Source organism: Octopus bimaculoides, chromosome 7, assembly GCF_046866305.1.
Source record: "Octopus bimaculoides isolate indiv1 chromosome 7, ASM4686630v1, whole genome shotgun sequence".
Lineage (NCBI taxonomy): Eukaryota > Metazoa > Mollusca > Cephalopoda > Octopoda > Octopodidae > Octopus > Octopus bimaculoides.
Genome location: NC_142934.1, coordinates 62,647,050 through 62,702,048, shown reverse-complemented (window position 1 = coordinate 62,702,048; position 54,999 = coordinate 62,647,050). Strand labels below are relative to the sequence as shown.

Below are 54,999 nucleotides of genomic sequence, written 5' to 3'. Positions count from 1 at the left end.
ACAGATGGTCCTGTTAAGTTGCTTGGAGTCTGGTTTGGTTCAGACTCCCAGACGGAGAAGAATTGGAGCGAGGTAGTGAACAAGGTGGAGGCCATAGTTCGGAAGTGGTCCGAAAGGTTTCTGTCCTTGAAGGGTAGAGTGGAGGTGGTGCAGGTGTTTATAGCATCTGTAATCACCTACCGCCTGTCCGTTGTGCCTTGCCCCGATTGTTGGCTAAACAAGCTGGTAAGACTCCTCTTCCGCTTTTTGTGGAGGGGGGGAAAGCCACTTGTGAGGCGCTCCGTGTGCTGCCAGGAACCGCTAAAGGGTGGTTTGGGGATGCCCTGGCTAATGATGCGCAGACATGCGTTGAGGCTGAGACATCTCTGGTGCCACCTGGAGGGTGATAAGGTGTGGAGTCCGTTGGCGGAGGAGTTCTTGCCGCGACCGGCCTCGCTGGAAAGATTTAAACCCGGTCTCATTAAAAGACCTAATTTGACTTTATGGCAGAAGGAGTGCCGTCAGGCACTCTGGTTTATCCACAAGACGGGCAAGGCTGGCTGCGGGAATACCACCTTGGTGTTCTACAGAGGGCTAGTGGAGGGCAAAAACGATGACGTCCTAGGAGAGGCTCTGGGGTTCGACGAGAACCAACTTACTGCACTGTTTAGTAAAACCTTCAAGTCGGAGTACATGGATAATTTCCAAATATCTCTGACTTGGCTGTGTTACAGGAATGCTCTACCTGTTCGCGAGAAGTTATCCAGGCACGGTTTAGCAGTGCCACCGACATGTCCAAGATGCGAGCGGGACAGTGAAACTGTTCTACACGCTTTTGTACATTGTCGGCAGCTCTCCAGCTTGATAATTTATGTAGAACACGTGTTGTCGCATCTGGGACGAGTACAGCTGTCGGCTGGGTCTATGATAAAGATGATACCGCCAACTGGACTCTCAAAGGAAGGTGAGGCATGCTTTTTCTGTACGGTAGCAGTATTGAAAGAGTGCATATGGAGGACAAGAATGGAAGGTTGGGGACAGGGTCCTACATGTCCGGCCCTGGATTGCTGAATTACTTCAAATACCATCTGAAGAGCAAAATAGGGCTGGAAAAGAGAACCCTGTCAGCCAGAGTATATGAGCAGAGATGGAAGGAAGTGGTGAAAAAGGTGGGTGTAAGTCACCCAAACTAATCATCGAAAATAATAAAAGGCAAGCTGCTGGGCCTTATAGGCTGCCGGGTTGAAAAACCCAATCCTTTTGTTATTGTATATACGTGTTTAAGTATATGCGTGTGTATGTGTAGGGATGGATATGTGTGTGTATGTATGTATATGTATGTGTGGGTGTATATATATGTGTGTATATGTGTATGTATGTATGTATGTATGTATATATATATATATATATATATGTATATGTATATGTATGTATGTGTGTATGGATGTGTGTGTGTATACGCATATGTATGCTTGTATAATTGAAAGAGGAAAAAAAAAAAAGTCAATGAACATATATTAAAACCATTGTAATTTTTAAAAAAAAGACAATCGTAATTTTTAAAAAATCATAGAACTCGCACATTTTGTTTATTTGTTTGTCCTGTATTGTACCCATCTGTGTTTTCGATCCTTAGTGATCATAATAAAAATATTCAGAGAGGCAACACACGTGTGTTCGTTTTCCCTAACCCTAACCCTAATTGACTTGCTCCTTCCCTCAAAAACCAGGCCTTGTGCCTATAATAGAAAGGTTTATTAGCTACTGCCAATATGCTTCAGCCATTTTTTGACAAGGAAATAATAATTTTATCACCGCCAGAATCGTTTGAGAATCGTTTGTTTACGTAGTCAGCACTTAATTTTTACGGCTGAATGGACGTCAGTCATTGGTTGAAATTACGGAAATACGACAACTTTAACATGAAATAACTTGCGATGTACGTTTTTTTGTTAAGAAGACTAAGAGAAAAAGATGTTTTATATGACACATTCTACCAGTGTCCCAAGTTTCAAAGTGTTTCGTTAAGAAAATACTGGTGCCCCCGTTTTGAACAAGATCCCTGGTAAGTCGTTCAGTTATTTCCCTTGAATATTTTTATTTATTTTTTTATCCCCCTAAACTTGAAGATTACCCAGTTTTGTTTCTCCTAACAGTACAAGGACACACAATTAAATTCATCAGACACAGATTCTAGGTCCCATAAAAACCCCGGAATTCTCACATTCAACACATCCCAAACACTTGTAAAAGGTCAGAAGATACTGCAGACCCTCTATAAAGCGCAAGTTAGGCCCACGTCAGGAAAAATGCTGCTGTTACACACAGAAATTGCATCCTAAAGATGCCAACACAATCCATAATTTGGCACACAGATACACATTTTCATCACAATGTTGCAAAGATATGTACGTTCCCTTAGTTTTATTTTGGGAATTCTTCACCAATGGAAAGAGCCGATTTCTAGTTCCCCCATTGAAATACCAACAACATATTCATGTATGTATATGCATGCATTTAAATAAGGATGAATGCTCGTACGTACGTACGTAAGTATATATGCATGTATGTACGTATATACATTTGTATGTATGTATGTATGTACGCATCCATGCATGTATGTATGTGTATGTCATTATTCAGTTTATTTCAATATTTCTTGCCAATAGAGAAAGAACCAGTTTCTAACGTAGATCCAAGGCTCCTTCACTGGAATTTCAACATCAACAACAGGGTATTTTTGTTTGTTTGTGTATCTGTTTGTCTGTCTGTATGTGTGTATGTATGTGCAGATTTGTGTGTTTTATGTATGCATTCTCATGCATATATAGTTGCATATCTCGACATGCTTATGTATAATGGATAAACTTCTGGAAATATATGTATGTATGTATGTATGACAATGTTCAACTATGAACCACAAAATGGTAACAAGACCACCAGAAATGACAATTGACATGAAAATCCGGCTGTTGAACTTCGCGGCCCGGCTTGCAGCCGATGAGAGCTCTGTTTCCAACACGCTTCACACATCAATGAAATGCATCCTAACAACTGTTCGCACATATGATCACATAGTAGAGACTATGGAAGGTTACAATGAACAGAAATGTGACTGCGCACACGTTATTTTCATCTCGCGTCCAGAACTTCGGAACCAACATTTTTCGTCAAATTCCACCCGGACACTCACTTTATAGGCACTCAAGAATTCTTTCTTTGCATGTTCCTATTTTGTTTCCTCCAAGAATCATTAATCCAATATGTTATATTTCATTTCGTTCTGTTAAAAAAAAAAATTCCTCCCGGCAAACTTCATTCGTTCTCATGTTAGCACGCTTATAACCTTACAACAACACAGTTATGCTCAAAGCTAATACTGCATTCCTCCTCTGCAGACCCACTTGCAGACGACTATTCCACGTGCACGCATCTTTCATGATGTTCCCTTCTCTCCAGCCGTTTACAGACTATCCATCATGCATTAACACCACATGCTGTTCTCTTGCAATAGTTTTCACTTCATGCTTTTGTATGAATGTGTAGTAACGCCGTGCACATGCGTAGTCTCACGCATGCGTGGAATTCAACAACCAAGCTTTCCCGCTTTGATCGATCTCTTTCTTGCTGGCCAGCGATTGAGCAAGGACGTGTCTAGTTGTCTCTCCATCTTTCGAACTCACGCTAGACAGCTCACATCAATATACCAACGTCCCAACAACCATGTTCTCACGCACCGAAGACATCTCAACAAACAAGATTAAAGATGTATATTTCCACCATGAATAAATATTGTTTGTGTTGATAGTCTGGAGTTCAGCGTTGCCGTTAATTTCTAATTTAATATAGGAAAGTCAGGTGTACATCTAATGATGTATAACCCACTTTCCTATAAAGTGGTGACCCCGACGTGATTCAAACACGCAGCCCGCTGAGCTACAATAACAACTATTTCTATATAACTGATAACCAACTTTCCTATAAAGTGGTGACCCTGACTAAGATAAAACGCGGCCATGGATTCTGGACTACCAACCTATAAAGTGGTGACCCCGACTAAGAAACAAACGCGGCCATGGATTCTGGACTACCAACCTATAACTGGTGACCCCGACTAAAGAACAAATGCGGCCATGGAGACTGAACTACCAAGCAACGATGACCACCGACATCTCCAACCATAGTCAACACGACTTACTATGTACACCGAACTAAACCACCGCGACAAATCTCTCTCTTCGATTCTGTTAGGTGACTTAGCTTCACCACGATAATAAACAGACAAGAATTACAGCCTGCGATACTTCCAATTGTGTACTCAAGAACTTGGTATAAAACTCTCACGTGTACTGACTTTCTATCTGCTGTAATATCTCACATACATATAGACGGCCTGTCTTTTATTATGTTCTTATATGTCGCATTCACACTCTCACATATACATACATCTTTTATGCCACACTAAATATCTCTTGTTATTCATTTCATACGGTTGTCTTTTCTATCGTCTCATTACTGGCTATTTATGTTATCGTAGTATAACATAATTATTTGTATATCATCTTTGATATATTATTTTGTGTTCGACCGTGTGACACGTTTAAATAAAAGGAGTCCTCTGTTTTTCCATTCGTCACCATTTCTCCTTTTTGAGTTCGCACGGTCGTTCTTTCATCTTGGGTTAAGAAAATCTCATCAAGGTCAACGCTAATGGTCGTACAGAGTTTTTCTGTCGACCGTCTGTAAAAGCGTACCTCTTCAAACACCATCATCACCAAGCAGCCTTTTCGCCACCAGCTTCGTTCAACCAAGATTACCACCGCGACGACAACAACAACCACTACCAACTACAAGCATTCCCCCGACGTCGCCAACTGTTTCAACAGGACATCATTACCACCGTCAACATCATTACCACCACACATACAGAACACAGCTACAGCTATATTACAGTTCCTGCGCCGACGTCTTCTCCATCAATGTACTGTCTACCACAATGTCGTGCGCCAACAACCCCACCACCAGGGACACACCATATTGCATGTTTTTCTTTCATTCTTTCAATTTGTACATTGCATGCATGTATCACACGAGTGTACATTTAATTTCTTTCATTTTCTTTGTGTGTGTTTGTGCTACATCTTGTGGGTGGTTTTCAGTGGCCATCCTGCCTCAGGCGTTCCAACAAAAAAAATTATATTATCGTGCGTTCCACACTGGCGAGGGGAGCCCTGTAGTAACGCCGTGCGCATGCGTAGTCTCACGCATGCGTGGAATTCAACAACCAAGCTTTCCCGCTTTGATCGATCTCTTTCTTGCTGGCCAGCGATTGAGCAAGGACGTGTCTAGTTGTCTCTCCATCTTTCGAACTCACGCTATACAGCTCACATCAATATACCAACGTCCCAACAACCATGTTCTCACACACCGAAGACGTCTCAACAAACAAGATTAAAGATGTATATTTTCCACCATGAATAAATATTGTTTGTGTTGATAGTCTGGAGTTCAGCGTTGCCGTTAATTTCTAATTTAATATAGGAAAGTCAGGTGTACATCTAATGATGTATAACCCACTTTCCTATAAATGTTTGCAGTTTCCTCAGGTTACTTAAATTTTGCTGCACTTTTCTCTTTTTGGCGTAAACAACGTGCATACATCCTATTACACATATGCAGCCTGCGATTTTTTTCGGTCTGTGTCAAGTTAGCTCTAATTCCCAACACTACCCACGTTCGGTGCTGCACCTCGCGAGAGTTCACAATACATTACATTACCTGTCGACTGCATTGGAACTCGCTTCCCAGCTTAACTTGAACAGACCTAATATCGTTGCTACTTTCTCGTGGCATTTTCACACAAACACACACACACAAAAAAGAGAACGTGTTTTCTGTACCATCGCTTAATCACCTGTACGACTTCGTTTCGGTCACGTTGCACATAGAGTAAATTTACCTAGTTCAGAGCACCCAGCATCTCTGTTTCCTTTCTCATTCACAACACTTACAAAACCAGAAAAGAAACACTGCACTTCGTTTTTGTATGTGGTTTGCAAGATTCTTTATGTGAATTCGTGTGTTGAGTCATTCTCTTTTAGTGTCTTATTAATTTAACACATTCACCGGTCTGTTTTCCACTCATTTACTTGTTATTTTTTTTACTAAAATTTTCATTGTGACTTGCAACATTTTCACTAGTTGTGTGTGTGTGTAATTAAATACGTGCTGCTGTTTGCACGTCGTCTTCACCAGAAATGCAACAGTTTATATGTTGATGGTTGGCAACTTGAAAAGAGTGCATGTTTGGTTTTTTAAACGTTGTTGTCGTCAAAGATGTATGGTAGATGTCAGGTCACAAAGAACATAATGGTTCAGTCGATTGTTTTTGAAGTCTATGCAATAAATGACAGAAGAAAATGATAGTTGAAAATGCTCTTTATTTTATCGTTCCAATATACAAACAACAAGGAGAGAAAAAGAAAATGTACCTCTCTGGATAGACGAGTAGGGACAGTAGACAAAACTCAACGTCCAAAAATCGATTTTTTAATTAGTTATTTTTTTTTGTGGTCGTAAGTCGAGGAAAAGGTGTGTGTATGTATGTATATATATTATATATATGTGTGTATGTATGTATGTATAAGGCACAACATACATACGTATACAGAAATATCTCAAAAGTAGAGACACCACTCATTATGCTGCTTTATATTTGCGGACATTACCTGGTGTTTCAAAGTTTGTTAATGTATTATACACAAAACAGGTCTACTAAATAATAGATTAAGTATTTAAACGCATTGCTTCTAGAAATAAAAGTTTTCAAAAAATAATGTCTATTTACTTTTGAGATGCCTGTCTATATAATTCAGCAGTTCGATGATGGCGAGTAAGCCGAAACTTCGGAGTCACTGTCAACCTTTTCCTTTGTATGGCAAAAAATAACGTCTATTTACTTTTGAGATGCCTGTCTATAAACCAGCAGTTCGATGATGGCGAGCAAGCCGAAACTTCGGAGTCACTGTCAACCTTTTCCTGTGTATGGCAAGACTTCTGCCCGTCCACCCACACCACCAAAACACCCTTTCTTTATAATTATTTCCTTTGTTTTCGACACAAGCCCCGGTTCTCGGCTACGAGGAATACGAATCTGCAAAAAAAATTGGCAAAAATCGACATTTCTAAATTACCACCCCCAATTCCTTCATTTTAAACTTTTTTCAGAATTCTTTTTTTTTTTTTTCTTTCAAAATATGCGGAAAAATACGGAGATTATGATTCTGAAAAAAATTCCAAAAATCTTCATAAATTAAAAAAAAAAAAAAAAAAAATTGTTTCTAAATATGCGAAAAAATACGTTATTGCATCATGCAAATCGTTGCTTTGCTTCTGTGATGTGATACAAATAGCACATTCTCCCTCTAACGAGCAACAACCGAGCTGGCAGAATCATTAGCACAGGGAATAAAATGCGTCGTGACACTTCTTTCAGCCTTACGCTCTGAGTTGAAATTGCACCGAGGTTGACTTTGCTTTTCATCCTTTTGGGGTCGATAAAATAAGGGTATGCCTACTCGTGTTTCCCCTCCTACCGATTTTGTTTCCTCATAACTTTCAGAAAAATAGGGAGTTTTAATGGCATTTTCTACAAATACATTTCAGATAATGCAGATTCCGATTATATCGAAATTTGCTGTGGAAAACTTTTTCGGAGATGGGTGAAGATGAGTTTCAGATAATTTTCACGAGTCAACTTTGTTTCAGCACATCTTCCAGAAAAATGAGTGTTTTTTAATGACATTTTTCACAAATACTTGTCATATTGTGTAGATTTCGATTATATCGGAATTTAATATGAAATAAAAAAAAAAACCCCAAAAAACTTGTTGCGCACACATAGATACTGACACGTCACAATCTTTTTCGAAATTTTTCGTTTTATTTTGTAGATATATACATAAATGTGATGTATGTCAGTATGTATGAGTGTGTGCCCACCAATTTTTTTTTTCACATTAAATTCCGATATCATCATAATCTACACAATCTGAGAGGAATTTGTAGAAAATTTCACTAAAAAAATTATCCATTTTCTAAAGTTATGAGGAAAGAATTTTGTCACACACAAAGTATGCCAAAATAAGTACCAGCTGAGCAATGAGGTCGATGTAATCGACTAACTCTCCTACCCAAGAAAATTTCAGACATTGTTCCTTTAGTAGAAAGAGAAAAGAAAAGAAATTTGAATGTCAATGTGACCCTTTCTTCTTGAGTGTCTTTCTGTGGAGGTTGAAGTGAATTATCCCCCGTTGTTGTGTGCGCGCATGCGCAGTGTATAGTTGTTGATGTGTTAATGGCAGTTGTCTGACAAGGTTCATCCAGAATGGGTATCAACCGTGATAGTAACAGGGATTATTACGACCCTGAGATTATCGAAGATGACTTGGTGTAAGCTAAACTATCTCTGTTTTAAAATTCGCTGCTGAAATAATATCGTTATTTTTTATAATTCTTTCACTAAAATATTGTTTTCTCTCTCTGTTTCTTAATTGGTTCGAATACATTTTACATTGTAAACATGGTAGCATCAATATTGACACAGATATTTATTTATTTATTCTATCTTTTCCTACTCCCTTCCTTTTTTCCATGCATTTGTGGATGTCTAGGAAGGACAAACGCACACTCATAAAACTCTGTTATTCCTATGTATTAATGCCACGAATTCAATTCTTTTCATTTATTCTTCATCAAAGTCTGTTACCTAGGAAGAATTGACCCAGAGTACTCGTCTTATATTTCACAACATAGTTATTTGTTATATGTTCGATGACTCACCTCGCATTTAAAACAAGCCCTGGATTCGACAGCTTTTAACATCGATTGAAACACTAAGTTGCAATCCGTGTTTCTCTTATATTCATATATTTGGGTCTAATTGTATTTTGTTTTGTATATTTGTCTTCCCATTTCTTTATTCTGTCAAATTCTGTGTCAGTTACTCCTATTTAATGTGTCAACAGCTGTTCTTCTTGCATGATCACTGAATTTTTTTTTCTTTTTGCTTTTTCCAATATATTGCAATGTATTTATGGAAATTTTACGAGCATTTATATAAGCGTGTGTGTGTGTATAGTCTGTAGAATTCTGTTTTATGAATCGATATTCTTGCTTCTCTTGCGAAAATTTTATGTAGATGTAAATTTGTTTACATACATAGCTCGTGTTTATGTATGTATTTATATGTGGGTATATCCCCATCTCTCTCTCACACACACACAAATATAAAGAAAGTGTTGGTTGTTGAAACCGACGGGAGAGTCCATCATATACACACACATATGTGTGTGTTTAGTTTTATTTCAAGTTATAAATAAAATAATAATAATAATAAACGAACATTGTACTGAAGCGTTATTCGATACTTTTTATTTGAGTACATTTTGACTTCAGCAAGGAAAACGTTGATAGTGACTTCGAAGAATATTTAAACTGCAGATAAACCCTATTATTGTATCAAGTTAGTGTGATTGCAAATTAACACCTTGCATAGACAACCACTAATAAGTGAACTTCTTAACCTTACTTTAACCCATACCTTTTTTTTCATAATTTTTAAAAAATAATTTTAAATTCTTAGGGACAAGGCCACAAATTGATTGATATGAGGACGAGGTGTGGACGATTTAATCTTGTGCTAAAAAAAAGGAAGAAGGAAATATAGATTGGATAATATTGACCAATATACACCACACCTAGAAAAATAATCTAAGATGAGATGGTCATAGCTGGAATGCCTCTGATCATAGGTCTCTTCGATCAGAGCTAACTAATGCTTATTTTATCGACTATCGACGGGATTTGAACTCTAAACATAAAGGGACTGTTGTTCTTTAGCCCCTTGTCATCTCTGATAGCGCAAACCTATGATCAAAGACGTTCCTATCATGACTGTCTTGCCGCCATCTTACGGACACAGTATATCTTAAACTGCATTGTCCAGTATTTTCTTTCTTTTGTCATATGGTAGGCTGTGATATGGAAGGAGGTTTGGCTGCTTCTTGAGTAGTTATGCTATCAGCTTCACTTGCTTTCGTTGTGATTGCGTTATGCTTATAAACAACAAATAAAAGATTATTAGGGTATGTACGAACTTATATAATTGTGCGGTTTACTAATAAATAATTTATGCATTCCCTCAAGTTGAACACAAAACCCTACCTGACTCGCCACTAATAATGGCCTTGCCCAAACATACAGGCCTAGTGTCTGACCACTGTAACTGATCCGTTTTATAAACTGTATTTTAGGATAGTGGATTGTTGTTCTTTAACTCCAGGTCAGCACTGATCGAGCAAATGTATTCCAACCTTGGCGAGTCGTTTATTTATTTATTTGAGAAATAGTGTATCTAGGAACATATCTAGTGTGTCTTTTTTGTTTTAATATATTAGGTTGCGATTGGAGGGAAATTTTTTTTAATTGTTTTGATCTGGAGGAAGGAGCTGGGTCCATATCTTTTGAAACATATACCGATTACTTTCCACTCAAACTATTCCAAGTAGATAACTTCGGAAGAAGACATACCTGGAAGCAATTACAGAGGAATTGATGTTCTGGGAACGAAAGTCAGAATGTTGAGGTTTTTGTGGTAGTGGTTTGGTGATGATCGTTGGCACTCCGTCGCTTACGACGTCGAGGGTTCCAGTTGATCCGATCAACAGAACAGCCTGCTCGTGAAATTAACGTGCAAGTGGCTGAGCGCTCCACAGACACGTGTACCCTTAACGTAGTTCTCGGGGATATTCAGCGTGACACAGTGTGACAAGGCTGACCCTTTGAATTATAGGCACAACAGAAACAGGAAGTAAGAGTGAGAGAAAGTTGTAGTGAAAGAGTACATCAGGGTTCGCCACCATCCCCTGCTGGAGCTTCGTGGAGCTTTTAGGAGTTTTCGCTCAATAAACACTCACAACGCCCGGTCTGGGAATCGAAACAGCGATCCTATGACCGCGAGTCCACTGCCCTAACCACTGGGCCATTGCGCCCCCACTGTGTGGTGATGAACACAATATGATTCATAATACATAGGTGATGGGAAGAGGAGAGTGAGTTGTGTGTAACTAAGTGGAAGTGACACAAAATCAGCTGGCTGTAGGAGAGCATAGACCACTGTAGTAGCAGTAGAAAAGACAAAGAGGTGACAGCGCTAGAGTTAGAAATGTTTTTGTGAGTGATTTCATCCCAATTAGGTGACCTTTCTCTGGATTTGGTCCAGGACATCGGTTCTCAACCACTTCTTATCTATGGACTCTTTTGATTCCCATTGTATTCAGGTGGATCTTCATAGTCATTCAATATTTAAAAAATCCTATTCTATTTTTATATTTACATATTATTAGGTATTGCATAAAGAAAAAAGTTTAAATATTTTGTGTATTGAAGAAGTAAAAACCAATTTGTTGCACATAAATTTTCTCAACAAAAACTTATATGGACCCCACCTTCCCAGGCCCATATGGACCCCAGTTGAGAACCACTGGTCTAGGATGTCTCTCTGTATGTATAACAACAGTACCATCCCAGATATAGGATCAGTTCTCTACTGTGAGTCTCACCTGAGATTTGTAGAGGGTTAGGAATTTGGGTGTGGAAGGAAGGGACTGAAGTATTTTCTGGTTCTGAAGTGAAAGATCAGTTTTTGAGATGCTGTCTTTGCTATGTTAAGGATGTGTGTGTAATACTTCGACCATGTGAACCAAAGGAGATGGCAACGTAGACGGGAAAAGGCTCCTTTTTACCATATCGCACGGTCGAACACAAAAATAAAGATATATATAATAGAAGAAGGCTCCTCGTAAGAGAATACGAGCCATAGTGCCAGTAATAAGAACTTAGGACAACTCAACTGTTAAATATATAATGAGAATAAATTTATTAACAAAGTGAAACTGTCTGTGTGTGCGTGCATGCGACATATACAATTAACACAGTAGATAAATCAGGCCTTTTGATACAAGAGAAGGTATACAACAATGTGAAGTGACGGACAGTCATATAAGCAATAGTGTGTGTACAATATGTGTGTGTACAAGTGTGTGTGTGAGAGAAAGTAACACAGAACATAGAAAGAGTGTCTATAGAGAAAAACCAGTTCGTATTAAAGTTACACAAGGAGATAGAATGTTCATACGCAGGAAGTTGTGGTCAGGGAGCAGAACTGTAGTATCACACTATGGGTGTTGAGCGTTGAATGCTGGGACCTGTGTTACCTGGTATAGTATATTCTGGCTGGTTAGTTCTGACTGTTATTCGTGGGTGGAAACAATCCACTCAACAGCGTCAAGATAAAACCGCTCTTTTTGATGTTGGTGTTGCTGGTGACGACAATGGTAGACAGTGCATTGGTGGTGAAGACGTCGGCGCTGGAACTGGCTGTAGCTGTGTTCTGTATGTGTGTGGTCAACGACCAGACCTGTGAGAGATCTGAATTCGAAGACGTGTGTGGTCAGTGACCAGACCTGTGAGAGATCTGAAGCCGCGACAAAGTGGCGCGGGTTAAAGCAGGCTATTTATAGGTAAATAGAGGCTCCAGAAAGATCAGAAAAACACTCTCTCACGTGACCTTATTAGATGGCCACGATTGGTCGGTTTGCACCCTGGCGCGAACAGGACTGGAGACAATTGCCGTGCAAATAAGAGTCAGTCAGGTGATGACACAACAGGGTCCAAAGGCGGGAAAGAGATAGATGTTACCTGCTACGTTCGCGTTTGTAAATAAATAACCGAGAGTTGGTTTCACTACATGTGTTTGCCAGGTGAGATCCATAGTAATAGTGAAGCCTAGCATTTGAAGTGAAGTTGATCTTGAAGTTGACCTAGTTGCACACTGCTCATGTTTAATCCTTCAGCATTCAAATTACTCTGTAAAAGATAATACTTATCTACATAGTCTCATAGCTTTGAGATTTTGATAATGTGATTGTTTATTTTTAGAATGACATTGAAGGGTAGATGTGAGAGGTTGGTCAGTTTTAACATAAAACAGGACTGGATAGGGTCAGCTTAAATGCTAAAGGGTTAAAGATGATGCTGTACAATAATGTTTACTTGATATCTGCAGTGATTGTGCTCTTTCTCTAACTGAAGGAGACGATTATTTGGTTTGTTTTTTTGGTGGTGATGACTTTATTGACAGATGTTTTCAAGGTTACTGATCATGGAGTGATTGCAAATTTTGTGTGATGTGTCTAGGTTGCATGTGGATGACATTTGGATGTGATAGAATAGGAATGAATAAAGCATTGTATTTTCTGGAGGGGATAAGTGGATCATTAATGCATAGAAAAAGGAAGAGGATGGTTAGGCGTATAGGTTACATATTATGGTTGATAGGGTGCTCCATCATCATATTTAGCGATGGAGATTAACACTGTCCCTGTATAACAAAGCTGGCTACTTTTGATGTATTGCTTCACTTACACAACCAAGTTGCTGGCAATAACATCTGCATTAATGATCTTTCTTTGATTAATTTCTTCATCATGGATAATACCAGTTGTGTTCTAACAGATGCATAGCAAGAATCACCAGACTGTTGTGACTGTTATGGCAGGCTTTTTACAGCTGGATGCTTTTCCTAACACCAACCACTCAACAGAAACATACACAATTACTTTCTGTAATACATAATTACTTTCTGAATACTCTAATATGAATATGTAAACATACCAAGCACCCAGTACACACTGTAAAGTGGTTGGCATTAGGAAGTGCATCCAGCCATAGAAACCATGGCAAAGCTGACATTGGGGCCTGACACAGCTCTGCAGTTCACTGGTTCTTGTCAAACTACCTAGTCCATACCAGTATGGAAAATGAACTTCAAATGTTGATGATAATGATGCTGGTCAGCTTCTGCACACTATCAACATTGTCTGTGATATTGTTATGCTAATGTTATTGTGACTTTGTTTGCATTAATCAGGGTTATTTAAGGTAATTACTAGTTAGATGTCACAAGCACTTTTAAGACGTTCCATTTCAACAACTTTGGTGAACTAAATGAATCATTTATCATGGGCATCTGAAGTTTGGAACTTAATTACTTACTGTTGCAGTTCTTATGTAATTATCATAACCATGACACATTCATCAAATAATGATACTTGAAAAGAAATGGGTTTTTTTTTTTTTGGTTGGCATTACCAACACAATATATTCAGTTTCTTCATTTGTTGTTGATTTTTTAATTCATTATACACACTTAATTGCAGTATATTAATTTTCACATTTAAAAATAGATACTATTGCTTTTTTTCTTTTTTTTTTCTTTTTGGAAATGGGTATTTTTATAGCTTAGTATCTTTTTCTAATTAATAATAATGATAGTTACTGCTGGTGGATTGATTGAATCAACAGAATGTCAAACAAAACGCTTACTGGTAATTAGTTATGCCATTTTATGTTCTGATTTCAAATCTGGTCAGAGATGATTTAAATTAGTACCAGTCAAATACTAGGGTTGATTTAGCTGATTATCCTCTCCTACAGACCATTTGATCTGGTGGTAATAAAATTATTATTCTTATTATTAAGGCAGTGAGCTGGCAGAATCATTACTGTGTTGGACAAAAATGCTTAACATCATTTCTACCAACTTTTTTGTTCTGATTTCCAATTCTGCCAAGGTCAACATTGCCTTTTATCCTTTCTGGATCATTAAAATAAGTCCAGTTGAGCATTTGAGGTGCTGTAATCGACTAACCCAGTCCCTCCAAAATTCCTGGCCTTGTGCTAAAATTTGAAACCTTTCCTCATCATCATCATCATCATCATTTAGCATCCATTTTCTGTGCTAGCATGAGTTGGACTGTTCTTATTGTTGTTGTTATTTTTAGGTTTTAATTACATTTTACTTTCTATCAAATTAACCTATTTTCATTTGTGTTACATTTCTGTTTTTGGAACTATTCCCTTTCCGTTTTATTTAGAAAGCCAATAATGTTTCTCTGTTTTTTTCTTTCTTATTTTGAAAGCAGTGACACATGTAAACCCAATTAGAGTTAAATTAATTCTTAACTTCAGTATACTTTCAGGAATTACTGCTTTTCAGTGCATATTATTTGCATTAGTTTCTCTCCAACAAGGCATAAAAGTTTTAATATTTACTTAACTCCTGTACTGTCTTCTAAGAAGTTGTGATGTTCAGACCTTTCCCAAGAGTTTTAGCAGACGAAGTGAAATGAAACTATTTTGATCAAAATTAGACTGGACTCAGTTCATTACCATGACACCATTTCAAAAGGTGCAAAGGCAGTGATCTTGTAGAATCATTAGCATGCCAAGCAACGTCTGTCCTTATGTTCTGAGTTCAAATTCCACCAAGGTTGTCTTTGCCTTTCATCCTTTCGGGATTGATAAAAAAGTACCAGCTGGGTACTGAAGTCGATGTAGTCAACATACCCCTTCCCCAAAACTTTCTGACCTTGTGCCAAAATTTGAAACCAGTATCAATAGGTGCAGGCATGGTTGTATCATAAGGAGTTTGCTTGCCAACCACATAGTTCTAGGTTCAGTCCCACTGCATGATACTTTGGACAAGTGTCTTCTATTATAGCCCCAGACTAACCAAAGCCTTCTGAGTGGATGTGGCAGATGGAAACTGAAAGAAGCCTGCTGTGTGTGTGTGTGTGTATAAATATATAAAAATATATACATTTGTGTATGTTTTTGTGTTTGCCCCCCACCACTGCTTGACTACTGGTGTTGGTTTGTTTACTTCTCTGTAACTTAGGAGTTTGGTTTTAAAAGACTGATAGAATAAGTGCTAGTACTAAATAAGTACTGAGGTCAATTTGTTTGACTAAAACATTTCAGGTCAATGCTCCAGCATAGCCACAGTCCAATGACTGAAACAAACAAAAGATAAAAGATCAGTTGATATTATTGAGCCGTGTTACAACAATGATTGAGCAAACTTATGATGAAAGATATTCCAGCCACCATCACCTTATCTTTTATTTAACTGTTTAGCATTTAGACTTCCCTGTTAAATATAATGCTTGTTTATTCACATTGTTTTGAATTAATCATGTATTATCTCACAGCTTTGAGATTTCAATGATGTGATTGTTTATTTTTAGACTGATACTGTAGGGTAGATGTGAGAAGGCGGATCTGGTTGATTTGAACATAAGGCTAATAAAATATAGGCTAGATATGGCCAAGTTAAATAATGCCAAAGAGTTAAACTATGTATCTATGACTACATTATCCCGTGTGTCTTGAATCTATTTTAAAGACAGTTGAGTATGATTCAAGGGTGATATGGCTGCTATTTCTTCCAGGATGAGTACCTACAAAGTGGCAGTCTCTTCTTTGCAGAAGTAGTAGTGATTCAGTTTATTTTAAATTAGTTGCGTTTTGAATTACCTGAATACTTTTCAGACATGTTTTGATTATTGAAATATTTCAATGTAAAAACATTGTTTTTTTTGTTTTTTTTTCATGTTAGTAATTCATTTTCATTTTATAATTTCCTTGATAAACCCGTTTTATTGCTAATGCTTTCGAATGCTTTCAGAAAAGCATACACATCACGTGATATCATTTCCCCACTTTTGTACTTGTAAAATAGTGTCTGAGTCAGGAATTTGTTTTCCCCATTAAAAAGAAAAAAAAGTAAATTTTTAAATGTATTTCTTTGCAACTAGGCATAAAACTAATTATGTAAGGCAGAAGTTGTTTAGCCACAGGTCAACCCTAGTTAAGTAGGACTGATTGAAGGCATTCTAACATTGTCCATCTCATTTTTTTTTCTTTTTATGTATGATGTATCTAGGGTCATAAGAGCATGGCCATTGCCAGTACCGCCTGACTGGCCTTCGTAGAGATCTTTGCCAGTGCCCCTGGATTGGCTCTTGTGCGGGTGGCACATAAAATACACCATTTTGAGCATGGCTGTTGCCAGTACCGCCTGACTGGCCTTCGTGCGGGAGACATGTAAAAGCATCCACTACACTCTCTGAGTGGTTGGCGTTAGGAAGGGCATCCAGCTGTAGAAACTCTGCCAAATCAGATTGGAGCCTGGTGTAGCCATCTGGTTTCACCAGTCCTCAGTCAAATCGTCCAACCCATGCTAGCATGGAAAGCGGACGTTAAACGATGATGATGATATTAACCAATGTATCCGCCCCCTTTTTTTATTATGACCGTTGGTTGTGATTTCTGGGTGGCTTGGCTACTAATTTTAGTAAGGTAGTGGCCAAGTATATTACATTCTCAGTCAGGAAAGTTATTAGACATATTAATGGTAAAGAAATAATGTTGTTTGATGAAACCTGGGTGTTTGTTCTCTATGGTGGGAAGGAAAAAGATCAAATTGCATAACAATGTGATATATTGCAGACACACCCAGTCAACACATGTAAGCTTGGAAACATGGACGTTAAATTGATGATAATAGTGGTGGTGGTGGAGGCGGTGGCGGCGGCAGCAGCAGCAGCAGTACATAGAAAAATACGGCAACATGAAATCCACATCATGTACAAACAAAAGCAAAAGCCTTTCCTTGCATTCTCTTTATCTGCTAGAAATAGCAGCTAAATTTTTCCTGAAAAATTACCCTGTATGTGGATAGAGGAAAAAGTGTTAATAAGAATCAATACTCAACAGCTGCAGTTTCTATGACTTGCTTCCAAGACATGGTGGAAATGTTTGGCTTCAAAGACTTGATTAAAAACAAATTTTATTTTGTTTTTTTTTTCATTCTTTTGAAGTGATTTAACCCTTTAGTATTCAGATTATCCTGCCAAATGTTATGTTTGTTTATCCATATTGTTTTAGATTAATCATGCATTATCTTGTAGCTTAGAGATGTTGATGACGTGACTGCTTAGTTTTACAATGACATTGCAGGGATGAGTTGAGAGGCCAGATCTGGCCAGTTTCAACATATAACTTAAAATATTTTGGCCGGATATGATGGGTTTGAATGTTAAAGGGTTAGATTAAAACCTTTCATCTTAATTCATGTTCCAAACACCAGTAATAATGACAAGTATGCCTGTGTGGTAAGAATCTTGCTTCCCAATCATATGGTTTTGGATTCAGTCCCACTGCGTGACACCTTGGACAAGTGTCTTCTACTATAGCCTTGAGATGACCAAAGCATTGCGAGTGGATTTGGTAGACAGAAACTGAAAGAAGCCCATCACACACACACGCACACATATATATATATATGTATGTATATATTTATGTGTCTGCCTTTGTATCTATGTTTGTCCTCCAACCATCACTTAACTACCAGTGTTGGTATGTTTATGTCCCAATAACTTAGTGGTTTGGCAAAAGAGACTGATAGAATAAGTATGAAGCTTAGAAAAAAAAATTTAGTCCTGGGGTTGATTCCTTTGACTAAAACCCTTCAAGGTGATGTCATAGCATGGCCATTGTCAAATGACTGTAACAAGTAATAGAATAAACAAACTATTTTTCGAAATAAATTGAAAGAAAGACAGTGTGTTTTGAGAGAAATATTTTCACAAATGGGTTTGCTAATGAATTTATTTTTCATGTTCAAACCTTAATTTGAAGAGCTATTGTTGTTTAGTCCTATCATAGTTTCCATCAGATGCTAACATAGCTAACTGGGTGTGATTTAGAGGAGATTTAGCTGTCAATTTGCTAGAATGTGGCAGGGGTTGACTCCCCTACTTGCAATATATCGGATGCAGATTGCATCGTTAACCAGCTAGAGGAAATGTTCTCTTGGAGTTAAAAAATTGCAGTAATGTCCATTCATACTTAATAGCCATGTTGAAGTGGCTACTAACATTACTTGCCAGTACAGTTACTACTTTCATCTCTTACAGAGATTTCATAACCATTTACTTTGCATGTTATCATGTTATCAACTTAAAAAGTTCCAAATTACAAAGACTAAAGGTATATGTTGTCTTTCAAAATACAAAAATCAGTGGCGTTTGTTGTCTTTGCTTCTCCTGTAGTTTTGTAACAACTTTGTCAGTGAATTTTCATTTCTTTGCTCAGGCAGCTCAAGAAATAAGGTTATCACCATATCCTGTCAAGCATAGAACTATGAAAACAAATCGAACATTCTCTTTTACTTGTATAATTTTCACAACAGGTATTGTATGTTCAAATGAATATATTTATCTTTAGACAGGGTCATGTTAGCTAATTAAGAATTAACATGCAATGGTTGTTTGGCTAAGAAGTTCATTTTCCAACCATGTGGTTTTGGGTTCAATCCCACTGCGTTGCACCTTCTATTATAGCTCCCAGCTAATCAAAGCCTTGCGAGTGGATACAGTTGAGGGAAACTAAAAGAAACCTGTTGTGTGTGTGTGTTTGTACTTTCCTTGTCTAGTGGTGTTTTGTGGGTGTGTGGTATGAAGCTTGTTTCCCAAAAACATGTGTGGCACCTTGGGCAAGTGTCTTCCACTATAGCCTCAGGCTGACCAAAGCCTTGTGAGTGGATTTGATAGATGGAAATTGAAAGCAGCTTGTCGTATATGTGTGTGTGTATGTATGTATATATTTGTATGCGTATGTTTGTCCCCCCTCCACTTCCACCATCGCTTGACAACTGATGCTGGTGTGTTTATGTCCCTGTAACTTAGCAGTTTGGCAAAAGAATCTAATAGAATAAGTACTAGGCTTACAAAGAATAAGTACTGGGGTCAGTTTCTTTGGCTAAAAAAACCTCTTTAAGGTGGTGCTCCAGCATGGCCACAGTCAAATGACTGAAACAAGTAAAAGAGTAAAAGAATGGTTTCGCTGACAGTGCTGTTTATCTCCAGTTCGTGTTTGGGTTGTTTTCTAAACTGGGAAATTATAACTTAACTTGCAAACAAGTGGGGGTTGGTGACAGGAAAGATATCCAATCATAGAAAGGCTCTTTCCCACCACACTCTCATCTGACCCCTAACAAGGATAGAAAAGGGTCCTTAGAGAAAACAGGGAAAACAGAATAATGAGTAATCAAGACAAATGTTATAAATAACAATCAATAGTAAAGAGGAATTGTTTAAAACGTGATGACTTGATAAATATTCTGATAAGATCAAACTCTTAATTGAGAATTTCCATTTCAAGGGTTTGTGTTTTTTGTTCCTTATTTTAAAAATTTCACTGAGATGTTTTCAGAGACTGAAATATGAGAAAAATATGTGGAAATAACATTGAAGCACAAATTAAAGGAAACTTGTTAAATAAATCATATTTCAGTAAATAAAGTTTAAAAACTGAATTTTAATATTATTAACAAAGGCATGAGTAAGACCTTGTGGTAAGAAGTTTGCTTCCCAACCACACTGTTTTGAGTACAGTCTCAGTATGTAGCACACTGGGTGAGTGTTTTCTATTATCACCCCAGGCCAACCAAAGCCTTGTGAGTGGATTTAAGAAATGGAGACTGAAAGAAGTGCATGTGTATGTTTCTTTGTGTTTGTCTCCCCACCACCACCACTACCACTTGACAGTTGAGGTCAGTTTGTTCCACTAAGGTGCTCCAACATGGCTACAGTTGAATGACTGATAGAAGTAAAAGATAAACGCAGTGAATCCACAGAATTGATTGGACATTGGACAACAAACAATAAATAAATAAATTACAATTCAGGTCTTTTACTTAACCCCAGGCTGCTTTTGATTCTTCAGCAGATCAGCCTCATTCCAACCATAACCACCCCATTTGAACTATATTATCTAATGTGTCTTTTCATTACTTAAAACAGCGGTTATCAACTGGGGTCCATATGGCCCTTGGGGATCCATATAAGATTTTGCTGTTAAAACTTATGTAGGTGCAGGCTTCCCAACTGCATGGTTCTGGATTCAGTCCCACTGTGTGACACCTTGAGCAAGTGTCTTCTTTTATAGCCTCAGGTCGACCAAAGCTTTGCAAGTGGATTTGGTAGATGGAAACTGAAAGAAACCCATCGTGTCTGTGTTTGTCACCCATCACTGCTTGTCAACAATGGTTAGTGTGTTTATGTCCCCATAACTTAGCAGTTTGGCGAAAAAGATGGATAGAATAAGTACTGGGCTTAAAAAAAAAAGTCCTGGGGTTGATTTGCTAAACTAAAACCCTTCAGTGTGGTGCTCCAGCCTGACCACAGTTAAATGACTGAAACAAGTAAAATAAGTGAAAGAGAAAATATTGGTTTTATTTCTACACTACACAAAATATCTTAACAGTTTTTTTTTTATACAATTCCTAATAATATTAAAAAAATATATAAGTTCCTTTAAACATTGAATGGCTTGGAGGATCCATCTGAGTAAAATAGAATCTAAAGGGTCCATAAGTATAAAAGGGTTAAGAAACACTAACCTAAAGTATGAAGGCAGGGATTGGTGAGCCAGGGTAAATTACCCCAAGTGGGGTGAAGATGAAATTCTTGGGAGTAATTAGGACTCATTAGACATAAGTAAAATTAAATAAAAAACATGTTCCTTGTTATGACAGAAATTTTTCTTCTGGCAGCACGGCATCTTATTTCTTTATTGCCCACAAGGGGCTAAACATAGAGGGGACAAACAAGGAAAGACAAAGGGATTAAGTCGATTACATCACCCCAGTACATAACTGGTCCTTAATTTATCGACCCCAAAAGGATGAAAGGCAGAGTCGACCTTGGCAGAATTTGAACTCAGAACATAACGGCAGATGAAATACCGCTAAGTACTTCGCCCAGCATATGTCTAATGTAATGGATGTATAAATAGATTCAATAAAATGGATTCAAAAACCTTTTGAATTCAAAGAATCAATGATTTTCTTTCTTTCAAATCAGGGAGGTAATGTCAGTGTAAATAAATACATTTTGGGGTAATTGGTTAAAAAAAGTTCCCCAACCCCTGCATTAAGGAGTTATTCAAGGAAGATATGGCTGTTGTTTCTAGCAGTTTACACAATCATGTAAGGGTCTACTTTTGGCTCAATGACAGCTGTATTTATAGCTGTGCTCACATGACAGTTCTGTTTACATTGCAACCTGCAGCAAGCAGGTGTAAATGATTGTAGTAAGTCCTGTGGATGTGTTGAGCATAAAGTAGGACAAAACATTTGTGTTCTAATTAAAGTCTTCTGATCTTAATGTTTCTACCACTTTTACTGTTACTATTTAAAACAACTAACACAAATTTGTAATCATAGATAACCAGTCATAGATAAGCTGGAATACTTTTCCTTCCGTTTCATATACCATTGCTATTAGAAGAGTGCTTCTATCCTTTTTGTTACCATATTTAATGTTGAAATACACTTCTTTATTTATCATCTTTTTTTTCTTTTTCTATTAATTTAAAAAATTATGAAGATGCAAGCATAGTTGTGTAGTAGGAAACTTGCTTCCCAACCATATGGTTCGGGGTTCAGTTCTATTGTGTGGCACCTTGGGTAGGTGTCTTCTAGCTTCAGGCTGACCAAAGCCTTGTGAGTAGATTTGGTAGATGGAAACTGAAAGAAACCTGTCATGTGTGTGTGTGTGTATGTATTTGTGTCTGTCCCATCCCACACACCACCACTGCTTGACAACCGGTGCTGGTGTACTTACATCCCCGTAACTTAACAGTTTGGCAAAAGAGAGTGATAGAATAAGTACCAGACTTTAAAAAAAATAAGCATTGGCATCAATACATTTGACTAAAAATTGTTCAAGTTGGTGCCCCAGCATGGCCATAGTCTAATGACTAAAACATGTCAAAGATAAAAGATAAATATAGAAAAAGAACTTCAGAATTAATGAGCTGATGTTTGGAACTTAACGTGAAATTTTGATAGAAAGTTTTAATTTAGATCACCTTAACATGGGAAGTCTAAAACTAAAGGCAGTTTTGAGTGGTTTGGTATTAAAATGGTTAAGTGGTAGTTTTCTAATGAAAGGGAAGTCAAGTAGGAGTTAATATTGGTCAACCTCAAGAAAGCCCTACAATCAAACACTGCTGTCACCTTCTCGTCTTTTCTTATGTAAATATAGTGTGTTTAGGGCCATATTATCCAATGCCTTCTTTTCTTTTATGATGATGTGGAGTGATTTGAGGGAGATTTGGCTATGATTTTAGCTGGTCAAATGAAAGGTTATCTTATATGACAACTCTGTATGTTGAAAGTGTCCACAAATAGGTGAAGGCATAGCTGTGTGGTTAAGAAGTTTGCTTTCCAACCATATGGTCTAGGGTTCAATCCCATTGCATGGTACCTTGGGCAAGTGTCTTCTATTATAGCCTTGAGTTGACCAACAGTCTTGTTTGAAGTGATGTACTGATTTTATATATTAAGAAAAAATAGGTAGTCAAAATTTTGAATAATTCTTTATTAGTGCTTTCATCTTATTCATTGAGATTCCTCAGATATGAGTTTCTTTGTCTCCTTTCTTTTCTCTTTTCTATATACACACACGTACAGATAACAAACAAAAACAAGTTCTTTTCCAGATTTGTACAAAAGTCACAGAAATTTTCTGTAAAACTCCATATCTGAGGAGTCTTGATGAATGAGATGACAGTGCTAGTAAAGGGTTATCCAAAATTCTGATTACCTCTTTTTACTTAATATATATATATACATGTTTGTGTGTGTGTGGATTTATCTCCTACCACTACTTCACAACTGGTGTTTGTGTATGTCTCTGTAACTTAGCAGTTCAGCAAAAGAGACTGATAGAATAAGTTCCAGGAAAAGAAAATAGTACTGGTTTTGATATGTTGGACTAAACCCTTCAAGATGGTACCGCAGCATGGACACAAGCCAATGACCGAAACACATAAAAGATAGAAGATAAATGAACATACATAAAACACAACTGAGAGATACGTATCTAAGCAACTGGACACCTTCAGTCTACCCAAGCAACTACATATCTTCAGTCTTTCATATCAATAGATTAATAAATAAAGTACTTGGGGTATGAGTACTTTATGTACTCCTAATGTTGCTTACGCGTTGTGGCATGTTTACTTACTCGAAGACAGTTTTTAATTACTGTGATTCGAATGCAGAAGTTTGAAGTTCAACTCTTTTGTTACTATATTTTGGTTGAAATATATTGCCTTTGTTTCAATTAATTTTTAAAATAATGTTGAATTTAGTATTTCGAGCTTCACTTAACATGATATTTTGATGCAGATCACTTAAAAGCATGAAGTTTGTATCCAAGAACCAGGGACAGTCTTAGGCCAGTTGGTATCAAAAGGGTTTATCATAATTACCAACATTATCATCATCATCATTTAACATCTGTTTTCCATGCTGGCATAGGTTGGACAGTTTGATAGGACTGCACCAGATTTCACTGTCTGTTTTGGCATAGCTTTTTAAACAGCTGCATGCTTGTCCTGATGCCAACCATGTTACAGAGTGGTCTGGGTGCTTTTTATGTGGCAACAGCACCAGCGAGATCTGTTATGGCGTGGTTTTTACAACTGGATGCTCTTCCTAACACCAACCACTTTACAGAGTAGACTTGGTGCTTTTTACATGGCATCAGCACCAGTGGGGTTACCAGGTATCGCACAAGATGAAGATCATTTGGGGTGGGGTGGGGTGGGGGTATTGGAAAAAGTGGCCTTGTGTCAGGTGATGAGAGGTTAGAGTGTGTCGAAGGGACAGAAACAGATGTCTTACTGTAAAGGCGATATATACATGTAATAATTCTCAATCTTTATAACATTCAAATCCTAATAAATAATTTATGAAAAAGCAGGATCTAACACATTATCCCTACTGTTTTTACTATTTCTTTCTCCATTTCACATAATCTCTTACCAAAGATATTAATATGCATTTTATAAATCATCACAAATATTTTCTCCCTGGAGGGTTGGTGAAGATATTTGAGAACAGCAGTGCATTAATTATGAAGTTATTACAGAATTTAATTTGGTCCCAGTGAGGTCAGTAATTGAAGTGCCACTGATATGCCTCAAAATTTTTATTTACCTACTAAAAAAAAAAAAAACTCTATATTTTCTTTCCAACTGTTGCAAGATGCATAAATTTGTTTGACCTATACTGTCCTTCACCTTGGGTATGTTAACATATTTAATGCAAGAAGTATGAACAAGTCAACAATGTACCGTGAGGAAGAAAAAAATATTCTTCAGCAACATAATTTCTTCCTCTTTCCTGCAAATAAGGGTGACAACTCTTATGCTGTCATCAACTGGTCTCAAAATTCAGTATGTTATTATTAATGTGTTTGGAAGGGCATTCAGCTATAGAAACCATGCCAAAGCTAACATTGGAGCTTGATGCAACCCTGCAGGTCACCAGATCCTGTCAAACCAGCCAATCTATGCCAACTCGGAAAACGGATGATGATGATGACGACGATAGTAGTGGTGATGGTGGAAATGACAAGTAGACAGGCATGTGTTTGAAATCGTTTTTGAGGTTTGGCATCAAAAAGGCTGAAGAAATCCTGCCTCAACATAATCACATCCAATCCATAGAAATGTGAATGTTAAAACAACAACGATGATATGTTTATGTAGATGATAGAGTCTCCCTATTTATAGATGTGTGCTGTATTGAATTACAATTCACTGCTGCATGATTAACAAGTATTTGACTAGTTTGCATCGCTGACTTCATAATCCTTCTGTAGACCTAGAGAAAGAATACACTCGGAAAGAATATAGTTGCAAAACATGGCCTCTGACACCAAAACGGCTCCAACAGCTAGAAACAGGGAAACCATGGGCCAGCTCAGCAAGTCAATTTGCCCAGAGAAGAAGAAGAAGTCATGCATAGCTAGATGTGTTGTGGAATGGAGTTCTTCATTGCCTGCATTCACAACACCTGACCTCTGCTTACTGCCTGCCTTTTATACTCATGCACCAATCCTCCAAAAAGTCACATACGTTTGTAACCTTTTTTTTCCAGTGTTGTGACATGTTACCCAGTATCCAGACTGACACACCAAACTCTCTCTTCCTTCTCTTGCCAATAACATGTTAATTAACATCAGTATTTTTTAGGGAACTTGCCAATTGTTGTCACAATCTGACATAGCTGTGGCTGCTGGTGTTTCTTAACTGGTAAAGGTAAAGTTTCCTTCTTGAGTCATACTGACTCACAAGGGCCAGTTTCCTGATTTCCATGACGTATAAATTCCTCACCTGGATGGGATGCTAGTCCGTCGCAGGGTTACTCATTTTTGCCAGCTGAATGGATTGGAGCAACATGGAATGAAGTGTTTTCCTCAAGAACATGTGTCACCCAGTCCAGGAATCGAAACCACAATCTTACAATCATAAGTCCAACACCCTAACCACTAGGCTATGCACCTCCACTGTTTCTCAACTGAGATAATGTCCATTAATTGATCACCTCTCTCAATTGAACATCTGGCATTAGGAAGAGCATCCAGCCATAGAAATCATGCCAAAACAGATAGGGAACCTGAGCAGCCCTCTTAATTGAACATCTGGTGTTAGGAAGGGCATCATGCCAAAACAGACAGGGAACCTGAGCAGCCCTTCAGCTAATCAGCTCCTGTCAAACCATCCAACCCATGCCAGTATGGAAAATGGATGTTAAACGATGATGATGATGATATTGTGCAGCTTACTGTCACAGTAGCTAGAATTTTATCCTCCCTTTCATAACATTTCTTTACTACCCACTAGGGGCTACACACAGAGGGGACAAGCAAGGACAGACACACGGATTAAGTCGATTGGATTGACTCCAGTGCGTAACTGGTACTTATTTAATCGACCCCGAAAGGATGAAAGGCAAAGTCGACCTCGGCGGAATTTGAACTCAGAACGTAGTGGCAGATGAAATACTGCTAAGCATTTTGCCCGGCGTGCTAACATTTCTGCCAGCTCGCAGCTTTTCTTAACAATATACACAATACCTCCCCTTCATTACAATATACACAATACCACTCTAGTATATTCTTTCCAAGATCTTCTGAAGCCAAAAACATTAGCAGATATAAAGAAGTGTATAAAATATAACACCAATAACAGCTGCTTTGATATACAATTCTAATGTTTTCTCTCTCTCTCTCTCACCTTTTCTTTTTTTTTTTTTTTTTTTGTTTTATAAACAGCGTACTTGACACGGTCATTGAATGCCCAGATGAAGGTGTCAGCAACATAAAGAAACCATCCAGGTTGACCAAGTACCACAGTTCTAAAAAACTTGGTTCTTTATATACCTCCATTGATGACCTGTATGTCCATAAGAAGCTTGGTGCTAATAAAAGTCGCCGATGTGAAAACTGTAAGTAATTTATGAGTATATTTAAAATGTGGTAAACAACTGTAGAGTGTTAAATGTTTAAGACCATTTGGAGAGGTAGCCTAAGAGACTTCTGCTTGAAACAAGTTGGGACCATTTTTATGACCCAGGAAAAGAATAAACATGTTACTCTCTCTCTTTACTCTTTTACTTGTTTCAGTCATTTGACTGTGGCCATGCTGGAGCACCGCCTTTAGTCGAGCAAATCGCCCCCAGGACTTATTCTTTGGAAGCCTAGTACTTATTCTATCCGTCTCTTTTGCCGAACCACTAAGTTACGGGGACGTAAACACACCACCATAGGTTGTCAAGCGATGTTGGGGGGACAAACACAGACACACAAACATATACACACACACACATATATATATATATATATACATATATACAACGGGCTTCTTTCAGTTTCTGTCTACCAAATCCACTCACAAGGCAGATGTTAAACAGTGATGATGATGATGATACACACACAGGCACAGATAAACACACACACACACAAGTCACACTTGGGGCTTGGGGGTGCTGACAAGTTTGAATCAGGCTGTTTTGATCTATATATATATATATATATATATATATATATATATATATATATATATATATATATATATATATATATATATATATATATATATTATATATATAATATATATATCTTATATATATAATATATATATATTATATATATAATATATATATATATATATATATATATATATATATATATATATATATATATATATATATATATATAATATATATATATAATATATATATATAATATATATATATATAATATATATATATAATATATATATATAATATATATATATAATATATATATATAATATATATATATAATATATATATATAATATATATATATAATATATATATATAATATATATATATATAATATATATATATAATATATATATATAATATATATATATATATATATATATATATATATATATATATATATATATATAATATATATATATAATATATATATATAATATAATATATATATATAATATATATATATAATATATATATAATATATATATATATATATATATATATATATATATATATATATATATATGCATGCATTACTATTTTCTTTAACAGTATGCTATCTCCTGAATCTGGTTGACAAAGATGACTGGGGAAACTTGGAGAAAATTGACCGCGTTGAGCCCAGGATGTCAGTCTTTGCTGAGATTTTAATGGACAAAGAGAAATGGAAGGTAAAAGTTCTCTTGCAGTATTTTGTCTTTCAATGAAAGCAGTTCTCTTTCTCTCCCTCACTTTCTCATTTTTTCCTCACCTTCTCTTTCTCTCTCTCCTACACTATTTTTCTTTCTTCACTCTGTCTTCTTAACTGTCACTCTCACTCACTTGGTTTTTCTTACTCTGTTTTCTCTGTCTCATTGTCCTTTATCTCCGTCTCTTTCCCTTTCCTAACTCACAGCCACACACATACATGCATGCGTATACACACTCACACTCTCTCTCTCTCATCCTTGCATATCTGTAGTAAACATTTAAATTTTCAGAACTCTTTAGGAAATTCCGAAATACTTTGGGATTGGATAACAACTGGGAGTGGCCAACAGCTTATTTGACCAGATTTTTTTCATTTTTTTCTAATCCATATCAATTTAGCAACAAATTACTGTATTAAATTGCGTTTTTGGATTTGATTTGCAAGATTCTTTATCTGAATTCGTGTATTGAAGCATTTTCTGTTGTGTCTGGGGAAAGTCATTCTCTTTTAGTGCCTGATAATTTAACACACTCACCGGTAAAATTTCCACTCATTTCCTTCTTTATTTTTCTAAAATTTTTGTTGCATCTTGCAACCTTTTGTGTTAAATTAAAAGGCACTAAAAGAGAATGACTCTCTCCAAACACAACAGAATACTGTATTAATGATTTTAGAGATTTTACAAAGCAGTTTAATCCTTTTGTTACCAGATTTCATTTGAAATATGTTGACTTTGTTTCAATCAATTTTGAAATTAATGAAGAATTACGAAAATAATTTTGTTTTTAGTCTGCTTGTGTTTGGAACATAACCTGATTTTTTTTTATGGGAGACTTGTAATTAAATCCTTTTTAAAAACAGGAAGCTTATCATCAAACCAGGAACATTCTCAGGTGGGTTAGTATCAAAAAGATTTTAAATTGAATGTAATATTGACTTCAAATTTTGGCACAAGGCCAGCAATTCCGGGGTGGGATAAGACCCCCCCCCCAGTGTTCGACTGGTACTTATTTTACTGACTCTAAAACGATGCAAAGCAGAGTCAACCTCTGCAGGGTATGAAATCAGATCATAAAGGTGGATGAAATATTGCTAAGCATTTTGCCTGGCATGCTAATGATTCAGCCAGCTTGATGCCCTAAATTGAATGTAATATCAAAAATATTTTTTTAATTGAAGTCTTACATTTGTTTACTCCGGTAAAAATTTCACAAGTTAAAATTAGGAAAATAATCTAGCGTTGTTTCCTTGGTTACTGTTTTATTTTGTTTAGTTAGTTTTTTTTTGTTTTTTTTTTACCTTTCGAAATCTCCTTTTGTTTCTATTTTGAAAAATATTTTAACCTTTACTACATTTCTGAGACTGATTATGAGTTTTATCTGTTGAATTTTTATTTAAACTTGCTGGTATCAGTTGCTTAGGAAGGTCAGATCTTACTGTGTCGAATCATGATGTAACTAATTAATGATAATAATAATCCTTTCTATTATAGGCACAAGGCCTGAAATTTGGGGTGGAGGGATAATCGATTACATCAACCCCAGTGCGTAACTGGTACTTATTTTCTCGACCTTGGCGGAATTTGAACTCAGAACGTAGTGATGGGCGAAATGCCGCTAAGCATTTCATCCAGCGTGCTAACGATTCTGCCAGCTTACTCCCTTATTTAATAATAATAATAATAATAATAATAATAATATTAATAATAATGGTTTCAAATTTTGGCACAAGACCAGCAATTTCAAGAGCAGGTGCATGTCGATTACTTCAACCACAGTGCTCAAAAGGATGAACAGCTAAGTCGACTTTGGTGGAATTTGAACTCAGAATGTAAGGACAGATGAAATGTCACTAACAATTTTACCTGACATGCTAATGTTTCTGCCAGCTCATCGTCTTAATCATAATAATAATATTACTAATGGCTCTGAGGGGGACAGTTACAAAAACTTAAAATATTGGGTTTTCATTGAGAATTGAATGAAGGTGAAGAAAGGAATGAAACAGAAATGAACATGGTATAGAAATAATGAATGATAGTAATTCTTTCTCCTATAGGCTTAAGACCTGAAATTTGGGGAGAGAGGGTTAGATAGGGTTAGTTGATTATATCAGCCCCAATACTCAACTGATACTGTATCAACCCTGAAAGGATGAATGACAAAGTCAACCTTGGCAGAAGAAATTATGCTAAGTATTTTGTTCAGTATGGTAACGATTCTACCAACTCACCATCTTAATGAATGACGATAACAATGCCGTTATTGTCAAATATAATGACGACCATCACCACCTGATGCAAGAAGACTTCCAGCTAAAGTCAATCAAGGAACTCTGCAGATCCAAGGTCAACATGAACACCAAGGACAAGTTTTCCCAGTTGTTGTTCTTTTGTCAATAGATGTATGCCCAAAGCAGTTCACATTCACCATTTTTGTTGCTTTCACCCATCTTTCAATAAATTCACTTTAGGACTACACTACCTGCTCCATCTGACAATGATGATGGCTTTATTGGCAGCATCATCATCATCTCTGAAATCTCAAGAGGATTATATAAGCCAGCCTTTAGCTCTTTAGTTTCATGGTGTTAATTACATGAGGGATAAGTTGTCTTTGTGAATAAAATAATAATCTCTCATTGATAATAGTCCCAGAATAACGAACACTGAATCTGAAAAATTAACCCTTTAGCATTTAAACCAGTCATATCCTGCCCAGATATTCTACCTGCTTTATGTTCAAACTGACCTGATCCAACCTCTCATACCTACCCTACACTGTCATTCTAAAAATAAACAATCATCTCATTGAAATCCCAAAGCCACAAGATGATAAATAATTAATTCAAAACAATGTGAATAAGCATAACATTTGACAGAGTAGTCTGAATGCTAAGCTCTACTTGAAACATTAAAAACATTGTGTATTTCCTCAACTCATGTCAACCTCTTTTTCATTGCTAGTGCACACCCCTATTAGTCTCCTCAAATTCTCATAATTGTACTGAATAAGCTGTGTCTAATTAAATATTCTGCTCAAATATGTAAGGAAATATTTGTAGTAAATTTGAATTGAAGGTCTATGAGGCAATATTCCTATACCTTAAGCACTCATCTATTTTACTTCTACCAGCCGTACTTATTTTGGGCTATGGCTATTATTAAAGACTTAATAATTTCTTTTCTTAGGTTTGGAATGATTTCATTAACCAATCAGAAGAAGAGCAGCAAAAAATCTTGCAAAAATCTAACAGTCGTAATTCACGCTACCAAAGGAGTAAGTCCGACCAGATTTTAAAAGACAAAGATTTGAATCAAGAGAATTGGGAAATTGTTCCTGATATGAGAACTGGTATGTATTAATTTAATTGATATATTGTTTTAACACTTTCTAAAAAAAGACTGTTTTTGATTCAGTAACAAACTACAAGACTTTCTCTAACGACCCACTTCTTTACAATTCTTTGCTTATTGTTTGGCTGGGTCCTGTCTCTTCTATCACAATTACTCCAGTCTCCCCTCTTCCAACCTAGTTCATTGTATATCTCTTTCATCTAAATTCACACTTCTCAACTGTCTGCCTTCCTCCCATCATTTCTTGTGCATCTTAGAATTTTTATTTATTTATTGATGATCATATGTCACAAGGTTACATTATTTAGCAACAAACACCATTTATGACACAATGTGGGTGCTATTTTCAGTACATTTACCTGACCTGCTAGAAATAGCAGCCAAATCTTCACATCACACTATCTTGGAAGAGAACAACACATTCAATAACATACTCCTATGCCTTTAAAAACAAGAAAAGATGGGATGGTCAAGGCTGGAATGCCTTAGATCATGACTCTGTTACAAGAACAAACATCATTTTAAGATAGAAAATCTGTTGTCATCATCATTTTGACACCCACTTTTCTATGATATTTCTATGATATCAATTGGCACAATAAGCTCAAATTCTCTGCAGCCAGTTCCAGTGAAGGAACACTTCTCAACACTGACTGAGTTTGTACAATCTCTATAAAATGTTCTCTCCACCAGAATCTTCAGTTATTTATAAATTGGCTGGATACAGGGATAACATGTTCTAATTACCATACTGCATTAACCTGTACATAGTTGTTTAACTTCCTAGAAACAGCAGTCACTTCTCTCTCAATTCACATGCTGCTGTGTTATTATTTTATATTGTCTTTCGTGTATATGATGGACAATGTAGTTGTTGTTATACAAAAAGACTGGATGGTCATAACTGGAATACCTTTGGTCATAAATTTGTTCAATCAGGGGTGACTTGGAGTTAAACCACAAAAACAACAGCCACATTGCTCTTGATGTTACCAAAAACAATATGGTCATGCCACTCATGGTATGTTCTTACACCTTCCTGACTACCTTCATTCTGTATGTGTTCTAGCAGAAGTCTTCAATGGTGCCAGAACAAATCTTGTTTACCACTCTATTAACAAGTCTATAAAGAAAATATTCGGTTGATGCATAATTATTGCAGCTTTTTTTTCAATAAATTTTACTCAACAAAAACAACATTTAACAAAAACATCTTTAAATGATTATTCCGGAGCATATTCACCATCTATTTCAATTTCTGTTTGGCGATTTGTTAAAATTTTTTGTTGAATAAAATTTATCGCAAAAAAGCTGCAATAATTATGCACCAACCTGATAATATACTGTTGTGCTTTTTGCTTATTTGTTTTGTTAGCTCCATTTTTGGAGCTATGTAAAAAGACACTTACCCAAGGTTCTGCATAGTTGAATTGAACTTAGACCCATGTTGTTGCTATGCAGACTTCTTAACCTCACCACCATACATGTGGTCATATAATAAATATATCTAGAAATATTTTAAAATGAGAAAAGGTGGTGAGCTGGTAAAATCATTAGCATGCCATTAAAATTTTTAGCGGCTTTTCCCGTCTTTATGTTCTGAGTTCAAATACCACAGAGGTCAACTTTGCCTTTCATCATTTCAGAGTCAATCATCATCATCATCATCATCATTTAACGTCCGCTTTCCATGCCAGAATGGGTTGGACGGTTTGACTGAGGACTGGTGAACCAGATGGCTACACCAGGCTCCAATCTGATTTGGCAGAGTTTCTACAGCTGGATGCCCTTCCTAACGCCAACCACTCCAAGAGTGTAGTGGGTACTTTTACGTGCCACGGGTACGAAGGCCAGTCAGGAGGTACTGGCAACGGTCATGCCCGAAATGGTGTATTTTACGTGCCACCTGCACAGGAGCCAGTCCAGCGGTACTGGCAACGAACTCACTTGAATGTCTTTTCACGTGCCCAAGTGCCAGGAAGGCAACGTTGGTAACGATCACGCTCAAATGGTGCTATTTACATGCCACCGGCACGGAAGCCAGACAGCTGGTCTGGCAACGATCATGCTCGGACGGTGCTCTTAGTGATCTACTGGTACAGGTGCCATCACGATTTTGCTTTCGGCACCTATAAGTACCAATTGAGCATGGGGGGTCATTCAACTTACACCTTCCCCCAAAATTGCTGGCCTTGTACCAAAATTTGAAACCCACGTTTTAAAGAGAAAACGCTAATAAAGCATTTACTATTATAGCATCAGTATTATTAATTTTTCTCTGTTCTCCATATAAAAACAGTTAGGTGCTACAGAGATTATTTTGTCATCATTGCTCTTGTTTAATCTACCGTGCACTTTTCATATTGATATGAGTTGAGCTACTTCAAGTCACTGCTGATATTGTCTATATAGCATAGCCTTTAACTGGTATTATTCACCTGGTGGCTAAGTATCTTCTTTGGTCATGCGTCTCTAGTCTTCACCATCTGATGATCTATTAAAGAAATTTCATAACTCTGGCAAGTCATTTCACATTGCTTTGAGTCAGGTAGTTCAGTAATTGGGATACTTTAAGTTATTTTGTATTTTCTGTATGAAATAACTTCCATAAATTTCACCTTTTGTTTAGAAACTTTGCTGCCCAATGCACTGAGCAGTGCAGGAAGACCTAAAAATAGTTTTAACATGACCAAAGACAGGCATCATCCATCTGGTAGCTGAGTACCTTCTTTGGACACTTGCCTCAAGTTTTTCACTTTCTGATAATCTAATAAAGTATTTTTTTTTTAAGCTCTGGCAAGTCATTTCTGGTTGAGTACTTGGCAGAATAGATAATTTCTGATCACAGCTCTCTTATTTTGAATGAGACAGTTTCTATGATTGGCATTAAGACCTGTATTTTTGCTAATAACCATGTGAGTAAGAGATGAATTTAATGAGACCTTTGGCAATATACTATGCTTGAGAAGACTTGTCAAGCGAAATGAGATTGTAGTCATGGCTGACACTGGTGTTACATAACTGGCACCTTTGCTGGTGGTACATAAAAAGCACCTGCTACACTCTTGGAGTGATTGGCGTTAGGAAGGAAATCCAGCTGTAGAAACTATACCAAATCAAATTGGAACCTGGTGCAGTTCCCTGGCTTAACAGTTTTCAGTCAAACTGTCCAACCCATGCCAGCGTGGAAAATGGACGTTAAATGATGAGGATTTGTCTTGAGAACATTCTCTATGCCCTGTTGTCATTGATAATTCTATTTCTTTTTCATTTAGCCCATCCAGCACATACTGCCGAACAGTGTTTTCAAAAACTTGATCGGAACATCAGAGCAACCTTGAAGCGACGTCATTTCCCTCAAGTAAGCCAATTCATAGTTTTCTTATATTTTTTTTTTTTTGTTTGGAGGGGGTGGCATTCATTTTCATAACCCATTAATAGTAAAATTATTTTACTTGTATTGATTCCTTTATACCGTTTAATCTTTCCTCTGGGTTTTCAGACTTCAATCTTATGTCTCTATTTTATCTCCGAGTAAATGTTAAAAGTTATCAAAATATCAAATTTAATTATTATCCTTAGTTTTTTTTGAAATTTTATGATAAAAATTTAAGTTTGTTACAAAACACATTTCTCATTGTTGAAAAATCTATCTCCTCAGGCATTTTTTTATGTGTTTGCACATAGAGATACAAATACAAATAAGGATGGTGAAAAAGTGTAAGTCTGAATAACAGAAAAGCTCAAATACAATGATTTTGTTTTTGTTTTAACTTAGGGATTATATTGCTTAAGAAAAAAATCCTTACCTGTTAAAAACTGAGATGGGAATTAATACATGAAGAAACATATAGGTGCAGGCATGGTTATATGATTAAGAAGTTTGCTTCCCAACCACATGATTTTGGGATTGGACCCACAACCATGATAGAGAAAGAGAAAGAGAGAGAGAGAGAGAGAGAGAGAGAGAGAGAGAGAGAGAGAGAGAGAGACTAACATAGTCAAACACCAGATTGGATATTTTATTGATTCTATTTTGAACTTAAATGTTGCCATAGTGGAAATATCATTTTATCCCCTTGGATCACTAAAATAGATAGCTGAAAGGTACCCAGTTCAGTTTAATTTATTATATAGCTATCTCCTTTTTACACAGATTGAACTTGTTTCTAATGAAATGATGTTAATGCTTTGTCATATTAACTGCTACAATTATTATAACAGTGTAAAATATTATATAAGAACACATTGAAATTCCTATTGTTTTGGAAGGATAAATCCCAAAGCAGATAGAACTGTAAACAATAGTGTGCAAGTATTGGTTCTGAAAACCCTTTGGATAAAAAAAAAAAATTAAAAAACGCCTGTCCCATGGGCAGCCTTTGACTTTTTCTATCAAAAAGGTTTTTAACCCAATATTTACATGCTATCATTTAGAGTTTTGTCTGCTTCAAGAGTCACTACTCCAAACAAAAAGTATTTCATTTTCCCAAGGTCTGTATATTCTTATGATGTCAGCAATTAAAATTCTTGGCTTTTCTTTTCTTGTGTATTTCTTCATAAAATTTTCCAAAATGCCAAAAAAAAAATTTTGGCAGACTCAAAAAAAGAAAAGAATGGTAAAATTATAATTTTTCTCTTTCTGTTTTAGGGCTTGCTATTGACCATTGAGGAAGATTTGATCTCCTTCTTCAAAGAGTGGCCAACTGCTGTTTACATATCCCAGCTTGCCAATAGCTTTGAAAGACTTCTCCTTCATGCTCTCTGCCAATATCTGGGCTTGAAATCAAAAAGTGAATATATATTTAAAAAAATTTTTTTACTTCGATGAGTAAGGCATGTGGCTTAGTGGTTAGGGTATTCAGCTCACAATCATAAGGTCATGAGTTCGATTCCTGGCAGGGCATTGTGTCCTTGAGCAAGACACTTTATTTGACATTGCTCCAGTCCACTCAGCTGGCAAAAATGAGTTGTACCTGTAATTTAAAGGGCCAGCCTTGTCACATTCTGTATTACTCTGAATCTCCCTGAGAACTATGTTAAGAGTACACATGTCTGTGGAGTACTCAGCCACTTGTACATTAATTTCACAAGCAGGTCATTCCATTGATCAGATCAACTGGAACTCATGTCATCATAATCAATAGAGTGCCTGTTTAAGAGTAATTTAATACAGTTTCACCTTATAGACCCAATTTAATGCAGTATGAATGCCAGGTGCTGGCATGGCTGTGTCGTTAAGAAGTTTGCATCCCAACGACATGGTCTCATGTTCAGTCCCACTGTGTGGAACCTTGGGCGTCTTCTACTTTAACCCCAATCTGATCATTGGTAGACAGAAACTGAAAGAAGCTTGTTGTATAAGCAGCCAATACTCTTTGTAAAGTAGTTGGCAGTAAGAAAGGCATCAAGTTGTAGAGACCATGCCAAAACAGACATTAAACTCAGACTCTATCAAACCATGCAACCTGTGCCAGCGTAAACACAGATGCTAAATGATGTTGCTGCTGCTGAATATATATTTTGTCTCACAAGTTACCTGGTGACCTTGCTTTTGCTGGTGCCATGTAAAAAGCACCCAGTCAACACTGTAAAGTGGTTGGCGTTAGGAAGAGCACCCAGCTGTAAAAGCTATGCCAAAGCAGACCTTGCCAGTGTTCTGATGCCATGCGAAAAGTATTCAGTCCACTTTGTAAAGTAGGTGTTGTTGGGATGAGCATTCCACCATAAAAACCCATGCAAAAATAGATAGTGGAACTTGGGTGCAGCCTCCTGGTTTACCAGCTCTTGCAAAACTGTCCAATCCAAAGATGAATGTTAGATGATGATGATGATGGTGGTGGTGGTAGTGGTGGTGGTGGTGGCAGTGGTGGCAGCGGTGTCCGATCCAAAGATGAATGTTTGATGTGGATAGATGGATATATATATATATATATATATATATATGTGTGTGTGTGTGTGTGTATAGCAAATTTAATTTAGAAATTGTAACATCGGTGTTTACAAATGCTGTTGGAAGTGTCCATCCAGATAAGTCAAGGTCATTTATAAACCATGTAATCAGTGACCAGTCAGATACAAGCTGTCCAGCAGATTATAGAATTCTAGGAGATGAAAGCTAAGCTACTTAAATATGTTATGTTACTTTTTTTGTATATGTATTTAGAGAAAATGTGTCAAGATGAGTTCTATGAAATATGTAGAAATTTACTAATCTTGGTAAAAAGTATTGGAATTATGAGTGATTTTTGTCTTAGAATTGTATTTTAAAATTGTAATTTATAATTAAAAGCTTGAAATTGTAGTTTAGAAATGGTAAAAGGATTGTTTAGAAATACTGTTGGAAGTGTCTTGTCTATGAGCAACCACATTTTATCTCTCTCATCCCTTCCTCTGCTTACATAGTGGAAGTAACTTAGTTCTCCTGTAACTAAGAGTTCACTGGCTGTACTCAAGAAGAACCGTACCCTACAACAACAGAAGTGTTAAGGTGAATCCTGCTGGTGGTGTAAAGCACTCATGGCGGTTCCACGTAAAAGTGCCCATGCGATGCCACATAAAAGTGCCTCTGCAGTGCCATGTAAAAGCACATGTGCAGTGCCACGGGAAAGCACCCTTGTGGTGTCACATTACAGCGCTTGTGCAGTGCTATGTAAAAGTGCTTGTGCAGTGCCACATAAAAGTGTCCATGCAGTGCTGCGTAAAGCACCTGTGCAATGCCATGTAAAAGCACCCAGCACACTCTGTAAAGTGGTTAGTGTTAGGAAGGGCATCCAGCTGTAGAAACCATGCTAAATCAGACTGGAGTCTGAGGCAGCTCTCCAGCTTGTCAGCTCTGGTCGAACTGTCCAACCTATGCCAGCATGGACAAAGGATGTTAAATGATGATGATGATGATGCAAATCCAAAGACTCATTGGGCATAGCTCTCCTAAGGTGACAGTTTCTCCGAATGAGAGCATCAAGCTGTGAAAGTATACCAAAAATGAGGAAAACTGAACTCTATATATTGTAGCACATAGAATTCATTTAGTAGTGCAGTTACTCTGAGTAAAAACCAATACAGAGTAGAAGGTACTGTTTAGTCTTGCCACAGACACACTCTATGGTGCTGGAGACACAATAAAATGCACCCAGTCCATACTGAAAAGTGTCTGGTCATATGAAGGGCATAGAGGCATGGATACTATGCCAAGAATGGAACATTTAGCTGAGATGAACTCTACAAACCTCATCGTATGCGACCCATCTAGGAGGAGTATTTCCAAATAGGAACAGCTGCAGGATGGAAACTCTAGTAAAAAGGGGATTTATGAGGGTGGAAACCTCACAGACTGTAATTCTCTGAGTAGATATATCTATAGATCAGAAATCAAACAATTACTCTTTTACTTGTTTCAGTCATTTGACTGCGGCTATGCTGGAGCACCGCCTTTAGTCGAGCAAATTGACCCCAGGACTTATTCTTTGTAAGCCTAGTACTTATTCTATCCGTCTCTTTTGCCGAACTGTTAAGTTATGGGGACAAACACACCAGCATCAGTTGTCAAGCAATGTTGGGGGGGACAAACACAGACACACAAACATATACGCACACATACATATATATATATACATATATACGACAGGCTTCTTTCAGTTTCTGTCAACCAAATCCACTCACAAGGCTTTGGTCGACCCGAGGCTATAGTAGAAGACACTTGCCCAAGTTGCCACGCAATTATGTAAAAAAAAAAAAGAAGACGACGAAAGAAAAAAACCATTCTATTTATATCTAATTAAATTTATGCTTTTTACTTGATAATTTATTTTTTACCATTTAAAATCTAGGTTTCGAAGAAGAAGGCATCAGGAGAATTGAAGTGGAAAATTCCAAGGACTACTTCAGGCCTCCAAATGTTCTACTGAGCCAGTATATTCAGAAAAACCAGTGATTCTACAAGCATCATCTTTTATTTTGAAGATAGATAGATAAACAGAAACTCAGCTAGTTGCCTTTTTCCAATCTATGTTTTACCATCTTTCTACTAACTTCTCTCTAATATGAGTCTTTATTTTTATTTGTCTCATTGCTTATTTTGTGAAATAAGGAATATTTTATTACTAATTATTTTTAATTTGTATCAATAATTATCTCCAAATATTAACTAAAAAAAATTTTGATTGACAGCTTTCAAATTTTCAAACATTTATAAAAAGTGTTGTGAAATTTTTATAGTAAAACCTGGCTGGATGTCAATTTTTTTTTTAAATGGAAAGTTTTATTTCTATTCTCTATTTCCTAAACCAATTCTCTTTCACTTTTATATTCTAATAAAAAATATTTTAACATAACTTATAATAAAATCAACTGAATTTGTTGCTGTTGTTTAATGATATTCTAAAAAGCTTTAAGAATAATTCATTTATTTTTGAGTGTTAGTTTATGGCATGTTAACTTCTTTCAAAGTTAGCTTCAGTTCATGAGAAGGGTTCTTGAAGAAAACTGCTCAGTAAATTTTTTTGATCTCTGGCTTATGTAAATATCTGTTTGTTTGGGTTTTTGAAAAAAAATATTATTGTATTTTGAGAATTTTCTTGCTGTCAGGCATGTATTTCTTTTTATCTTTCTATTTACCACATATATCACAGTAACAGTGTGTATGTCTAAAATGTTATCTACAAGAGGTACATCAACCCACAAACACATATAGTTGTCTACATCTACAACTATAAGTACTTGCTTTTTGGCTGTTGGTTTCTACTGACTTCCAAATGAATTACTTGTTTTTACATCCTTTTTAAACCATACATAGCATAATTCTTATTTATGATATTGATAAAAAAATATATAATAATTTGATAATCTATAAATAAAAAATATCAGTTCACTTTTTAAAAATAAAAGTCTACTCTTATTTATCTAAAAATAATAAACTAACATTTACAATTTTTTGCTTATATTCCATCCAAGTATTTTAAAACTTGTATATGGAACTATATATGTATAAATATATATATATATATATATGTGTCTTGTTGGACTCAGTTTGGTCTGATCATCACCTCATAAGTCAATAAAATACCAGTAATATACAGGGAGTCTATTCAATCAATCAATTATTACTCTCCTTTTAAAAAATAAATTGCATATGTGGCGAGTCAAAAGACATCAGCATTTGAAAATGGATAAGAATTATCATGTTTAAATATTTTTCTTTGTTAGCTTTTCATGTGTTGCTTACATGTTACTTCTTGTTATTTTGTATAAAATCAAATTTCTTCTCGATGTTATTAACATACTGATTGTTGTCAAACACTGTTTTGTCAGATACTTTGTAAAGTACTTGAAGCAAGCTGATGTATGTGTTTTTCAATAATTGTCTAATAATTAAGGCTTCATTTTTAATTAGTAGCCCAAAGTATATGAATGTTGAACACATGTAGAACACATTTTTTTTTAAATCACCTTTTAAAATTTTTTAAAATTTCATTTACTTCTCCAGCCACAATCAAATTCTAGCCTGCAGCTCGAAATCACTGGCAAAGACTTACTAATGTAAAGTTTTTAAAAGTCTATGCTGTTTATATATATATATATATATATATATATATATATATATATATATATATATATATATATATGTAGGAAGACACTGCACAAAAGATACGAAAGTCTATGGTGTTGCATAGTTATCACACTATACACTTTGAACCAGCGATTCCTTTGTTCTGTCTCTGATTACAAATCAATTATTAGTTTGGTTTTTATTAGCTCCAATTGCAGATATATGACAAATACCTCAATAATAACAGTATCTGTTTGTAATGACTGTGGTTGCTCTGACTGGAGAAATAGTTTTCTGTCTTCTATTACCTGAAGCAGTTCTAGCTTTGTATGCTAATGTTTTAGACATTAAGTTCCCCTCTGGGCCTTTTGAGAGCAGGAAAGGTTAACAGTGTCTCCCAAGTTTCATCATGAATTGGCTTCCCCAGACAGTCTGAGGAAGTCACTTCATGGCAAAGCTTTGAAGTTACTGTCAAATGTTCCCTTGTAAAAAAATATTTTTATGTCTTTCTTTAAATGCATTGAGTAATCCTTCAGTTAATGCTTAACTGATTATGAATAAAGAAAAAACACTAAGGACGGACACACACACACACACACACACAAACATTTTAACTAAGCAGAATATGGTAATTCAGTTGTAATAAATACTTATCCTTTTAAATATTGCAAGAAAAAAATACCTCTCTGGAATTTAGTCTCTTTTCCATGTGTTGTCAGAACTTTCATTAAAAGGCTCTGCCTAAGACAGCAAAGTTATCTTCTCTTCTCACCTTACAAATTATTCAACTTCCTGAATTTTATTGAACTGATCTTTTTCCATGCAGAGAAAAAGACTTTTACTTTCTTCTGGCTCTAGAGCTTGGCATTGTTTATTTACATTGTAAGAGGCTAGAACCTTTTGAGTTTTGGTAAAAGCTGTCGAAAATATCCATTCTGCTGGAGTTAATAAAGCTAATTTATATCTGTTCATCACCACAGTGATCAGAAATATGAGAAATAATTAGGATATTACTGGCTTCTTATTTCTATTAAAATGTCAATAATAGAATCCCCAAATCATTTCTATCTTATTATAAAATGATCATCTTTTTGCTTTCATAGTTTTAAACTTATGCTAATAGGTATAATTAATTTTTAACTATAATTAGTTTTAAGATTATGCTAATAATTGTTTTGCCTTGCACTTACAAAGCTTAAGTTCATTTTCTTTTATAAATAAGGGTTAATAAAAGGAAGGGCATCTGGCTGTAAAACAATACCTCAGAAATATATTCATCTAACCCATGCTAGCCTGAAAATATGGACATAAAAATCAACAAACATTGGGAAGGAGGGACAGTATCCACAACCTTTGCATGTGCTACCATATTGGTGAGATTCATGCAGTATATGCTTTATTCAAGCATGTGCAAAACAAAGGTGATCTGGGAGGGAACTGGGATTGGTGTTCAGAACGAAGTAGATTCTGCTTTAAAGGCACTCAAAGACTAGGTAATTGTATTTCAGTCTACCACTCAAGAGAGTGAAAATAGCATAAATCATATTCTTGGAATCTATAATTAATTCTGGTGTTTTGAGAAACGCGAACAAAAAGTTATACCTCTCTGGAATAAAATAACCAGTTGCCTAATGTATGTCTTTACAGGAGAGGGTTTTATTCTTAGTCAAAAGTTTACATGTATTTATAGGAATATTATATCTTCAAATATTTGTAAACTATGGGGTTTAGTCATAAACAACACATTGAACTGCTCAACAGGAATTATGAATTTGCATCTCTTGTTGACCAGGCGACAATGGTATTTATTAAAATAAAAGGGCATTGTCATTCCTTCCTAACCTACCTTTTTTAATGAAACATTGCTAAATTGCTTACTGAGAGTTGATATCACAACTGGAATGTGTCAGTATTCATTTAGAAATTATTCAGAAGGATTTTGGACATAGACATGATACCTTTACAAAACAAGATAGCATATTTTGATTTCATGCATAGCCAAACTGTTGATTCCGATTCTCCAAAACATTATATATATAATGAGAAGCATAAAAGCATAAATTTCACACAGTTCATAAGTTGCCTGTCCCAGCTTTTTCAATGGCATAAAATACATAATTCATTTGAAAGTAATGTGTTATCCACATCTTCAGGAGAGAAAAAAATGATATATATTTATCATCTGATTATATTTCATTTTGTACAATCAATAACCTAAATCATTAAAGTATTTTACCAAACACACCTTCCATGCCAATAAAAAAAGTTCATATTACTGAATCATTTGAAATAGCTCTTTGTCCCTATATTTTCTATTTCCCATTACTTTCTCTAACAAATTAGTTAATAGATATCGGCATTAATATTAATTTTTCATAAATATCCTGGTTGTGAATTGGGAGAGTTAACTTTATCTGTGGTAACTTTTGATAATTTCACAGTGTTTCTAGAACCCATACCCATTCTGAATTCAATAAATTCTTACCAGAATTGATTCCCTCAGCTTTTTGGTTGGGGTGTGAGGTGGGAAACGGCTATGAGCTTAGATTCTATTAACTCTACTCTCTTTTAAAACGCAAAACACCTTGTACCATGGCAAAAGATATCATCATCTATTTCATATTTATTTATTTATTTCTACAGTACATTTCCCTAAATGTTCTGATCCATTATTTTCAGGAATCAATGGTTCTATAAAATATAGAATGGAAATAATAAAAAAACAAAAACAAAAACAAAACAAACAAACAATGAATTAAATGTTTCTTCCTATATGGCTAATGTTAAGTTAAAGAACCATAATGTTTTACTGTTCTTTAATTTAAACAAATTGCCTTGGCTAGAATTATTTCAAGATTACTTCAGAATGATTATGGATTAATCTTGAAATGACTACTGGAATTCTTTGAGTCTGCAGGGAAAAAAAAAAAAATTAAACCAACTATATTGTTGTATTTTGTTGTCTGTTGTGTGTCTATTAATTAAAAAAATTTTTTTTTTTTTTATACATGTGTCATCTTTTTCATTAATAAAGAGGAGAAAATACTTTCCCAAGAATTTCTACCTCTCTTCTTCCTCCTCATCATCAGACATGTCTATCTACCTCTTTAGTGTCTCAGAAATTCCAACCCTTAGTCCCCGGTAGGATTAAATAGATGATTATATAGTGTAATAATCTGGTCTGGACAAATGATTTTATTGCCTCACACCCACAGACACACAAAATACTTCTTTGGAAGTTTTACATACCTATTTAGTTTTACTATGACCAGATTACTTAGTTTGTATTTTCATTGTGATATATATATATATTCATATATATATAGAGAGATTTATATATGTATATATATATATTTTTTATATATATTCATATATATATATTATATATATATATATATTCATTTATATATATATCTATATATACATTTTTTATATATATTCATATATATATATAGTTATATATTTATATATATATATATATCTATGAATGTATGAAATATAATGGTTAGCTGTAATCATTCCTGTGTCTTAAATAAAATGTCATTAAATTTTTTGTGTTATTACTGAGTCTTGTTTTTTTTTTTTTTTTGCTTTTAATTGCATTATTTCCCTTAGCATCATATTTCCCACTTTTGACCGATGGTTTGAACATCATCATCATCATTGTTGCTTTTTGTTAACTGTTTATGCTGGCATGAATTGGACAGGTTTGCTAACCTAAACAAGTTGATGGTGGGGATGGGCAGAAACCTTGTCTCGCTCATGTTTCAGTTTGGCTGGATGGCTTTCCTCACACCAACCACTTTACAGTATATACTGGGTGTGTTTTTCATGACACCAGCACTAGAAACATAGTCATGTTCTCGACATGACAAAAAGGACCTTGCAACTTTTTGTTCCTGCTCAATTGTCTTCCTCTTTGCAGAGTGATAAGCTTACAGAGTGATACAGGCATGAATGATAGTGATTAGCAGGATGTATGATAAGAAGTGGAGTGATAGAAGTACCCAATATTTTGAGGTAGGAACAATTATACTGCGTAACAAAATTTTTAATTTTCTTTTGTCTTAGGTCAGTAAGTGCTATTTCCTATTTGCTTCTATCTGGAAATCAAAGGAAATGACTGTTATTCCCTTCAAACTTTGCCTTTATGACCTGGATATCAATGTTTTTAAACTGACCTATTTTCCATTACATTTCAGTGTCCCTTAGTGACTGACTGTGCATCTCTGATCATGAGTAGGAGTAGTAGTGGATGAGCATCATAGCCATGTGTTGAGAGGGATTCTTTGGGGTTTGAATAAATGTAACAAAATCAAAGTTTGAAGGAAATATTAGCCATTTTTCATCCTTTCTAGGGGTAAGCAAATAGGAAATAGCAATTGCTACCCAAGGACAAAGATTGTGTTACAGTGTTATTTGAGGCAATATGACTGAGATTGGCAGAAGTCTATGTGACCCAAGAGACAGAACAATGACAGAGGTCCAGGATGTTGCTCTTTTACTTGTTTCAGTCATTTGACTGCGGCCATGCTGGAGCACCGCCTTTAGTCGAGCAAATTGACCCCAGGACTTATTCTTTGTAAGCCTAGTACTTATTCTATCAGTCTCTTTTTGCTGAACCGCTAAGTTACGGGGATGTAAACACACCAGCATCGGTTGTCAAGCGATGGTGGGGGGACAAACACAGACACACAAACACACATACATATATATGACGGGCTTCTTTCAGTTTCCGTCTACCAAATCCACTCACAAGGCATTGGTCGGCCTGAGGCTATAGTAGAAGACACTTGCCGAAGTTGCCACGCAGTGGGACTGAACCCAGAACCATGTGGTTGGTAAGCAAGCTACTTACCAAATAGCCACTCCTGTTGCACACATTTGGAATTTCTTTCTTTACCTGGCAGGCTATAATAACTAAATAGCTTTGCAACTTTTGCTTCCTAACCACATGGTTCCGGGTTCAGTCCACTGCATGACACCTTGGACAAGTGTCTTTTACTATAGCCTCAGTTTGACCAAAACCTTGTGACTGAATTTGATAGACAGAAACTAGAAGCTTGTCATATATATGTGTGTGTGTGTGTGTGTATGCGTCTTTGTATCTTGTGTTTGTCCCCCATCACTGCTTGACATTCGGTGTTGGTGCGTTTACATCCTGTAACTTAGCGGTTTGGCAAAAGAGGAAAATAGAATAAGTAACAGGTATAATAACATTAATAAGTCCTGGGGCCGATTTGTTGACTAAAATTTCTGAAGGCAATGCCCCAGCATGGCCGCAGTATAATGACTAAAAGAAGTAAAAAATATTGAGTTTACATAGTATAAATTAGGAAGATAAGCTACTCAAATATTCTGGTCAATGACGGAGTTTCTGTGTGATCATTTAACAAACTGGAGATTAGAGTAAATTCTCCGTCAAGTCACATTCCACCATATCAAAACAAGAGTGAAGGCTCGGGATACTTTTAAAGAGGCGGGTTATTCATGGACGGAACGCCTTTTAATTGGAGGGCTGCTCGATTTGGGGTGAAACAACTCAAAAATATTTTTAAAGAGTTCTCTCCCTTGAATATGTTATGCTTCTAGCTAATGGACTTCTGTCTTTTGTTTTTGTCATTAAACTGTGTCCATGCTGGGGAATTGCATAAAGGGTTTTTTAGTCGATCAAATCGACTCCGGGATTTTTTTTTTTTAAAGCCTAGTACTTATTCTACCTCTCTCTTTTGCCTTACCACTAAGTTACGGGAACGTAAACACACCCACACCAGTTGTCAAAGGGTGGGTGGAAACACAGATATATGCATATATATATATATATATATATATATATATATATATATATATACGACAAGCGTCTTTCAGTTTCCATCTACTAAATCCACCCACAAGGTTTTAGTTGGTCTGAGGCTATAGTAGAGGCACTTGCCCATGATGTCATGCATTGGGACTGAACCCAGAACCATGTGGTTGGGAAGCAAGCATCTTATTTCTTTATTGCCCACAAGGGGACAAACAAGGACAGACAAAGGGATCGAGTCGATTACACCTACCCCAGTGCGTAACTGGTACTTAATTTATCGACCCCCAAAAGGATGAAAAGCAAAGTCGACCTCAGTAGAATTTGAACTCAGAACGTAACAGCAGACGAAATACCGCTAAGCATTTCGCCCGGCGTGCTAATGTTTCTGCCAGCTTGCAAGCTTCATACCATACAGCCACACCTGTGCCTAATTTTTAAAAGAAATATTATGTAGTGTCTATAACCTTCACAGATATTCTGTGAAATTAATGTGGTTGGTGTTTCGCTTTAACATCTGTAAGACAAACTCTGTAGGGAAAAATGGGCTCAAAAGAATTCCGGAGTAATGAGACAAACATTTGCTGGTCAGTTGTGTGTGTGTGCATGAAGGTATGTGGCTTAGTGGTTAAAGTGTTTTACTTGTGATTGCAAAGTTATGGTTTAAATACGCTGTGTTCTTATGTGAAACACTTTATTTAATGCTGTTCAAATCCACTCGGCTATAAATGAGTAATCCGGTGATGAATCGGTTGCCCGTTTAGAGGAAATATTGTGATTTCGGTCTCTTATACGTCTGAAATAAATGGGTAACTGGCACTCTGAGCATTAGGACAAAGTGTATTAGGTAGACGGAACCTAAAAGAAAACATCATGTGTGTGTGTGTGAGAGAGAGAATGTGTGTGTATGTGCATGTGCATGCGTTTGTGTATGTGTGTGTTTGCATGTATTTGTATGTATGTGTGTGAGTGCATGTGTGTGTGTATATGTGTGAGTGCATGTGTGTGTGCACGTGTGTGTGTGTGTGTGTGTGTGTGTGTGTTTACATTTGCACTGTATGAATATCATGAGCTATGAATGCTGTTGTCTCATCTCCTGTCAACATATCACCCATATGGTTCATGCCTTCAAAGATGTATGAAATAAGAGATCCCTACTTGAAAAGCAGATAAGGATTGGGAACAGGATAGACATCCAGCTGTAAAACTATATCTCAATAATACATTCATCTAACCCATGCTAGCATGGAAAAATGGACTGAAAACAAACAAATGAAATTTATTATGTGATAATGTAATATTTCCTGAAATTGTGATGTGTTTATTTTTAAACACATCAATGCAGACATCACTGAGTGTTATGTTTAGGAACGCCAAAAAATTTTACCATTAGCACAGATGGTAAGATATTGGGTGGATTAAACTACATAGGCGCAGGAGTGGCTGTGTGGTAAGTAGCTTGCTTACCAACCACACAGTTCTGGGTTCAGTCCCACTGTGTGGCACTTTGGGCAAGTGTCTTCTACAATAGCCTCGGGCCGACCAAAATCTTGTGAGTCGATTTGGTAGACGGAAACTGAAAGAAGCCCGTCATATATATGTATATGTATATATATATATGTGTGTTTGTGTGTCTGTGTTTGTCCCCCCCAAAATCGCTTGACAACTGATGCTGCTCTGTTTACATCCCCGTAACTTAGCAGTTCGGCAAAAGAGACTGATAGAATAAGTCCTGGGGTCGATTTGCTCGACTAAAGGTAGTGCTCCAGCATGGCCGCAGTCAAATGACTGAAACAAGTAAAAGAGTAAAAGAGTACTATTTTGTTACTATTTTTTAATATCCATTTTTTCCTCCTAATCTAGTATGAATTAGATTGATCTATTACATTATTCCTATATTACTATCCTGCAATAGTACACATATGAAGTTATGTTTAACTACTTTCTCAAGTCATTGTTGTTTTATCTCTGCCATAAAACAACAACACAAAAAAATCACATTTATTATGTTTGCATTTTTCGAGAGGAGTTTCTCTTTCAGCAAGCATCATCCAATTACACTATATATTCATACTATGTCTTTCAAGAAAATGTGATTTTAGCACATGATGATGCTCAAGGAAATGTGAGGCTTGTTACTGAACATGAAACAGATGAAAAATCCATCATCATGAAGTTTTCTATAAATAATAGGATGGAAGAGAAGATAACTGCATAAGTCTTATCATAAAGTAAATAAATTATTTCTGAGAAGGTTCTTTAATTAATAACAGTATGGAAGGGAAGATAACTATATATTGGTTTCAAATTTTAGCAGAAAGCGAGCAATTTGTGGGGATGGGGTAAGTCAATTAATTACTCCAGCCATAATGATTAACTGGTACTTATTTTATAAACCCTGAAAGGCAAAGTCGACCTCTGTGGAATTTGAACTCAGAATGTAAAGACAGACGAAATGCTGCTAAGAATTTTGTGTAGTGTGCTAACAATTCTGTCAGTTCGCCACCTTTGTAAGTTATATGATATTGTAAATTTATTATACTTGAGGATGTTCTCAATTGATAGCAGTATGAAAATGAAAATAATTAAATGTTGCAAGTTATATGATCTAGTACATAAATTATCATAACTAAAAACAATTACCCATCAAGATGGTTTCCTAAGAGTTAATGCAGTCAATGTGCTTCTTTGTGAAGCTTTGTTGATATCTGCAGTTAGTGACAACCAAGAAGTAGAATTGTTAGATGTGATCAAAACCTAAATTCATTCAACAGATTGCTGTTGGTTGCTTCCACTCATAGCAATGAAACTTTATAGTGACTAAGCAATTTCATCTGCTGTGGAGATTCAGAAGAAATCTTTCAGTCAATTTTCATAGCAACAGGTACATGTGACATATCTTGTTTACTGTGAAGAATTTGTTTTCTAGGTGTAAATTGTTTATGTATCGTGGCCTACAAAATTCCATACTGAATTTCTACCTGCAAGCACCAACCAGTAGCATAAATTTACCACTGTTTTTAGCACCTTGTTACTTTCTTAACATGCTTATGCTCAACCTATCAGGTAAATAAAAACTGCACATCCAGCAAACTTTACTTAGATTGGAGCTGCAAGAGAACTTGCAGTCCCTTTGTATTTAGTGCCTATGTTTCAAAGGATTGCTTTATAAAGAGACAGAAGACTTCATTCCTCAAAACCCTTTTGATTTTCTTCACATCCTTGTTAGAGCCAGTCGTCACTCATAACAAAATAAAAAGTTAATTTCTTGAGTCACGCTAAGTCCCAAGGGCAAGTTTCCTGGTTTCCATGCTGTATATATTTTCCACCTGGATGCGAACCAGTCCATCTCAGGTTTACTCATTTTTGCCAGCTGAGTGGACTAGAGCAACATGAAATGATATATTTCGCTCAAGGACTCAACATGTCGCCCAGGCCAGGAATTGAAACCACAATCCTACAACCATGAGTCCAACACCCTAACCACTAAGCCACATGCCTCCACAGCCATCACTCATGAACAAGTATGACTTTGTAACATGTACCTTGCTAATTCTTTTAGGTGCATATGTTGTTGTGAGTAGACATTGACACTTTCTAGACACTCCCACATTTTGAGCAAGACACTTTATTTCACATTGCTCCAGTTCACTTAACTGTAGAAATGAATTGTAATGTCACTGGTGCCAAGCTGTATTAACCTTTGTCTTTCCCTGGGATAACATCGATGGCATGGATAGGGGAGGTTGGTGTGCATGGGTGACTGCTGGTCTTCCATAAACAGCCTTGCCCAGACCTGTGCTTTGGAGGGTAACTTTCTAGGTGCAATCCCATGGTCATTTATGACTGAAGGGAGGTCTTCACCCTTTTTAAATAGCACATATCCCTTTACTTGTTTCAGTCATTTGACTGTGGCCATGCTAGAGCACTGCCATATGTATATGATATATATATATAATCCTTACTACTGGAGGCACAAGGCCTCAAATTTGGTGGGAACGGACTAGTCGATTACATTTACCCCAGTGTTTCACTGGTACTTAATTTATTGATCCCCAAAAGGATGAAAAGCAAAGTCGACCTTGGTGGAATTTGAACTCAGAATGTAGCGATGAGCAAAATACCGCTAAGCCTTTTACCCAGTATGCTAATGACTCCGCCAGCTCACTGTCTTATATGATATATATATATAAAACAAAACTACATTAAAATACAAATCTAAAAGCAAAGAAAACAGGAATGTGCCAAGAGAAAATAAAAAGAAGAAAAAAAGAGGTAAAAATAGACAAAAGGAAGAAAAGAAAGAAAAGTCATCAATTCAACATAAAGTGTTTCAATTGGTCACACACCATAAAGTTCAATAGAATCTACTGAAGCAAGCTAAAACACTCGCAGCATTACCATGGGTGATGGCAAAGCTAAAGCATTGAAATAGCCACGCACCCTCACAGGCATCAACTAATACCTTTGTAAGGTGAGCCACCAATGATGACAAGAACTTTACTGTTAGTGGCCCACAAGAACTTTACTGTTAGTGGCCCACAAGAACTTCACTATCATTGTCACGTAGACAATGATAAACATTGTCTATGTGTTTCAGTCAATACTGAAAAATAATAAAAACAAGAGTACTCAGAGAGCACAAACCTCCGCCAAGGCAACACCAACGTCCTCTCAACAATTAACCGGAGACTGGTCTCACAAATGAGAATACTGAAAATGAACCCGACCATTCTCAAATGGAAAAATAATCCAAATATATATATATTGAGTGAAGGGAGGGGAGATGAAATACTAATACAGTGAAAGGGAAGTAGTGAGAGTAATAGCCATGACTGAGAGGGAGTGAGAGAAAGTAATGACAATGGGCAAAGAGAGCATCATATGAATGTGAAAGGAAGGGGTGATAGATGACTAACGAAGGAAGGAGTGAAAAAGCCAATAAATGGTGTTTGAAGTCTGAGTATATGTGTGTCTAAAGAGAGGTATGTTTAAGTGTGTGTGTGTGTATGTGTGTATGTACAATGGAAATGGGATTGTAGTGTTCAACATTGAAAATGTGTGAGTATACGTGTGTATGTGTGTGCGTGTACAAGAGAACTATGTGGAACTTTACATATTCATGTAAAGTAAAAAGAATTGGAAAAATAATCCAGAATCCTTGTCTGGTATTGGATCGATCCCAAAATCTAATGAGACCGTGCCAGTCATGAGGCCAAATATCTTTGAAAGTTTCATCTGAATCCATCCAGGGGTTCTTGAAATATCTTGTCCACAGACAAACAAACACCACTGAAACAATATCTGGTGGGGTAGGATGAGATGGAGGTGGGGAAGAAGCAGTTGAGAAGGGATGAGGTGAGGAGGAGAGGAATAAGGGGGAGGGGAGGAGGGCAAGTGGGAGGTGGTGAGGGGGAAGAGGGAGGTGGTGAGGGGGAAGAGGGAGGTGGTGAGGGGGGAAGAGGAAGTTGGGTGGGGAAGAGAGAAGAACCTCCCCAGAAATAACTTTACTTTATAACTTACTAGCAGCTAAGCCCAGTTTCACCCAGTCAGAGAACGACGCGAAGAGAGAAACGAAGACCTAAAAAAGAGGAAGCAGTGGATATGAAATGGTGTTTGGGCGAAGGATCTTGGTAGAAAAAAAAGAATGTCATGGTGAGTTAGTAAGGAGAGCAAAGTAAGACTGGACTTATGTGGGCTGGCAGGACAATGAAAAAATTGTGGAGTTGAAATTGGAGCAGTTGAAGTTGCCGTTGTTATCATTGGAGTGCCTCTTGGTAGACAACATTCTTCGTCCTTCCCTCGGGTGCACAAATAGAAAGACCACGGGGACAGCCAACGTACAGTTGTGTGTGTGAGAATAGTTGCTCTGTTAGATTGTCCCTGCACCTTGTTGATTGTCATGGGAAAGCAGAGTTTGATGGGAAATTGCATCTGTTTAAACTTGTAGGTCGTATCGGAGTGGGTAAGGGACATGGGAGTTATAAGTATGTCTTAGCCAGCGGCCGGTTCATTCAAGATTGTTGCCTACAGAACTCGGGAGCACAATTTTTTAATAATCATCCGCATACCATTGTACATTATTGGAGCATCTAAATTCCTTAGCAGCATGATTGGCAAGCCAACTTTCAGATGCAGTTCGTGAGCTGGTAGTTCTGCGAGTCCCCCCATTTGTCAGATTTGTCATGGGCTGGCCAGTGTATCTCAGATACATGGGAAGCTGGATTAAATTTTTCATCAACACAGGGGAGCCGAAATAAATTTTTTCAATGTCCAAGGGAAGCCAAATCGCGAAAAAGGTTGAGAAATGCTGATCTATAATGATGCTTTTTATTTAGTTACATCGTAAAAGTAATTATAATGAATTGCTTAATATAAAGAAAAGTATGTTTTTTCAAGCAAATACAGTTAGAAAAAATATTTACCATTTCAAGTCATCACTAAAAACAAAACTCATCAATTTTTGAATGAAATAATAATTTTATTCTTTTATTCTAAGTTGTAAATTTTGCCTGAGAAATAAAGCAAATAATCACCAAATGCATTGTTAAAAATCTGTAACTCGATAGCAAATATCTCCAAATTGATTAGAAATGCATAAATTTAATAATAACAATGTTTTTGAGATTCCGGTTTGAATGACATGAGTGTTTTTGTTTCACTTTTGACATGTAATATTTAAATAGTGGAGGAGATATGATGTTGCTGTGGGCTGGAATTATCCAAGAAGTTAAAATTTTTTTTTTGACTAAAACACAACCGGGACCCTAAGTAAGGCATGTGTAAAATTTGAAGGAAATTGGTAGTGTAGTTCTGGAGTTTTAGGGATTCACACAGACACACACACACACACAGACACACACACACACACACACAGACACACACAGACACACAGGCATTCATTCGCAACTTTATATATATATAGATAACATGTAGTTAGCTTCCCATTTCATACTGTTAAAGGTTTCAAATTTTGGTACATGGCCTGTAATTTTTTGGAAGGTGAGAGGGTGTAAATGGATTACATCATCCCCACTGCTCAAGTGGTACTTATTTAATCGACCTCAAAAGGATGAAAGGCAAAATCGACTTCAGTGGAATTTGAACTCAGAACGTAAGGATGAGCATTTTGCTCATCTTTACAGAATACTGCATGGCATTTTGCCTGGCGTGCTAATGATTCTGCCAGTTCACTGAGTTCTTTCATTCTTTTTATTAATATGGATGTATATAACATTTGGCGGCAAAAAGACAATTAATAAATAAACAGTAATTTGTTTAAATACCTATAGCTTTTTTTGTGACAATCAAATTCATAGATAGATGTGCAAAGTTTGTTTTTTTATGCTGTGATAAAAAAACAAACAAACTAGTACTCTGAGTTAAATAGTTAATGCTATGACAGGTATTGATTTGTAGAGACTGCAAAATATGGAACAAACCTACCTTTTACCGCTTCATCATCATCATCAGTTACGCTTGCGTGGAAACGGATATAAAAGATGATGATGATGATGATGACGATGATATGTATATGTATGTGTATTATAAAGACACACACACACACACACACACACACACACACACACACATACACATATATATAAGTTTACATAGAATATGAGGGGTTTAGTTCACTGATGATCTAAACCAATAGGTAAATAGGTACGCTGCATAAGTATTGTAACTGGTCATCCATTAGGTTCCAAGTTCACAGCTGAGGCTGGAGCATATATATATACATATATATATAC

At 36.3% G+C, this 54,999-nt stretch overlaps 1 protein-coding gene across 1 annotated transcript; it reads left to right on the top strand.

The window, feature by feature from the left end:
• The first annotated feature begins 8,310 nt into the window (after window positions 1–8,310).
• On the top strand, window positions 8,311–44,182 carry LOC106874654 (R3H domain-containing protein 4). Its single transcript, XM_014922447.3, has 7 exons — window positions 8,311–8,430; window positions 27,078–27,250; window positions 28,402–28,520; window positions 31,731–31,893; window positions 35,171–35,256; window positions 36,547–36,688; window positions 39,725–44,182. Exons 1-7 carry the CDS (start codon window positions 8,366–8,368, stop codon window positions 39,826–39,828), a joined length of 852 nt encoding a protein of 283 aa, XP_014777933.1. The 5' UTR covers window positions 8,311–8,365; the 3' UTR covers window positions 39,829–44,182.
• The last annotated feature ends 10,817 nt before the right edge of the window (window positions 44,183–54,999 follow it).

Bases quoted from the DNA above. Each gene is read 5' to 3' on its own strand.
- LOC106874654 (XM_014922447.3), top strand. From the start codon at position 8,366: ATGGGTATCAACCGTGATAGTAACAGGGATTATTACGACCCTGAGATT. The intron at 8,431-27,077 runs GTAAGCTAAACT...TTTTATAAACAG, and splicing joins ATTATCGAAGATGACTTGGT to CGTACTTGACACGGTCATTG. The intron at 28,521-31,730 runs GTAAAAGTTCTC...TTCTTTTCTTAG, and splicing joins TGGACAAAGAGAAATGGAAG to GTTTGGAATGATTTCATTAA.